At 43.1% G+C, this 51851-nt stretch overlaps 4 protein-coding genes across 4 annotated transcripts; 2 read left to right on the forward strand and 2 right to left on the reverse strand.

Annotated features, from left to right (window-relative positions):
• Positions 1 to 9466: 9466 nt before the first annotated feature.
• LOC104629082 (C1GALT1-specific chaperone 1) lies at positions 9467 to 10378 on the forward strand. The gene has a single exon (XM_010308405.2). The coding sequence runs from the start codon at positions 9470 to 9472 to the stop codon at positions 10376 to 10378; it is 909 nt and encodes a 302-aa protein (XP_010306707.2). The 5' UTR covers positions 9467 to 9469.
• Positions 10379 to 13230: 2852 nt separating this feature from the next.
• HINT1 (histidine triad nucleotide binding protein 1) lies at positions 13231 to 17636 on the reverse strand. Its single transcript, XM_075740152.1, has 3 exons — positions 17474 to 17636; positions 14324 to 14428; positions 13231 to 13571 (listed from the first exon to the last, which is right to left on the reverse strand). Exons 1-3 carry the CDS (start codon positions 17582 to 17584, stop codon positions 13407 to 13409), a joined length of 381 nt encoding a protein of 126 aa, XP_075596267.1. The 5' UTR covers positions 17585 to 17636; the 3' UTR covers positions 13231 to 13406.
• A 1049-nt stretch (positions 17637 to 18685) lies between these two features.
• LYRM7 (LYR motif containing 7) lies at positions 18686 to 38156 on the forward strand. Its single transcript, XM_075740200.1, has 5 exons — positions 18686 to 18832; positions 28042 to 28114; positions 28770 to 28840; positions 30640 to 30721; positions 37515 to 38156. Exons 1-5 carry the CDS (start codon positions 18815 to 18817, stop codon positions 37589 to 37591), a joined length of 321 nt encoding a protein of 106 aa, XP_075596315.1. The 5' UTR covers positions 18686 to 18814; the 3' UTR covers positions 37592 to 38156.
• LOC142599446 (uncharacterized) lies at positions 23067 to 24319 on the reverse strand. The gene is made up of 2 exons (XM_075740111.1): positions 24275 to 24319; positions 23067 to 24152 (listed from the first exon to the last, which is right to left on the reverse strand). Exon 2 carries the CDS (start codon positions 24074 to 24076, stop codon positions 23096 to 23098), a length of 981 nt encoding a protein of 326 aa, XP_075596226.1. The 5' UTR covers positions 24077 to 24152; positions 24275 to 24319; the 3' UTR covers positions 23067 to 23095.
• Positions 38157 to 51851: the final 13695 nt, after the last annotated feature.

Below are 51851 nucleotides of genomic sequence, written 5' to 3' on the forward strand. Positions count from 1 at the left end.
TGACCACCAGCTTATCAGTCATTCCCCTCCCCGATTTGGTGTCATCTGTGAACTTCCTAAAGCAGTACTCCATGCCATTTTCTAGGTGACTGATGAAGACATTATATGTTAGCATCCCTGATATAAATCCCTGAGGAATGCCATGCCTAACCAGCCACTATCTGAACTCCTACTCTTCAAGCCCACTGGTTCAGCCGGTCTTTCACTCACCTGGTAATCTGCCAATCCAGTGCATATTTCTCCACTGCAGATACAGAGGCTGTGTCAAAAGTTTTGTTCTCCCCACACCCACACAGCTAATCAGATCACTGTTTAAGGCAATCAGGTTGGTCAAGAACAACTTGCCCAAGTAAATCTGTGCTTGCTGTTCCCAGGAACTCCTGTGTACATCTAGATTGCTTAAGTCCCTAATTCGGTCTTCCTTCACCATGGCCCTAACTTGGCCTCTAGGCATACAGATCTAGGAGACCTGACAGCAGACCTTGCCAGTAAAGAAAGAGCAAAGAAGAGCTGAGTAACTCAGCCTTTTCTACTTCATCACAAGGCCCACCACCCCATTCTTCAGCAGGTCTACATGTTCCTTAGTGCACTCCTGCTGCCTATGCAGCTGTAATGTCCCTTCTTGTTGCCCTTTTCATCCACCACAGCTTTCAGTTCCAGCTGAGCTTGGCTCTTCTACTGCATCTGAACAATGTTTATTTCTTCCATGTAGCCCATCCCCACTTCCACCTACGTACAAGTACCTTCTGCACTTGAGTTTAGTCAGAGCTCCCCATTCAGCCGTGTGAACCTCCTGCCACATCCCCTCAGTCTGTGAACTTTAAAACACACAGTTCCTGTGCCCGAAGAAGACTATTCTTGACAATCAAAAAGCTGTCTTGGGCCTCTTTACTCTCCATAACTGCCTTCAATGGGATCATCTACAAGCTCACTCTAGAAGCTGAAGTCCATTCTTCTGAAGATGAAGGTCAATATTCTGCTACACACTTTCTCTTTTCCTACAGTAATACATGGGATGCACTCACAAAATCACTTTCGTAACAAACTGAAGAAGTGCTAGTGCTAATCATAAACAGTCTAAACCAAAACCTCTTACAAAGGTAAGTGTACCCATGTAAACATTTCAAACAGTTTCATAAACATTTTTTTTATTTCTCTGCGATAGCATATTCTTCAAATGATGCAGATGGTTTCTGTAACACACATGGCCTCGCATTCAACTCTGAAGATAATAATACTAAAGATGAAACAGGTACGTAGCTCAACCATGTCCAAAAAAATGGACAGAACAACACCCTTGCCCTGCATGTGCTTAAATGTGCAAGGAACCCATTTGTTTTACCTGGTTATCTCCAGAAAGCGCCATGTTTACCCACATTTTTCAAAGAGGGTGAGTGTGATAAGCCTGCTTACAGCATACCTTACACACACACCCCCTCCAACAAGATCAGTAAACTTACCAAATGCAGTCAGAACTTCAAAACTTTTTATTCTTCTTTTAATTAAGAAAAGCTGTCTGAAGGGAAATTCTTATTATTACAAAATGTCTAACCTTGCACACTGTATTTTGTATTTAAAGTTGTCAGCATATTATATCCCATATGCCTTTACTATGGGACAGAGGACTTGAGTTTAAAGTGCAGGAATATAATTCTACCCTCTTGTTGTTCCCAGTTTCCTCTGCGAAATGGTCATATCAGCCCAACCTTCATGCTGGTGTTCAACATCTGCTCTGGGACCAGGATGCCAGTGTTTTCCACAATTCTCTAAGTTAAGTTTCACTGGATATAAATAAGAGGCCTAACCACTGGACTACAGTCACGATGCAGCTTGTTTGGCCATGAAGCTGAAATTCCATTCTGTTTGCGCAGAAATAACAGAGGAAGGCCCTAGACTAGCTTACAAATTAATGATAACCAGAGTCTCCAGGGAAACTGAGATGCAATCCAGAGAGGTGCCTCAGAGCAAAAAGTAAACTGTATCATGCCTCCCACTTACTTCACGTCTTTTGATTCAAAACTTCAATGTTTCTCTATCACAGATGGAAAAGCAAATGCATGTTGTTTGCTCTACTGTGAATAAAAGTGGAAGCAATTTTGTGGACACTGCTGAGCTGTTAAATGATAAAAAACCACAATATTAAGAATCAAATGAGGTTTTTCTAACTACAAAAAAGGTGGCAGCGAGCTGAATAATTCCATCAAGCATAAACCCAAGTGTTCTCACTAAAGTGAGATCCAGATGCAATTTATGAGATAAAGTTTTTGCACTAAATATTAAATCAAGTTAAATCATTTTGCAGAAATTATTGTTCTTTAGAAGAACACTATCAAGAAGAAGCAGTGTCAATTGCAACCTAATCATTGAATACTCTCCAGTCAACAGACTACACAAAGGAAGACCTATGTAAGTACTGTGACTGTCACCACAGCTTATTGGAACCTCCCCTCTGTGCAAGAGTACAGAAATGTTATAGACAGGTGGATGAGCTCTGATGCAAATCAAGGCGCTAAGCCTCCCTTGGCTTGCACTGGGTTATTTGACAGAAATAGACCCCTAGCACAGTGCTGAACCAGAGAGGAGCAACCACTCTGTTGCTATGCACTTCACCTGCAGATATCTACACCTGTGTGCTGAGCAAAGGAGCCAGAGAGAACAACACTGGGAATACACAAGATCCCGGCGCCAGGTAAGAAAGCAGAAGGGGCCTTTCATGAGACTATCCCCCTTCCTGCCCTAACACAACATAAACAGGCAAGGATTTTCACTGCAGCATCACCTCATTCAATCACCACATTCAGTTTACTCTGTTACTTTTTTTCCCTCACCTCTCCCTTTCCTTTTCCCTACAGACATTTCCTTCCTGAAAAGAAGCTTCTGAAATTGCTATTCCACCCACACCACACACACTGTAGTCCAGATCTTACTATAACAATAAAGCAGAGGCATTGGGATAAATAGCATTATCTCAACTCTGCAAGAGTGAATGACCTTGTAAAGAGACTAAAACACTGGCTCCAACCAGCTGCTTCAGTGCTAGCTGCTGTGGTTGCAAGCACTGATCATACCTCCTTGCTTACATAAAACAGCATTTAGAGACTGGCTACCCTTGGAGAAGAAAAAAAAAAAAAGTACCCGCAGCACAGATGTACATTTTATAAATTAACTGACAATACTGTTCCTGTTTTGAAAGAGGATACAACTCCAAGGCCTCTGAGAGCTTTAAACAAAATACAAGTGACAAGCAAGGCAGAACACTCTCCCTTCTCCTCGCTGTGAGATAGTCGGGTGGGTCTTTTCCACATCTAGTTTCTTTCAACCAACATAGACTACCAATATGATGTTTTATCAAGCTTCTAGAGAATTCGCTATCTTCTTCATAGTAACAGAATTTTTACATTGACAAAATGTGACAGAAACACAGCTACCACTACATAAAATATCTGATTGTTTTGGAGTAGTTATTCTCAGATGTGAGTCTTCTCTGCTACTGAAATCTCAGTTATAAAAGATTGATACTTGACCTTCAGCCAAACCAACAGCAGAGATCCTTCCTGACAAAGGGTCAAGAACTACAGCTTCAGCCTCACTTACTGTCCTTTTACCCTTCACATCCTCAGGACATTGCCTCCTGTAAGGCTGTGTTTTGACCAAGTTTAGCAAGACCAAGTTAACCAAGCTCACATCTACTCAGTAACATCTTTACAGGTGCTGCTAGGTTTCCAACACGCAGAACATCCAACAGGCTAATACTTTGATATTTTACCCTTTGCATGCAGGATTGCCAGTTCTTTTTCACTTTCACCATGAGTCGAGAAGAGGTGGTCTCTTTCTTCTGGAACCTCTAGATGCTTTTTCTCTTGAGATTCTTCTGCTTCTCAGGAAAAAAAAAAAAAAAAAAAAAATCTCTCTCTTGAAGTTTCCCCCTTAAAGGGGCTGGATTCCCAGATATTTCCCAAGTTTCCTACCTCCAAAGAGACCTGTTCCTACCCTAAAGTCACTAAAGCAGTGACTTCTCCTTAAACCACCCCTCCCCTTCAACTTCTACACAGAAGACTCTACATTTTAGGCTTAGATCCAAGGTTTTTTCCACCTGGCAGCCCTGTAACTAGCCTAAGTGTCGAGTGTAAGCATGTTACAGTCAAATAAAGCCCACATCTCATTTCCAACTCCTGCATGACTGGTATAGGGCATATGCATGGTTGCCAACACTGGCAGACAGCTCTGCCCAACAGTATTAGCCTAGGTTTTGATTTTTCCCCAGTTTCTTCAAGCTCAGTTACAAATTGGCTAGAGTACATGATTACAGTTTGTCAAGAAGACAGAAATGCGTAACTGGAAATAACAATAAAACAAGATTACATTCTGCCAATTTTATTACAGACATTCCCTGTCTGTTAAAAACTAAATGAAATTGTTACCATGGCTGTTTTTTTACCAATAACTGGAGAAGAAACGGACAGAATGAACACAGAACTGTCTATTTAAATCCATAGCAAATACAGCTATAATCAGATAAAAGATTAACACAGTGCTCTTCAGAGAAATTCAGTCTGGCCCACAGAAATGAGTTCCAACACACCAGAAAATAACAAGCAAAAAGGAGAAAATAAGACAAATGTAGCCTAAGTCAGGATGGCTTGTCCAAATCTGCCACAGTTACTGTCACAGAGTTTTCAAGAACTGTGTGGGTACACATGGCCAGCTTGGCTCAACAAGACTGGAGAGCTTGGTACCTAAAAGAATGCAAAATTTCACACCAAGGAGGTGTTAGTTCTAACTCAGTGACTGACATTTTAAAAACTCACATAAAAGTCATATACGTAGTTGTCATTGTTTAGCCCCAGCTAAACACACGGCCACTCGCTCACCCCTCCAGTGGGATGGGGAGGAGAATCGGAAGAAAAAGGTAAAACTCATGGCTTGGAATAAGGACAGTTTACTGGGACAGCAAAGGGAGAGGAAAATAACAACAGTACTTATAACACAATATACAAAACAGGTGATACACAATGCAATTTCTCACCCAACAGCTGATCAGGCATTCAGTCCCTCCTGAAGCTACTGCCCCTCCCCAACTAGCCCCCTTCTATGCTGAGCACGATGTCACATGGTACAGAATATCCCTTTGGCTAGTTTGGGTCAGCTGTCCTGGCTGTGTCCCCTCCCAGCTTCTGGTGAAAATTAACTCTACCCTAGTCAAAACCCAGGACAGTAGTTTAGCTCACTCTCTCAGACACTAATCAGAGGGTTACTTGGGTATCTGCATAATTTTCAGTCCCAGAAACAGAACAGTCTAAGTACAGTCAGTGACTTTAAAGAAAAAGGAACTCCCTTGTAGCTCCACAGCAACCTGGAGCTAGCTTGGATTCTCCAAAGTCTTCCCAGCTCTTTCAAACGCATCTTTGTCATTCATTTCTGAAGGTATGAATCTTTTCACCTAGTTTAATTCTTAAGGAACATGGAGCAGATACAAACAAAACCTAAACACACAGAGGGTTTCAACATAGCCATAATCTCTTTAGTGTAACCATTACCTAAAGCTGGACAAAAATAATAAACTTGACATAATTTCACTGTGTTGAATGCTCAAGTATTTTGTGTTGCTCTGTACACTGGAGACACATCCTTTAAAGTGGTCACTTTACTCTCCGCATTTTTCAACTGTCATGAGGACAATGAAATATTTTCAGACCAAGCTCAGTCTCTATGTGTGATCCCCTCATAAAACGTGAGTCCTTCTCAGTCCACAATCTTCTGAGTTTCATACTGTAATTTCTGTGTAAGCTCTGCCTCTTCTTCATACCTCTATCACCATCCCCATGGATGCCATCTTTACTAGAAATACTACATTAGCAAGCAGTACAGATCAGGAAGAGTCAATCTGTAAAGCTAATGTAACAATGTAATGCCCATACTACATATATTTCAGCGTTTTAGGTTTTGTTCTTTTGTCAAGCTCTAGTTTGGACACACTGACCAAATGCCTGCTTGTGGCTGGAGTATATTTGGTCTGTCCTGGCATGCATCTTACAGTTCATTCAAGAATCCAATCCACACAGCCCAAGACGGCTCCAAAAACACAAACTAAAACACAGCCAAATTCACTTCAAAAGAACAGCTCTGATCCAAACTAAAATACTGAAGTATACATACCTCTTGATTACTGTTTTTTAAATCCTTACAAATTGAATAAATACGTGATCTGTAAGCTTTCTCTACCAGTAATTTTGCACACCAAGCTCTTTTTCAGTAGATTATTGCTTAATATCCATTTATTGTCTGATTTCAAGCAGTATTATCTGCAAGATGAGACATAAATTCCACCTGAGACCACTAAAACTTACAGTAATAATCCACTCTTCCTGAATTTAGAAGCCATCTAGCTTCTTCAAAATTCCTCCTATTGCTTCCCAACACACTTCCTACTCCATCCCTACCTCTGAAAAGCAGGAACCACTTCCAGACACCTCAGCAAGCTTAAAGAGACTTAAAAATAGACATTACCTAGCTCAATCATGCAGTTAAGTGGACACAAACACTATAGCAATTCAATTTCAGACCATACATCAGCTTCCATCTACTTCAGGTAAATCATTTCCACCTTCTGCCCATGAAGATTAAATAAAGGTGAAGTCCTTAGGTTGCTTTTGTCATCCAGCTACATTTGATTACTTGGAGAAATAGAAGACATCAAGACATCTTCCAGTGGGTGTCGCAGATCCATCAGTAATGTAGAGCTGAAGGGCTATATAGGATAACCCCACTTTCCCATGTTCATGTCCCTGTTTGTATAATATCCAAGATGAAGTTTGCGGTCTCCCTGCAATGCAGTTAACATATCTCACTTTGTAACTGGCCTTACAAATTACAGGGCAGAGCAGCTGATTATACAGCCACAGAAGTAACAGACTGTAACTCAAGTAGAAGAAATTGATGGCAGGAAGGCCTAAAATCTACCTTTTAGCAACAAACTGACAGGTGCTTTTAAGAGTTAGAAGAGAGCAACTAATACCCAGTTCTCCCATTTCCTCAAGGTTCAGCAATCTCTTAACAGCCACAAATTAGAAAAAAGAAAGTTCTCCTTCAGTTATATTTTTCTTACATAGTCTGACAGGTGTCTTAAGCTCAGTACTACTCACAATTTTAGCATCAATCTTTGGTTAACAAGATACTGCAGAACACAGTCATCTGAAACTGAATGACGTGGTTTAGGCCCAGCCAGCAGCTGAGCGCCACGCGCCGCTTGCTTACCCCTCCCCTGGCGGGACTGGGAGGAGAACGGAAAAACAACGGCAAAGCTTCCAGGGTTGGGATAAGGGCAGTTTACTGGGACAGCAAGGGAGAGGGAAACAATCAACAACAGTGCTGATAACAGATATTCACAATGGGTGATAACAGAGAACAATTTACCTATCCGAGGACCTGATGCTCAGCCTGTCCTGGAGCCACGCTGAGTCCCACGTTGGGCGCCAAAAAGGACTGACGTGGTTTAGGCCCAGCCAGCAGCTGAGCGCCACGTGCCGCTTGCTCACCCCTCCCCCGGCGGGATGAGGAGGAGAACGGAAAAACAATGGCAAAGCCTCGAGGGGTTGTGATAACGACAAGTCTGACCCAAGTGTGTTAAAACAAAGTTGTTATAAGCTGTTATAATATTATTGAAACAGTCGCTGGTCATAACGGTGTTCTGTTAGGTTACATGGCTCTGTTTTGTAAACCCGTGTTTACTCTGTGTAATCCCTGCGGCGCTGTTTATCACCTCTGGGAGACGGGTTTGTGTTCTCATGTTGTTGTATTGTGTGATAATGACTTATGATAAGATATCATTCACAGTCATGAGTCTGAGCTGGTATGTGTATGTAGCATTTAGGTCAGGCCCGTACCTCGGTCAGTATCTTTCAGAATTGATTAATAATTGGACCCAATCTATGGGGAAGACAGGGGGGGATACCTTCTCCCACTCTTTCACCTCTCCTGTTCCCTTTTGGTTGGTTACAACAATTTTTGATAATTTTTAATACCCTTGGAATGTTCAGGCCAGTATATTCCTATTGCTAGGTCTCCTGCATGCTTTCCAAGTCCTGTTCAGGGTTAACAAAATTTTTTTCAAGAACACTACCCAGGTATCTTCCCCAAGGCTGAATGGTCAGGGCTGGCATGGCATGTGGGAGAGTATGGGCAGGCACACTGTTCCCTGCTCCATCCTTGGCAAGTCACTGAGCATCCAAACCTTCTTTCTCTTGAGTTCCTTCCCTCTCTCCACCTGCTGTGCAATGGAAAAGGGGGCTGCCAGGGCACAAACCAGACAGCTTTGCAAGCGACACTTTTGGTAGCATTTTCAGATTTTCAATGGCCAGGAACAGCAAGGGGAAGAGACAGAGCAGCTTTTGAGATGCAAAACCCCCCGCATTACTTGACTGGAATGTGCTCAATTTGTTTTTTCCACAGTGAATCTAAGAGATGGGACTTTTCTCAGTGATGTTCTTGTGAAAACAGGATGGTTTGGGGTTTTTATGGAGAGTATGGGTGGGTATGATCTAGAGACCCTTTCACCCCCAATGGTTTGGAGCTTCACTCCTGAATAATTGCAAGACCCTGATAATATGGTAGAATATTTGAAAGGAAAATGCTGTGGGGATTCTAAGGAGACACAACTTACTGTGCTGTGCTGGGCCCTGGCCACAATCTATCAAACACTGCTTGATAGTAGACAGCACCATCCAGAGGGAGAGAGCAGACCCTCAGGCACTGCAGCTGCCCAAGCCCCTGCAACAGGCACTGCAGCTGCCCAGGCCCCCCCAGCAGGCACTGCAGCTGCCCAGGCCCCCACAACAGGCACTGCAGCTACCCAAACCCCCGCAACAGGCACTGCAGCTACCCAAACCCCTGCAATAGGCACTGTAGTCGAGCCAAAAGATCAACCCATACCAGTATCAGTCGCCCCTATACACAAAAAGAAATGCACAAGGAAATCAGTTTGCTTAGTGAAAGATGATGATGAACCGGGGCCATCACGAGAACAAGAAGAAGAGCCAGAACCAGAAGTGATCACTCGATCCCTGTCCCTGAGTGAGCTGCGACATAAGCGGAAGGATTTCAGCCGCCTTGCAGGAGAGCACATTATTACCTGGCTGCTCCGCTGCTGGGATAACGGGGCCAGTAGCCTGGAACTGGAGGGCAGGGAGGCCAAGCAGCTAGGATCCTTGTCTAGGGAACGGGGCATTGACAAGGCAATTGGGAAGAAGGCACCGGCCCTCAGCCTCTGGAGGCAACTCCTGTCAAGTGTGAGGGAAAGGTATCCAATATCTGAGGGAATTAGCTGTGCGGAAGATGGTTTCTTATGATCCAGACAACGCACAGTTGCTCACAGACCCCAATGAAGTCCAGTGTACCCAACCCATGTGGCGAAAATTTGTGTGAAGTGCACCATCATCGTACGCCAACTCACTGGCAGTAATTGACTGGAAAAATGATGTCCGAAAGCAGCTCCTTTGTGAAGGGCATGATGCTAGGAGGAGCCTTCTGCATGTTGGTTACGCTCCTCGGACATATTAAAGTGGGCCACGGGACTAAAGCACATCACCACGAGCATCATCACATCCAGGCTCCCAACAAAGAAGTCTTAAACCTTTCAGAAGGTGAACACATGGAACTTAGTAAAAGTATCCGCATTTATTGCATCATCCTCGTGAAACTGAAAGATCTGGGGCACTGGGCTGCAGTGAAAGAGATGTGGAGCAAGCACTGCAACAAAGCGGAATTCTACAGCTCTGAAAACGCCAAAGTGTTTGATTCTGTGACCCTCAACACAAATGATATGTGGGTGATGATGAGAAAAGCTTACAAGATAACGTATGAACGCTATAAAGATGAATTCAGCTGGTTCGTCCTTGCGTATCCAACAACATTTGCTATTATTGAAAATCTCAAGTATTTCTTACTGAAAAAAGACCCTTGGCAGCCTTTTTATATAGGCCATACTGTGAAATCTGGTGACCTTGAGTATGTAGATGGTGAAGGAGGAATCGTCTTAAGCATTGAATCACTAAGACGACTCTCCCATGTTCCTGAAGATTCTGACAAGTGTCCAGAGCAGGGAGGTATGATTTGGAAACTTGCTGAGGATAAACAGCTAGCGATCTGCCTGAAGTATACTGGCGTGTTTGCTGAAAACGCGGAAGATTCAGAAGGAAAAGACGTCTTTAACACTAAATCAGTGGGTGCTCACATTAAGGAAGCGATGTCTACTTACCCTCAGCAGGTGGTGGACAGCTGCTGCTCCGACATGGCCATCACGTTCAGCGGGCTGGCCCCAAACCACATGCACGTGATGATGTACGGTCTTTACAGACTGAACTTAGAGAGGGAATTCATCTAATTTATTACTAGGCAAAACAGAGTAATGAGAAATAAAACCAAATCTTAAAACACCTCCCCCCACCCCTCCCATCTTCCCGGGCTCACTTCACTCCCAGCTTCAAACTCCGCTCCCCCTCAGTGGCACAGGGGGACGGGGAATGGGGGTTACAGTCAGTTCATCACATGTTGTTTCTGCCACTTCTTCATCCTCAGGGGGAGGACTCCTCTCATCGTTCCCCTGCTCCAACATGGAGTCCCTCTCACAGGAGACAGTCCTTCACTAACTTCTCTAACGTGAGTCTCTCCCATGGGCTACAGTCCTTCATGAACTGCTCCAGCGTGGGGTCCCCCACAGGGTCACAAGTCCTGCCAGCAAACCTGCTCTGGCGTGGGCTCCTCTCTCCATGGGTCTACCGGTCCAGCCAGGAGCTTGCTCCAGCGTGGGCTTCCCATGGGCCACAGCGTCCTTCAGGTGCCTCCAGCTGCTACAGCGTGGGGTCCTCCACATGCTGCAGGTGGAATCTTTACACCCCCTCATCCTTCCTCCATGGGCTGCAGGGGGACAGCCTGCCTCACCATGGCCTTCACCACAGGCTGCAGGGGAATCTCTGCTCCGGCGCCTGGAGCACCTCCTGCCCCTCCTTCTGCACTGACCTTGGTGTCTGCAGAGTTTCTTACATCTCACTCCTCTCTCTGGCAGCAAAAGCTCTAACTGTTTTTTCCCTTCTTAAATATGTTATCACAGAGGCGCTGACTGGCTCAGCCTTGGCCAGCGGTGGGTCCGTCTTGGAGCCGGCTGGCATTGGCTCTGTCAGACACAGGGGAAGCTTCTAGCAGCTTCTCACAGAAGCCACCCCTGTAGCCCCCCACTCCGCTACCAAAACCTTGCCACGCAAACCCAAGACACTGAAGCACAACTAAACTGGCTGAGAGCAGAACAGAAATTAGAAAACTTAAAGTAGTGCACACATCACATGGCCTTCCCCACATTTGGGTACCAATGGTTAATCTCAGTATCTTTAAGTGCCTTTCATAAACTTGTTCTGACAGCAAGTTTCCCAGCCATAAATTTTTATCATACCCCACTGTGTCTGCTAGTGATACCTTGTTCTTGCAGCACAGATTCAGCTTTCTGCTCAGGAATGCTGTACCTCTGCAGGTTGGGTGGTTTTCTTCTTCCCTTCTGTGCAGGACATCTGGGAGAACAGTTGTGAGGCTACCACTACAGGACCACCTTTTTATTCTTAACACAACTATAGACCAGCCGCCTCCAGTTGAAGTCATGTCTTAGGGTAAAAAATCTGAAGGTTCAGAACCTTCAGAAGTACTTACAAAATACTTTCAAGTTGAATTAATTCAAATACCTTTATCAAACTTCCAAGTTTTTACCTGAATAGAAATCACAACTCACAGCCTTTACCTGTCCACCTTCTACACTCCCACATTTCTCTAACACCTTTGGTGTTAAAATTGTACTCTGGAGAAGTGCTGCTCACAAATACCATTTTTTTTAAGGCATCTGCCTAAAGTCTTCCAAGTATCTTCCATCATACAAACTGGTTTGCTGGGACTTCCCCATTTTAGCAGGAAAAATAGTTGCTGCATGTTTACACTGGAAGGCTGCCCTGGTTTCAGCAGGGATAGAGTTAATTTTCTTTCTGACAGCTGGTATAGTGCTGTGGTTTGGATTTAGGATGTGAATAATGTTGATAACACACTAATATTTCAGTTGTTACCAAGCAGTCAGAGACTTTTCAGCTTCTCATATTGCTCTGCCAACACAAAGGCAGGGGGGCACCCAAGAAGCTGGGAGGGCATACAGCCAGGGCAGCTGACCCAAACTGGCCAAAGGGATACTCCATACCATACAACGTCATGTTCCGTTTATATCTGGGGGGTGGGCTGAGAGGCTGAACAGCTGGGGTCTTGCACAGTATTGACTTCAGATGGTGAGAAACTGTGCTGCTCACCACATGCTTTGTACATATTATTACTATCTTCCTTTTTTTGTTTCTCCTATTAAACTGTTTTTATATCAACCCACGAGTTTTCTCACTTTCACTCTTCTGATTCTCTCCCCATTCCACAAGGGGCAGCGGGGTGAGCCAGCAACAGAGTGGCAATTAGCTGCCGGCTGGGGTAAAACCACAACACAGACACATCTGTAACTCTAACTTCAGGAAAATTCATTGTCTTGGAGATTTGATGACAGTGTTGCACGAACAACTCTACGCAGCCACACACAGAAACTACTATTCACTGAAGAACAAAGTCCACCCAATAAAATCTGGAATCTAAAATGCATACGTACTACATCATGCTGCTTAGGTGTCAAGATGAAATGCCTTACAAGGCCCTACAGACACAGTTACGTATTTTCATTTCAAGTCCTCAATGGCATCAAAATCACGACGTAGAATTAAATACCAGTGTGCTATGGAACTATCACAGCTGCCATTAAGACTATTGCTTTACCCCTTCTCATCAGAAAGGCGGGGCCTTATAAAGCAGCCAGCGACAAGAGGGCTCCAACAGGAGCTGTACGTTTCCAACACATTGCACTGTACTGACACAGCCCTTGCACAGCATGTTCAGAATTTCACATACAACACCTTAAAAAAAGTTTTAGCAGCAGCCTATACTGGCTTTATGAATATTTACATACCATTTTCAAAAAGCCTAAAAGTTTTATTCCCAAAAAACATGAAAGACTGGTAAGCAGTTGCATCTTCACGGTTCGAATGCCTTGGCAAATCACTATCTACAGAAGTTTGTTAACAGCAGACTGAAACACACTACATACTTAAACTCTGGAGAACACCATTTTAACTTGCAGAATTGTTTCCATCAGTAAGGCACACCAGACAGAGATGATTCCCACAAGCTAAGATCTTTATTGTGCGAATGTTGTTGAGAGCATTTATTACCCTCCATAGACACACATACAAAAAAAAATACATTAACAGTGGCTAGATTGATGGGCAACACATTAAATCTATTTGGTGGAAATTTGTATGCATGCAGTTAACTGTTGTGGTGTAAACATCTTAGCCAGGAGGCCAGCCCAACTGACGACCACCCAGAACATGGAGATGCACGTGATAGACAGACTGCCCACCCTCAGGCCCTTCATTCACAACCATCCGGAATCCATTCGTCAGGCCCAGGTTAGCAGCACACTTCTTGCCAACAATCATTAAATGCCCAAGAAGCTGGAGGAGAAAAAAACAAACAAACAAACAAAAAAAAACACCAAACAGAAAACACACAAAAAGGGGAGAGGGCAGGAAGGGAAGGAATGAGAGCAGAGAACCATTCAGATAAGCCAGTAAGCTAATTCTTAGAAACTCAGCCACTGCTTTTCAAATTGTCTGCCTGCAACTGACACTTTCCAAAAAAAAGTTATAAAGATTGACTATGCATAATATAGGGGGGAAAAAAGAGCTGTAGATTTTTTTCAAGCTAGACAGTAACAGACTACAAAATTGTCACAGAAGCTAAATTTATCTTATGGTTAAAGCCCCCAATACTTTTTCAGGCAACATGTAATTTTGGTGGGGAAAAACCTTTATCTTATCATGTAAAGGTTTACAAAAATCTTTGAACTTGATGTTTACAGTTACAACTAAAATATTCGGCACCTCTCAGCTAACCTTCATCTCTGACCTGCCAAAAACCCCAAGCCCTTATTAGAATAAGTACTACTACCTGTGAACCATGAACAGACACCAAGATTGTACTCCAAAGTAACTGCATTTTGCACTGCAAATACATATCCAAAGATGCATTTTGCTTTATATCACTACTTTCACTGGAAAACCTTAATTTCTTTTACTGGAAAAGGATTATAATATCGAAAAACTACTTTGCCTCTTTGAAATGCAAGAGGAAAAGGGGGAGAGTCTAGTAAATTATGAAGTAATCAGATACAGTTTGGTGTACAGAAAGCTTCTAGAGTACTTACAGATTCATCAGAATCTTCTGCTTCAGATAACCTGACAATTGGCTTCTTAGGGATCACTAGGAAATGTGTTGGAGCTTGGGGTGAAATATCGTGGAACGCAAGGCACTGGAAGAAGAGCAAACAGTTTAAACATAATTTGCTTCAGAGAAAGGCAGGAGTTTAAGTAAACCAATAAGCCCCACTAAATATATACTTAAGTAGATTATCAGATACCCCAAACATAAGCAAAGATGTTGATTTTTCTTGAGTGACATATTATTCAAACTCCTCCAATTTCTAAACACAAACCACCTACTTACCAAGACCTGCTGGCATGAAAAAGATAATCGTTATTCTGTGTTAAGTATTATCTAAAAGCTACAGTCTTCTCAGCAAGTTAATATGCAATTAGGTTCATGATTTATTATTTCCACATATGCGTAACAACTAACAGAGCTGGTAGCATGCATGCCTATATAAAGTACATTTATGCTTATTTCACTTTTTTATTAACACTCATTTAATAAAACAAATGGCAAACAGTTGCTAATAATCTTTCAGTTATGTCTGAATATTGCCTTGCAAGATAGCAGGTTCTTTGAAATTGCCTTGAAATTATGTGATTGAGGCCATATTACATTTCTGTTCTCAACAGTACCAAATATTTCAGGAAACTACTATTTCAATGTATTAAGGCTGGCTCTACTTCAGACATTCTCAAATTGAGGGAAAAGCAGCACTTTTGAAATATAAACAGCTATATGCAGTAAGTAGTTGGCTCCCAACTGATTTTATGCAAGTACCAAAATGACTATCAATAAGAAACTGCATGTAGCACCTAACTACATCAAATAAATCTCATATTAGGAACTTCCAATAGATAAGAGAAATAGAAGAGAAAGCAAAGAAAGAGAAAAAAGGAAGCTATGCCTCTTTGTGCACATGGCCAACCACAGAACCAGGACTTGCTACTGCAGCCACCACAATCTGCAGATGCCTGCAGTGAGCATGCACTCTGTCATTGCTAACCACAGGGCATCTCTGACTTACCCATCACATTTAACAGCAAAACATCTGGTAGTTACTGGTTGAGTTACGCCACAAAGAGTGCATACTTACAAACACATACCTTACAGTCTTCAAAATGTATACTTCCTAGATGCTTTTAGTTATTTGTAAAACAATAAAGTGAATTTTCTATGCAACTATACTGCTTTTTTATTCTACTAAGAGGAATCATGGCCTTTGCCAAGAGTAAAGGTGGTGAAAAGCCTGAACTTTACTTATATTAACAATGCCTTATCTTGCATACCTCAAATCTGTCCTATTTTAAGCTATCTTTAAGAAGATAGTGCCCAGTTCTAATCTCTTATGACCTGCTTGTTTCTCCTAAACAAAGAAAGGTGGTAAGCAAAGAATAAATAAAACTAATTTGCACCTAATTAAATATTTGAGTTAATAATTTTGTAAGCATTTTTTCTATTCTATGTGGTCCACATAGAGGCAGAATGCAAGTGAACAAACTGACTCACAGAACTTAATGAGCAGAAGACTCATAGCAAATAATTTTCTATGGGACAGAGAGCAGAAGTAGTATTGAAAAATCACAGAATGACAGACTGGTTGAGGTTGGAAGGCAGAAAGTCCATGAGTGCATGGCAAACCAACCTTCATTTCAGCAAGTTTAGATTCAACTAAAACAACACTGATAAGGCTTAATTCCACAGAGACTTTGTACTTCTTAATATCTCCTTTTCTCTGCACATCAATTAATGATTAAAAGCCTGACTTAAATTTCTCCTTGTAACATTTCCAGCCACTTTTAAAGAGACCTTCATAGAGTCAACAAAATGAAGTAACAATCATTCATTACAGTCAACTGAAGTCTAAAAGCAGTTCTACACTTCTGCATAGTTTAAGGTAAAACTCAACTGTGACACTACATGTAATTACTCTTCCAGAAAATATTCTGCACCAATGGCAGTCAGAGTGGGGTATACACTCTCAAGTCGCTCATCCAAGTCAATGGCCTAATTCTCAATCAAGTACAGTGCTCAGGTTACACTGCTGCAGCAAGAACAGCTGAGGAAAAAAACTCATGCAGCTTTGACCAGGGTAAAGAAAGGATGCATACCCTCATGTAAACACAGAGCAGTAACATAAGCATGTTCTTCGCAAAGCAGTGAAAATTTCCAATATTCTTGAGAGTACATGGCAGCTGCAACATCTCTGTATCTATTAAGAAAAATTGTTCCAAGCTATGCATAATTTTTAAGTACACAAACAGCAGACAAACAGCATCTTTAGTGAGTTTGTATTCTACACTGCAGATAATCCCTTATTTCAAAAACCCCTGTTAATGTTCAGTATTTCAATTACCACCAAAAAAAGGGGGGGGGGGCACTTATACTGGATACTAGTTTAGTTTATGTCTTGGAGATAACAGCTGCATTTTTTTTCATAAACTAACCATTTCACTAAGCTTCTAGCATGCTGTGGTGCACCAGCATCACTGAATGCTACCAATCCCACCTCATCACAGAAATCTATTTTTGCAGCCTGCAGGATGATCAGTTCCAGACTTCTGTGAAGAGCAGAAAAAGCTGTAATTCTCGATAATTCTTCAATAATCCCTCTCAGAGGTTGATAACCGAAGCCTGGCAAGCACAGCTGTATAATCTCCATAACGCTATTGAGAGGCACATCAAGACGTGCACTCCTGACGTACAAAAGCAGCTAGTTATGGTGCACTGCTGGGATACATACGCCCGGAATCCACACGGAGATCGCCAGCGGGTAGTTAATCTAAGGCTTCACCACTACCCTCCTACGCCAGGTGCGAAAACCCCCGTCCCTCGGCAACAAGGCCTGCACGGCCTGCAATGCCGAAACGCCAGCGGCCGCCAGCGGGTGCGTCAGCGCCACAGCCCGTCCTCCACACGCAGGCCGGTGACACAGCGGGGCTGGGGCTGGGGCCGAGCCGGGCCGGGCAACACCTGCAGACCTGCATCCGCCCAGACACCCGCCGCGAACCAAAGCGCCCGATGCTTTAGGGACGTTGCAGGAGCGTACGGAGAGGCCCCGCCCGCCCGCCAACCCACCCGAGCACCTCAATGGCACCCCCCCGACCCGAGCGACTCCGAGCGGGAGGCGACCTCGCACCCCCCGCACCTGCTCGTCCTCATAGATGATATTGGCAGGGATCTCCTTGCGGATGATCTTCCCGAAGATGGTGTCGCCGCCAGGCCGGGCGGCCTGCGCCTTGCTGATCTCGTCAGCCATGGCGCCCTCCCGCGCGGCTCCCGTCGCGCCGCTCTTCCTCCCGCGGCCACGCCCTCCACGGCGCTCATTGGGTTGACAGATCACGGCCGGCTGTGCCTACTTCACGATTGGTAATTTCTCCTGTCTTTTTCGCTAGTCCCCGCCCACTCGGCTGGCCCGGAGCGCTGGGGCTCAGGCATGTGCGGAAGGATCGGGGGGGGGGCCGGGGGGGGCGGTGTTAGCTCCGCGGAGGGACCAACGCTGTGGCATAAAAGCACGCTGTAGCGAGGCGGTAGTTGCAGTCGGAAGCGTTCTTTATTGCCGCATCAAATCCATCCCAAACCCAACCCAAGTAGTTGTGTGACTTCTTGGGACCGCACCCTGCAGCCAAATGGCTGCTTCTGGCAGGGCTGCCCTTAGTTCTTCCATACCAGTCTGCAAGGAGAACCACAAACTGCAGTGAATCCTGCCCTGGAGGCCCTGCTGCCTGAGCAGAGGTTCCCGAGATGAAAGCTGCGTGGCCTCTGGCACAGAGCCCAAGGTGAACAGACAACCAGCACCTCAAGGCTTTTTGGGGCCACAGGGGCCGATCGAGGGCTTGGGCTGAGCCATATAGGGGGCTTTTATAAACATCAGCTGTGTCCCCGAAAGTTGGAAGGTGAAGTCATACAATACACGGGGTATACCTGTTTGAAACAATGAGATTTTTCTTAAGAAGAAAACGTATAGAATACGTTACTCTACCCCTGGCTGTAGGGCTGCAGTGTGGACATCGTGAGCGGCAGAGCGTTGGCCCTGGAGCCGCCTCCCACCCACATCGCGGCTTACCTCAGCAGGCCCAGGCTGGCGCCCGGGCCGCTGTCAGCTCACGGAGGAGCCCGCCGGCAAGTGCAGGCAGCCCTGCCTGCTATTTACGGTCTCCTGACAGGTCTCGGCATACTGAGGGGTGGCGCTGTTTGAATGGCTGGCGTGGGCCACATCAGGAAAGGCAGCAGGGGTGAGGTTGGCCGCCCCGGAGCAGGCGGGGAGAGTCCCGCGGCAGGCCGCATGCCGTTCCCGGCCTGGCGAGAGAGGGAAGGCGGGGACAAAAGCTGTCCGGAACAACGGCAAAGGTGACTGGCGCTCGCCGGGGCATCATTACCGGGGCACCAGGCAGCACCGCGGCTGGGTGAGGAAGATGACCGCGTTCAATCGTCACTTCCGCCTCCACCACTACCTACTCCTACGGACCGGAAAAGGACGGCGGTCGCCATGGCGAGCCGGAGGCAGGTGAGTGTGTTGCGCATGCGCGACGACACGGCCGGGACGCGGCGGGGAGAGGGCGCCAAGGGCCGCAGCTGTCCCCAGCGGGGCTGCTTGGCCTGTCTCCCGAGGCTTGCGGCGGGGTTTGGGGCCTCCCTGGTACTCGGAGATCGTCTTGAGTGAATTACAGAGGGGGGCAGGTGGGGAAAGGACGGGGAGGGCCCGCGCAGGATCGGACCCGTGTGAGTGGGCGGTGGAGGCTGCCGGTGTTCCCCCTATTTCCGTCGTCGCCGTACAGCACCCGCGGGGCCGACCTTGGTCTTCCTCGTTTGGGCTGCGCCCCGCGTAAGACCGGGGGTCACTCGTGCTGTGCAGGGCCAGAGGGAAGCCTGATGCTGTTGGGCTATTGCTGCCATGTACCAGCTGCATCGAGAGTTTTCTCCCCCACAGAATCACCGATTGACAGTATGATGGGGGTTGGAGGGGACCTCTGGAGGTCAGCTAGTCCAACCCCCCTGCTAGAGAGAATCACCCAGAGCAGGTTGCGCAGGATCGCATCCATGCAGCTTTTGAATATCTCTAGAGAAGGAGGCTCTGCAACCTCTCTGGGCAGGCTGTTCCAGTGCTCTGTCACCCTCAAAGGTGGGCTTAGCAATAACATCTGCCAACTCCCTGAGCACTCCTGGGTGCATCCCATCAGGGCCCATGGATTTGTGGCTGTTGAGTTTGCCTCAATGCTCTCTAACCCTATCCTCCTCAACTGAGGGAAGGTCTTCCTTTCTCCAGACTTTCTCTCTTACCTCCAGGGTCTGGGAGTCCTGAGGGCCGGCCTTAGCAGTAAAAACGGAAGCAAAGGCAGCATTCAGTAACTCAGTTTTCTCTCTATCCTCTGTCACCAGTGCACCCTTTAGATATTTTTCACCCTTTAGATATTTTTAAGTGTTGGTGAGATCCCCTCTCAATCTTTTCTAGACTAAACAGACCCAGCTCTCAGCCTTTCCTCATAAGAGAGATCCTCCAGTCCCTTAATCATCTCTGTAGCCCTCCACTGGACTCTCTCCAGTAGTTCCTTGTCTTCCTTGAACTGGGGAGCCCATAACTGGACACAGAACTCCAGATGAGGCCTCACATCACGGAACCTCAGAAACTAGGCCAGTCCAGTGAAAAAAGTCAAAAAATGAGATTTCTTCTACAAAATAAAGGGGGAAAAAATCGAAGTTTTATTCTAACTGAAACCACTCTGGCTCCAACAGACATTAATAATCCACAAGTTCAGGATGTCAGTTGAGATACTAATATTACACTCAAAATTGGTCTCTCACAGGACTCCATTTATACCCAACTCGAACCTGACCTGTGGTCACATAGGCCTCCTATTGGCCAAAAACCTCACCTTTCTCTCCCATCAACTGAAATGGCCACTACCATGCGTCCATAATTCAAACTGCAGCGTGAAGGTTTTCCTGCAGGCTTTGTTTGGGCAGGTGCATCTGCCACAGCTCAGCAGGGCAGAGTAGAAGGGGAAGATAACCTCCCTCAACCTGCTAGCCACACTCTTCTTGATGCAGCCCAGGATACCATTGGTCTTGGCCACAAAGGTGCATTGCTGGCTCATGCTTAACTTACTGTCCATCAGGATTCCCCGGTCCTTCTCTGCAATGCTGCTTCCCAGCAGGTCAGCCTCTATCCTGTACTGATGCGTGGGGTTGTTCTTCCCTAGCAGCAGGTGCCTACACTTGGCCTTGATGAATTTCATTTGGTTCCTCTCCGCCCAGCTCTCCAGCCTCTCCAGGTCTCACTGAATGGCAGTGCAGCCTTCTGGTGCATCAGCGACTCCTCCCGGCTTAGTATCCTCAGCAAACTTGCTGAGGGTGCACTCTGTCCCCTTGTCCCGGTGATTGATGAGTATGTTGAACGAGACCGGACCCAGTACTGACCCCTGGGACACACCGCTAGCTACAGGCCTCCAGCTAGACTCTGTGCTGTTCTCACAACCCACTGGGCTCTGCCATTCAGCCACTTCTCTACCCACCTCACTGTCCACTTGTCTAACCCACACTTCCTAAGCTAACCTATGAGGATGTTATGGGAGATGGTGTCAAAAGCCTTGCTGAAGTCAAGGTAGACATCATCTACTGCTGTCTTCTCATCCACCCAGCCAGTCTTGCCATCATAGAAGGCTATCAGATTGGTCAGGCATGATTTCCCCTTGGTGAATCCATGGTGATCACCCCTGATAACCACTTTTTCCTCCACGTGCTTAGAGATGACCCCCAGAATGGGCTGTTCCATCACCTTCCCAGGGATGGAGGTGAGGCTGACTGGCCTGTAGTTTCCCAGGTCTTCCTTCTTGCCCTTTTTGAGGACCGGAGTGACATTGGCTTTCCTCCAGCCCACAGGCACCTCTCCTGTTCTCCATGAACTTTCAAAGATGATGGGCAGTGGCTTAGCAACAACATCTGCCAACTCCCTGAGCACTCGTGGGTGCATTCCATCAGGGCCCATGGATTTGTGGCTGTTGAGTTTGCCTCAATGCTCTCTAACCCTATCCTCCTCAACCGAGGGAAGGTCTTCTTTTCTCCAGACTTTCTCTCTTAACCTCCAGGGTCTGGGAGTCCTGAGGGCCGGCCTTAGCAGTAAAGACGGAAGCAAAGGCAGCATTCAGTAACTCAGTTTTCTCTGTACCCTCCGTCGCCAGGGCACCCACCTCATTCAGCAGCGGGCCCACGTTTTCCCTGGTCTTCCTTTTGCTGCCGATGGACTTGAAGAAGCCTTTCTTGTTGTCCTTGACATCCCTTGCCAGATTTAATTCCAAGTGGGACTCAGCCTTCCTCGTTGCATCCCTGCATTCTCTGACTACATCCCTGTATTCCTCCCAAGTGGCCAGTCCCTTTTTCCACATTCTGTAAACTTCCTTCTTCCCTTTGATTTTTTTCCAGAGCTCCTTGCTCGTCCATGCAGGTCTCCTGCGTCCTTTGCTTGATTTCTTGCTCTTTGGGAGGCACTGATCTTGAGCTCGGAGGAAGTGGTGCTTGAATACTGACCAGCTCTCTTGGGTCCCTCTACCTTCCAGAGCCCTAACCCATGCGATTCTCCCAAGCAGGTCTTTGAAAAGGCCAAAGTTAGCTCTCCTAAAGTCCAGGGTTGTAATCCTACTTATTGCCCTGCTTCTTTCATGCAGGATCCTGAACTCCACCATCTCATGCAGCCAAAGCTGCCCCCAACCTTCACATCCCCAACCACTCCTCCTTTGTTTTGTTAGAACTAGATCCAGCCGCACCCCTGTCCTCGTGGACTCCTCCACCACCTGTGCCAAAAAGTTGTCATCAATGCTGTGCAGGAACCTCCTGGACTGTGCGTGCCTGGCTGTGGTGCCTTTCCAGCAAATATGACGGTGGTTGAACACCCACAACAGTGTCACCCATATAAGCCTGCCCCTTCATCCTTACCCATAAGCTCTCGACTTGTTCTTCATCCGTGCCTAGGCAGAGCTTGGTGCATTCCAGCTACTCTCTCACATAAAGAGCAACTCCACCACCTTGCCTTGCTGGCCTGTCTTTCCTAAAAAGTAGGTAGCCATCCATGACAGCATTCCAGTCAGGTGAGCTATCCCACTGTGTCTCTGCAATTCGACGAGATCATGCCCTGTGACCGCACATAGACCTGTAGTTCTTCCTGTTTATTCCCCATGCTGCGTGTGTTGGTGTACAGGCATTTCAGAGAGGTAATCAAGCACGGAGGTTTCCATGGAGGAGTGCAAGAGGGTCCACCATAGCCATACATACCCTTGAGGTGGTTGCCTTTTTGGTTCTCGTCTTGGGAGGCAGCTAAGAAGCATTTGTCACTGCTCTAGTTGGCCTGGCTTATTCCCCAGTTGGATGCGATGGCATGAGCATTGGACCCCACCCCCTGAGTCCTTCAGATTAAAGCCCGTCTCACCAAGTTGGCCGGCCTGCTGCCAAAGATTCCCTTGCGGCTTCTGGACAGGTGGATCCCGTCCCTCCCTAACAGGTTATAGTCATCCAAGAATGCAGGGCCTTGTCCAAATGCCTCTTTGTAAGGCACTGACAGGCATGGGGCAGCCACCAGCTCTCTAGGAAGCCTGTTGCAGCCTCTGACCACCCTCTTGGCAAAGAAACACTGAGACATGCTCTGTAGTTTTCATGTATTTCTCCTTTATTGGGGAGTCTGGATTTGGGGGGGCTAGGAGCTCTTGAGGGCTGGCGCAGGCCCCAGCTGATGGTCCAGTCCTGGTCTGCCCATCCCCCGAGGCACCCTCCCGGATCACCATCACGGTGCTGGCCTCTTGTTCGCTGGAGAGGTGTCAGAGCTGCCGGTCCTCCTCTTTGGGGGTCGCCGTGGCCCATCAGGGGAGCCTTCGCTGCCCCGGCTGGAGGTGGAGGGCCCGGGCACAGCCTGCCCTGGCTCCTCCTGGGGCTCCTCTTGCTCCGCGGGGATGGGAACGGGAGCAGAGGGCTGGCTGCCGGGACCCCCACCACTGGCAGCGGACGAGGTGCCGGGCAGCTCCTCCATGCTGGGTCTCAGAGGGCTGCCGGAGGGGGCTGGGCTGGGGGCGAGAGACCCTCCTTGGGAGGCAGCGGGGCCGGGGACACCCGCGGGGCTGCCCTCCCGCTGCTCGGCAGCACTGGCGGCGTCCTGCTGTCCCAGCAGACGGTGGGCCTCTCCGCTGCGCCCTTGCACGGCGACACGTGTATGCTGTCGCACCAGTGTCGCCGCGCGGTTTTGGTGGGAGACGCCCCGCATCCGGCCCGGCAGCTCTCTCTCCAGCCCATGGTTGTTCGGGGTGCCCATGAAGGTGGCGAACATCATCTCCTGCTCCCATTGGACCAGGGGCTGCAGGATCTGGATGAGCGTGGAGTTGTTTTGCAAACCGCTCATCCAGTTTGGGGCGTAGAGGCCACCCACAGGACGCCTGGGCAGCCCTTCTGCAGCCCCCCGTTGGGGTGCGCCATGGTGGTGGAGATGGTGGGCGGCTGGGTGCCTGGGAGCTCCTCCTGCCTGGCGGACGACGACTGGTGGAGTCACGGGTGGTGTGACGATGTGCTCCACGTAGTCATCGTCCGCCCGCACCGAGTGCAAGATGGAGCGTATTCCCCTCTTGCAGAGGGGGCACTCGGGCTTGCGCTCAGCCCACTGCAGGATGCAGGGGTAGCAGAAGCGGTGGAGGCATGGCATCACGAAGCTGGGCTCCTCCCAGCTGCCCAGGCAGATGGGGCAGCGGTCCTCCAGCTCCGTGGCCATGCTCTCCATGCTCTGCGGTGGGCTGGCGGGAGCTGGCGATGACGATCCGCTCCCTCTCACCGGCGCTGCAGCAGCGGGTGTCACGCTAGAAAAGGAGGAGAGGCCATGAGCCTTGGCTGGCCCGTTGGCTGGTGGAAGACATGCCCAGGTCCCTTAAGGAGGAATCCCTGGCAGCCCCCCAGGGTGAGGTGTCCCCTCCCAGCTCACCTGTGCTGCTGCGAGCGCGCCTCCGGGGTGCCCTGGCTGCCTGAACCTGGCAGGGCCGGGGAAGGTCCTCTGACGGCTCTGGGGTCGGGCACTGAGAGCTGCAGCTAATAACTCCCCGAGCGCAACACCAGCACCAAAGGCCTCACTCAACTCCAGACCTCGCCAACTGCTCAGCCGGAGTGCGGGCACGAACTGGCTGGGTGTGGCCCGGCGCCCGAATATAAGCAGTGAGGAACGCCTGGTCACAATCCATCGCTCGGGGATGTCACAGTCCATCGCTAGGTGACATCATAGTCTGTTGTTCGGGGATGTCTCAGGTGACAAGAGAACCCGCTGCTCGGAGACTCGGTGACATCATTGTTTGGTGCCATCACCGTCTATTGCTCGGGGATGCCACAACATCCATCCTTTCCCAAAGTGCTCACCCTGACCACGCTGCGGCCGCAGCACAGGCGTCTGGGGTTACTGCAACGCCACCGCCCACTCCATCCCCCCATCTCTTGTCTTGTGCTCGGCATCAGTGTTTCACGCCAGTCACCGAGGCCTCGGCCGTGTCTTCCCAGGGCCCCAGTGGCCCCGTCAGGTCGCACTGGCCATGGCAGACGTCTCCAGGCACATGCAACAAGAGGGTTCACTCAGTAATACCTCGTGCCTCCCTGGGAGGCTGCAGGACAAAGTCCCACAGGCTCTCCCCACGCACACTGTCCACTCATCCTACCCACACTTCCTAAGCTGACCTGCGAGGATGTTATGGCAGATGGTGTCAAAAGCCTTGCTGAAGTCAAGGTACAGAACAGCCACTGCTCTCCCCTCATCCACCCAGGCTTTCATGCCATCATAGAAGGCTATCGGATTGGTCAGGCATGATTTCCCCTTGGTGAATCCATCTGGATCACTCCCAATAATCACCTTCTCCTCCACTTGCATATTCATGACCCCCAGAATGAGGTATTCCATCACCTTCCCAGGGATGGAGGTGAAGCTGACTGGCCTCTAGTTTCCTGGGTCATCCTTCCTCCCCTTTTTTGAAGAGTGGAACGACACTGGCTTTCCTGCAGCCCTCAGGCACCTCTCCTGTTCTCTATGACCTTTCAAAGATGAAAAGGGCACCCTTGTGTGCTGCTTGATGCCCAGCAAGCTTGGAGTTCGTGGTATTTCATGCACTACTGTGCTGTCTTCCTCCTCAGATTTGTGACCTTGGGCTGTAAATAGTAACTAGATGCAAATTATATACTTAGTGGAGTTTTTCCTCGATATTGGAGGGTAGTAACTTTTTTCCTAGCAGTTCCTAGCATTTATAGCATCAACAGGCAGAGGCTTTCCAGGCCAGATGGACACTAAACTAGGTAATAGAAAATAGGGTTTTGCGTGCAAAGGCCATTGTGGAAAAAGAAGCAAGGTGAGAGACGATAATAAAGTAGAGGTTAAAATGCATCAAGAGAATTAATTGTGAAGGGAAGATGAAAAAATGCAAAGACAGAAGAATTATTTAAAGCTTTCATCTTTACAGTATAGATTACTTTTCAGGGGAGTTGAGCCCCTGTTTCAGCAGTGTTCTGAAGACTAGTATTAGGGGTACTAATACACTGAGGTATTAAGGCAGTTCTGTGTTTCATTAGGTGACTGTAGAGCTCAAAGGAGTCTGTGCGTTAATACATCTTGCTTCAAAGTCTGTGGTTGGTGTGGTGAAGAACTTTACAGGAGACGTTTGCAGAAATAGGCAAATAGCAGAGGAACATGCCTGAATATTGTTGATCAAAGAGTTCAGAATAACCATAAAACACCTCTTTGGGTTTCAACATACATGTGTTTGACTCAAAACCATTTGTAATACTAATTTTATTACTTGCAATGATGGCAAAAATATTATGGAATAGAAATATTTCAGGATGTCCTGTCCAATTAATTTAGTCAAATCTCTTAAAATACATCTCCAGAATAAGAAATTTATTTGCTGGCTTTTAATTATGTCCATTTATTCTCCTCAGATTCAGCCATCAAGGGAATGCTGCAATTAAAGGCAACATGGTTCTGTTCAGTTGCTAATTATTAAGGACACCAAAGCTGAAAAGGAGTTAGCAGAGTCCTTGTTCCCTTTTATATGTCTCTACTGAGATTGATTTAACTGATTGTCAAGTCACATACTAACTCTTGTAAAAGTGACAGAAGGTTTTTACTTAAACATTCCTGGGACTCTTAAGCAATAGAGAATGCACTAGTTTATCCTCTTTCCAGAAAGATCTGTAATGCAGTAGCATATACTCAACAGGACGCTAAATCACAAATTACAATATAAATTATGATGTAATCCAATACACGTGGTGAAGAGAGATTTGAGTTCCTTCATATCTGTAAATTGTCCCTTAATAGCACTACAGTTGTGGTAATTATGTTAAAGCAGCAGTACTGAACGGGAAGGTTGCCTGTTCTTACTGTTTTATATCTTCTTCCTCTTCCTAAAAACTGTCTCTTTCTGTGTGTACACTTCTGGATGAATTATCTCAAGGTGTAGCCAAGTGACCAGCTGAGCAGAGGATGAGAACTTAGCTTCAAAAATCTAAAAATGTGTTGACATCTATTGGAAGTAATAGCTTTCAGAGAAGCTTGCTATTTCTCTCTCTGTCATTGGCAGATTTAAAGCAGAGGCAACACTTTTTTTCAGGGCCCTGCCAGGATGTTTTTATTCACCTTTTACTTTTAGAGGACAGTCTTGTTTGCATCTCCAGCTCACAGATACAGAGCATAAGATAATCATTTGTCAGTTACAGCACAGTGTTTCCTCTGCATCCTTCTAAGAAATTTTTGGAATATTAATTGTGAGAAGATAATTTAAGAGTATCATGAAGTACCTGGAATTGTGCCTTCTAGAGATGCCAAAACACACTAGGAAGTACTAGAAATAACTTCAAAAGGTATCCATTATCAAGATTTTTCAAGACCAAAAAAGTCTGATAAGGCTTGAGGATTTGTGTAATTCATTACAGTCTGCATGAGTAAACAGCCAAAACCACGTGACTGTCATTCTCAGGGGTTTTGGTTTACCTGCGTACTGAGGTGTGTCATCTCATGTAAATCCTAATTTTTTGAGTGCTTGCTTTTACAGAAGTTTTTATTTGCTGATGGGGCAGTTATATTTAGGGAAGAACTTTGCTTTGTGTTGGTTTTGCCACATCACCTGTAGAAGATTATGCCCAAGTATTATACAGAGACATGAAAAATAGTTGTTGAATAAGCTAATATACAGTTTGAGATCCTTTTGAAATTCACTTTCCTCACATTGGCTTGTAAGTGTGAGAATACTTTAGCTATTTATATTTCTATCTTTTTTTTTCCCCTAATCAGAGAATATCCAATGATGTACCCTTGATAGTCCCTTCAGGAGACTTGACTTTTAGAGTTACTCCCATTCTGTTGGGTTTATTTGATATTGGCACAATAAATATGTTTGCATCAGTGTATTTTCAGGATTATATTCCAGCGTGCAAAATGATTATTTAGGAGTGTAGTGCTAGTACTCTCTAGCATCTTAGATTAATTTGAAACATCTAGAACTGTCTAGGACTCTGATTTCCTCACATCTGCTTTGGCTGCAAGTTATTTGATCAGGAATTGAGGTAAAGTATCTTAGATACTGATTCCATACCAAATTGTGTACTAAATGGAAAGAACCTGGAAGATCAGCCAGAACACTCTTAATTGCAACATGTTCATTTTAACTAAGAATCCTGCTACCAAAGAAGCTAATTCTATTGATGTTGTATTGACAGGTTTTGAAGCTTTTTAAATTGTTACACAGAACTCGGCAAGAAGTTTTCAAAAATGATACCAGAGCCCTTGAAGGTGAGATACTTCTTTTTGTGCAGTGGATGCTTACCTACCTTTCTGTGGAAGTTTCTTCTCTGAATACACAGAAAGAGAATTCTTAACATAATCTTCCTTTAAATTATTCCCTTCCACATTTTGTAAGTAATCATTGGGAAAACTTGTGTGTCCATAACCAGACATCCTTTAATTTGAAACAAAAAACAGGTTGTTAGACTCAAGCCCTCAAGCCATGTTTTGTAAGGAAAACATCTCTTTATGGAACGTTGGTGTTCTTCCTAGGATTTTGTTTTGCCTTTTTTTTTTTTCCTTCAGCCAAATCATGTTTAACTGTACTAGGCTGAGTACAGTTGAATTGATTCCGTTTATGTATGGTTGCTCCTCCGGGGATAAATGCTGCTTTTTTAGTAGACCAACATTTAGCAGTGGCTTCCGTATGGTAATTATTTTTAAAGCTCAGAATGCTAGATAGGCAGTCATGTTTTATTCCTTTACCCGTCAACCTAAAATATGACATCACTTGAATTCCATGGAAATATTCTATTAAAGTATTTCATGGAGAGTGCACCAAGAAGGTGCTATAAAGGACTTAAGATTCTGAACTTTGAGGCAGTAACAAAGACAAGATACAACTTTTTGTTCAGACTTTAGGTTTTTTGTTTACTTTATTTAGCTGCAAGACAAAAGATAAATGAAGAATTCAGAAATAACCAAGATGAGGCATCTGAAGAGAAGATAAATGAGGTACTTCTTGTTTTCATTTTTTTCTGCTTCGCATAAGAATACTTAAATAGGAGGTTTTTACTTAAAGGATCTCTAAACCAATGTAAGTACTTATTGAGACATTGTGAGAGTCAGATGAGTTCAAAAAGGCTTTTAAATGGATCTTTGTTTATAAATTATTTGATACCTCCATAGGTATTAATAGTATGTTATAGAATTTTGCAGATACAAAATTACATAAGGAGAAAGTATCTTCTGGTAGTTCAACGTGCTTATTTTGAAATTTATAATAAAATTGTGGAAAAAACTTTTATGTAAAAAAATGTAAATGTACATATTTTGTATACTTCACTCATAATGTCTATCTGAGCTGTGGTCACTTAAGTTTACCTGGTCTTTGTTGTATAGACAAACACAGAAAGATATAGAGGAATTAAATAATCTGCTCAGTAACCGCAGACATGAGAAGTTACTTTGATTCCTGATCGCAAATGAAGCAGCATCTTTTGTGGGAGGCAAAAAACAACCAAATGATCTTGACTATTGTAGTATAGAGGTATTAATTATACTACTGGATTTTTTTGCTTCTTTTCTCATGATGAATTAAAAAGAGTAGAACATTCTGTTAACTCACTATATAAGTTACCTTTGCTCAGTTGTTATCTTAACACTTTTGCTGAGTCATTTTTCTAGAACTTACTGAGGCCTGAAATGAAACTTCTGTATTTTTGATATTTTTAGTTCTTAACATCCATATAGAGTGAATAATATAGTCCTTGTCATTCAGCCATTTAACAGACTGTATTTACATTGTCATTGGGCACTAGTTGGAAGAAAGTGCCTCCATCTGTACTTTGCAGAAGTAAATCTAAACCTTTGCATCAGACCAGCCATGGGATAGTACCATAGATAGTTCTGAACATCTAGTTAGGATTTCCTAGCATTTATGCTTGTTATCAGGCCCCTATAGTAATACTTCTGTGTTTGTGTTCCCAGTGTCTGATCTCTTAAATTGTATGTACTTTTTGTTAGAGATGTACAGCAAAAATACTTGCTGTAATTTTAAAATCTATTTTTTTAGGAATGGCAATCTACAAAATACACATATGTGACTTTTTAATATGGGTTAATTGATATTTTGAACATCATAGAAGCTGTCATTTATTATATATACATACTGAATTTATTTCTGGCATGGGTGTCATGCAGACAAGTATTAGGCTTCTCTTAATCGCTCAGCAAAACTAGTAAGGGTGCTTCTGCTTATCCTCTTAATGAAGGAAGGAATTCTAGGCCTTCTGCCAAATATTAATGCCTCTGCTAATCTTTAGGCAGTGCCTTGTTCCTGTACAGCTTTTCTGTGAAAACCTCAGTGTTCTTAATTCTTGTCATGATTTTTGTCTCCTTATTTCAAGAGCAGGAATGTTAAAATAACTATATTGCCCTTTCACCAGGGGTAGTCAAATGTTATTGAGGCATTGACCAATGTCTTTGATTATTGGAAACTAATTACTTGGTTTGGTAGTTGCATTCTACCTTATTAGTTTGCAATTTTGATTGGATATATAGATTTTATGCTGCTGTATGTTACTGAGCAGAAGTTTCCTTCCTGTCATGTTATGTGTCAAGGTAGTTTATATATCAACCTGTAAGTTATTCCAGGATCCCCAAAGTAAGAGCTATGTACAGATAGTGCTTAACTAACTGAGTAATAGAACTGACCGGCTTTATTATTTGAATAGGTGTATAGGAGTAATTACATATAATTTAAATTACTCTGTTGTGTTGTTTGTTTGTTTGTTTGTTTTTCCTTTTACTAGCTTCTGAAAATAGCTTCAGATGTTGAAGTGATTCTCAGAACTTCTGTTATTCAGGCAGTTCACACAGATTCCAACAAAATATGTGAGTAAAGCTGCATGTTGAAAAGATGTTTAAAAATATTGTAGTTCAGTAAACAAATATAAAGCTTGAAAACTAAGTAAAGGGATAGAGAAGGCAAAATTCTGTCTATCTGTCATTTCCCTGCCCAAACACTTAATTTAAGCCTATTGACTAATGTCATTATCTAGGACAGGTGGAGGTTTCAAAGATTTCTACACAAAGACTTTGCAATACCAAGGCGGGTGGAGCAGAGGCAGTGACTGCCTTTAATGCCCTCATTGAGAGAAAGGAGTTACGGCTTGGTACCTTAACTGTTAGGAGTGACAGCAATTAGGCAGCAAGTCAGCATGCATGTACTGGCTAGTCAGTCAGTGTATGTCTAAATGTAGTAGCCACAATACCAAATAGTTAGAAGTTCCCTGAGGAGAATTAGCAAATGCAATATGTACGCTATTCATAGAATAGGTTTTTCTTTGGGGATTGAGTGTGCTTTTCCAAAACAACATTCTGACAATTTAAGTTTCGGATTATACCTTCAAAGATTTGTGACACAATGATGGCCTAAATGCAAAGCCTATCAAATTCTGAAATTTTGGTTCCTGGTTTAGAAGTTCTTTTATATTAGAGTCAGACACAAGAGAAGTAGTAGGTTCAGCATACAACTGTGTGGTAGAGGATAGCAGAAATCTTCAGCTGTGTACATTGTTTCCTTTCACTTTGCTTAGTGGTGTCTGTAAAGCTTTGTAACTATTTTCAGTTTTAGATTTTGTAAAACATTTAACTTTAGAACAGCCGTAATGATCAAGGCCAAAGATATGTCTAGACCAGTGTCGAGTCTTCCACAGTGATCCTAGGCAGATGACAGTAAAAGAGTAGGAACAGAGCAATTGAATTTTCACATCTTCAGCTGTTTACACCTGGCAGCACTTCCTGAGCCAGGGATGATTTCTGTTTTAGTTACCCTTAGTGGGTTTCTCTCTCATGAACTTGTTGCTGTCAACTTATGCAAATTTCTTGCATCTAAGAACCTTTGACAAAGAATTTACTCTCATTTTTATGAAGAATTGCTTGCTGTAGTCTTGAATTTGGTCCTGCTCTTCAACTACCATCCGTTTTCACCAAGCTGTTTATGAGTTTTTAAGCCCCTTATGGGCTTAAAACCCTCTTTGGTTTTTTTTTCCCCCTATGGAACAGCCTCTGTGTGAAGCAACAGGTGAATGCCTCTAATCATTCTGGTGCTATTCTCTGCACCCTTTTTAATTCTACTATGTCTCTCTTAAGATGATTAAGAACACTCTTAATAAGAGCTGAATGCTATCATCAAGCTATGGACAAACAAGGCATTTCTACAGACAATGATGGCACAAAGTTGTTTTCTCTTTCATTCTCAGGAGTCACTCCTAATTCTAAATTTCATTTTTGGCTGCTGTGCATACCTGAATTTATTTTTTTTTACAACATTATCTTGTATTCATTAAACTCATCTGAATGGTTGTAATCAGTTTTGAACATATCACTTCTTTGTGAAGTTAGTACTTTTTTTGACCTGCATGCATTGCGTGTCTTCACATGTAATTTTTTCTGTCATTTTACTGGTTACTCAATCAAGTCTTAAGCTTGTCCTGCAATTCTTCACAGTAAGCCATTTTCTTAAAGAACTTATTCAGGATGGTATCATTAAGAAACATTCTTTTCCAGGTTACTTATAAATATGTTGAACAGCACAGATGCTAACAAAAACACCTGTAGAACTCCACTTCTGACCTCCCTCTGTTGGGAGACCTGTTAATTTATTATTCACTCCTTACAGTTTAACCAGTGGCTTATCCATGCAAGACCTTCTGTCATAATAAGGCTGTTGTTTTCTTCAAAGTACTTACGGAGGGACTTTTGGAAATCCGAGCATGTTGGGGCAGCCTCCCAAGAGCTGTTCAGAGAACTCTAGCAGGGACTGGAAGGCAGAACTTTCCCTTGCAAAGCCACGTGAATTCATGGTCAAATACTAATTTATATTCTAATTCTGTGTGAGTGTGTAGGGATGGGGTTAGGGAAGCCAGAGCCCACCTGGAGTTGATCTTGGCAAGGAATGTGAAGGACAGCAAGAACACCTTCTACAGGTGTATCAGCAGCAGAGGGAAGAGGATGGGAAATGTGGGCCTACAGCTGAACAGGGCAGGGAGCCTAGAACATGGAAGACACTGAGATTTCGTACCTTCTTCACCTCAGCTTTTACTGCTGAGGGTTACCTTCAGGAATCACAATCAGGAGCGAGGGTGACTTACTTTTGGTAGAGGAGGAAAAGGCTAGGGTATGTTTGAACAGATGGGGCATACACAAATCCATGGGACCTGATGTGATGCACCCATTGGTGGTGAGGAAGCTGGCTGATGTCATTGCTAGGCTACTCTCAAGCACCTTGTAAAGGTCATGGCGATTAAGGGAGTTCCATGAGGACTGGAAGAAAGCAAATATCACTCCTTTTAAGAAGGGCAAAAGGGAGTATCTGGGAAACTGGTCAGCCTCACCTTGATCCCTGAGAAGGTAGTTGAGCCACTCCTGGAAGCTGTTTCCAGATGTTCTGGGAACAGAATGGGAACTGGGAGTAGTCAGCAAAGATTTATGAAGGGGAGATCTTCTCTGCCCAATCTGATACCCTGTTGCAGTGAAATGACTTGACTTGGCAGACAAGGGGAGAGTAGTGGTGATTGTCTGTTTTGACTGTAGCAGAGCTTTAATGCTGTCTCCTTTAAAATCTCCGTAAACAAAAAGTGATAGAATTCCCCCCACCTAATTTTACAGACTTCTTAGAGAAATAGTGGCAATGAGGTTTGTGTGGAAGAAGGAGGTCTTCCAGAGTCTAGTATTAGCCAGGAAAACTTTGTCCTGCAGCAAAAAATCTGGAGTGCATCTGTACATAGGGTGCATTTGACCTGCTTATGAATGCAAAGGTTGTCATTATGCAATCTCTTGCCCATTCTTTTTTTTCTTTTTTTTTTTTTTCTCCCCTGTATCTGTTTTGGATAGGTCTAAGCTTTGCTTCTCACTCTATAATTGATCATACTGCAGTAAGAAAAAAACAATAATTTGAAACAGCCATCACAGTTTAAGAGCTGTGTGTTTTGTGTGTATTTGGAATATATATTGAAGTGAGAAATACTTAGTGTTGATAATGTAGCGAATCACCAGTTAAAAGATCAGGAATGCTTAGTAAAGAAATCCAGAGCATTGTTATAGATGTTCACAGAATAAGAATGAACAGTATTAAAAAATGTACAGAATAGATAGATGTTCTTACTTGTCCTGGTAGAATTAAAATGCAAAAAGCATTCAGTGAAGTTGGAATTTACGTTCAAAGCTAATACCAAAAAAATGCATTTTTGTTTTACACAATAAGTAATTCTGAAAGGTCATGGCCATGAAAAATCTTTGTGCCCTGGGCAAGGTATTGCTCAAAATACAAAAAAGCAGATCAAACTTGATGCTTAGCTTGATACTGTAGTGAGAGAGTAAAAGCAAATCTCCTTACAGAAGGACTATACAGACCTTTATACCACAGTAAATTGATCAGTAACAGAACATTATTCCCAAGTGTCATTCTTTGAGCAGGCTTCCAGTATGTTTGCACCTTTCCTAAGAATCCAGCTTTGATTGGTCAGACAGCACTCTGAACTAGGCAATTCTGGTATAGCTCTTATTATACTTTTAATGTCAAAGGTAGTCACAGAGTGTGCTACTAGAAAATTTCTGAAACCAGAAATTCAGAATTTTTAGGCAATTGAGATAATTGTCACCATATTTTGATAGTAATTAATGCTGAATAGTACGGTCAGTGCACTGTGTGAAATTGTACCTATAAATGTGTGTGGTTACCACTACTGATCCATTTTGTTGACTGTCTCACCCTACTGTTTGCATCCTTTCTTGTTTGTAAAGAAATTTGCCTGACATTAAAAAGAGGAAAAAAGTTGCAAATAGGATTTCAACCTCCAGTTGAATCTATGGCTAAGTGTTGTCGTGGTTTAACCCCAACCAGCAACTAAGCCCCATAGATGCTTGCTCACTTCTCCGCAGTGGGATGGAGGAGAAAATGAGAAGAGTAAATGTGAGAAAACTCGTGGGTTGAGATTTAGTAGGTAAAGCAAAAGCCGCACATGCAAGCAAAGCAAAGCAAGGAAATCATTCCCCACTTCCCATCAGCAGGCAGGTGTTTAGAGCCATCCCCAGGAAAGCAGGGGTCCATCACACATAAAGGTTGCTTGGGAAGACAAACGCCATCACTCTGAACACCCCCCCCTTCCTCATTCTTCTCCCAGCTTTTGTTGCTGAGTATGTTGTCAAATGATAGAAAATATCACTTTGGTCAGTTGGGGTCAGCTGTCCTAGCTGTGTTCCCTTCCAACTTCTTGTGCATGTCTATGATGAAAATATTAAGTGTACCTTCTCACTTTCTTTTGCTTTTTGGCAACTAGGAGGCAGTTTCTAGAGGCAGGTTTGTTGTAGGAAATGCCCGTGTAGGTATACGAGTCTGCTTAGGTAGCACATTGAATGGGTATTCAATTCCAGTACAGCTTTGATTAAGGAAGCTTTAGCAGAACAAAATCAACCTTTTTGATCCTTAATCTTTATGCTCTGTTGTAACTTTTATAGTGCCAATAAAATTCCAGCTAGGTCCCTCATTGCTTTTATGGTATCATCTTGTATTAAATGAGAGGCTTGGAACAGTTTTATTAACAAAAAAAAAGAGAAAATAGTGGAAGTGCAGCCCTGAGGTGGCTGCTTGAGTTGCTATTTGTTGGCAAATAAAAATAAGCAACTTCAGTTGAAAAGTTTACTTTTCATAGTGCTTCATCTTAGGTGCTACATGTTTGTTTAGGAAACTTTGTAGGTCAAGGTTTACTTTGCTGAAATAGAAAGTATATAGGCCTGTTTGGGGGGGGGGGGGGGGATAAAGTAAAATACCTACATTTGGGCTGTATTTAAATTACTATTACGTCCTTGCTTCATTCCAAGCCACCCACACACATGGCCCCTGCCCAAAAAAAGATTGAAGTGGTCAGTTCCTATGTTGTATGACAGAAGAGCAGGGGAAAAAGAAATGTTTTAGAAACCTATTGCCACAGCTGATTTCCTCAAGTTACTGGCAGAATCTTTGACTCTAACTTTTTGTATTATACAAATATCTATACAATTTAGCTACACCTGGTGTTTTTCTTCTTTTTTTTTTTTTTTTAATCCTGCATCTGTAAAATAACTGTTTAATAACTGAAAAGAAAAAGCCAAAGACTTATCTTAGGCAGTGAGAACAAATAGTGTAATGGGAACATTTTCCCTAATCAAGTGAAATTATTCTGTGCTGTCACAGAAGCAGTGCACAGGGCAGTGTTATTCTTTAAAAAGAATTTGAGTTGCAGTGGTGTATAGTCATGTTGGAATTCGCTGGTAAATCTTTAGAAAGAAAAAAAAAATTAGGCTGAGGTTTTCTTAGTGAAGAGAGGACAATTTCAATTAGGAACTTGTTAGTCATATTAGACAATTTTTCTGATTTTTTTTTTAATGTTTCAGTCTGACTTACGTTAGTAGTATACAAATGTCCCAGTTCTATTCATTTCACTTTAATTTCAGATAAAGCTGTTACAAGTAGAACTTAGATTTAGTAATACACGACACATGCAGTATGTTCTGATGATTTTGATTTTGTGTGTTGGCAGTGTATGTTCAAAACTCAGCTTTGAAAAGGAAGGTTAAAAATTCTTCTTTCAATCTTTATTTGTTTAGACTTTTGTTTTTCAATACTTTATATTAAATTCTGGTTTTCATTGGTATTTCTGTTTCATTTACCTATTGTGTATGTGTAGATCAACATGTTTTGTCATAAATTTACTCACAAGTATTTTATCTAAGAGAAATGCAATTGAAATTTTACTTAAAGCTCTTAGAAACTTCTTAAGTGCATCAGTATCATTACACAGATGCAAAAGGAACATACCTTCAAGGAAATTACTTTTCTTTCTTATAAGATACAGGATATCAGTGCACTTTGGACAGAACCTTACTTGTTACAAACACATGCACACAAACAGTTTTACATGTTTACTGTATGTTTTGCAGCTGTCTGACCTAGTTTAAGTACAGCATTATGATTTCAGGAGTTTGTGCTTTAGATTTTGCTGCTGGAGCAAATCCAACATGACACGGCTCCTTTCCCTTTATGAAGAAAGGAGAAGCTGATTTCTGCAGAGCTAGATTGCAAGAACTTAGAGTCAGGAAGAGGTTAAAATGGTGTATAATTAGACAAACCCTAACACAGTGCACTTCTGAGACAACATAGTGGCCATAATTGTCATTTGATGTTTTCTTTTCCTGTTGGCCTTTCAAACAGGTGTGACAAGAATAATATTGCAGATCAGATTCCAGGACGTTGGTGGAGAAGGCTAAGTCAAACTTAGTGTTCATTTTTGGAACTGTTGAAATAAACATAATCTGACTCAGGCATGATAAAATTGCCATTGTCTCTCTTGCTAAAAGTTACTGCAACATTTTATCATTGTTTATGGATTCTTAATGCTATTAAAACATTTTCAGTGCTTTTAAAAGGAAAAAGGGGAAGGCAATATTTTAACCAACAGAAGGTAAAAATCTTTGTATACTTTTATCTTGGGTAGATACCATGATGATGCTTGCACACTTACCAGAAGTTCAGATTCTCATTTTAGTAACCTGATTTTTTGTTTGTAAATGTAAAAACAACTTTAGAATTTTAAATAGTATTTTCCATAAGATTATATTCTTATAGTTGTTTTTTTTTCTATTACAGTGCTCATACCCAGGAAAGATCTTCTACAAGACAACACTCCTTACTTTGATAAACCAACAAAAAAACATGAATCCTGAGGAAAATAAGCCTCTCTCCCCAGAAGTTTAATATCCTGTAATGAGATCTGTGAAAACCAGTAGTGGATACCTGTTTTAAAGCAAAATTTTAAAAAACAGTTAAATATCGTTACCAGGAGGACAGAGACTGAAACCAAGTCACCTATTTTATGGAATGCTGTGATATCATCATGCACTTCTTCTGTGGAAGATACTGATACTTCCACAGAAACTCAAGACACACAGTCCTCATAAAAATACACTGCTGAATTGTATTACTTCTGCCAGGAACATTATTAATTATGACAACTGTAAGATAGAGATTGCTTCTTAGCAATCCAGAGGATTTTAAACTAAATAAAAATTAAATGCAGTGCTTAATCCTGATAATACTTATAAATAAGTTTATTGTCAATCATATGCTGCTTTGAAGTAATGAAAAAACATCTTGCGGCATTTACCATTAAATCTATGCTTTGCACCAAAAGCATGATCTCTGAAGTTGTCGTTAATTGTGCATTAATATACTGTGATGTTTGAGAGAGTTCTTAAGGTTTATCTGAATAAATTATTCAGGTTTTGCAGATAGGAGAAGTGTATGTATTGTTTTTCTTCTCCCCCACACCTTTGAACAAGCAGGAATGGCATGGTTTGAGTTCTTAGATGACAGTGAAACAAGAGAACCCAGCCACAACCTAATATAAGGATGTTGGTTTAGATGATAGGTTTATGAATTTAAGGTTTTCATTTTATCTTGTAATTATAGAGTAATTTAATGACCAATTTCCAGGGAAAAGAAGCTTGTTGCTTAGTTGCAAGTGATCCAACTTGCCTCGAGTGAATTTATGGTGAGTTTGTTTACTAAGCCCTTATGACTTCAATTTTTGTAGAGACTGACTTGCTTCTTGGGGAATTCATCACAACGATCTGTTCAGTTCTATTTTAATTGGAACCAGATACAACTATAGTGATACACAGACTCTTCTCTGTCTGAAATTGGCAGCAGGCACCATACTAGGATCTAAACACCTCACACAGGAGTGAGGTATTCCAGTAATACCTCTCAGCTCTATTTGAGTTCCAGTGATCCGGTTTATTTTTAATAAGCCTCCAGGATGTCAATATTGCATATCCATGTGGGTTCTGACATGGCTTCACTGACTGAGTAAAACAGGAAACTAGTGCTGGCATCCAGTCTCTTTTCCTCACACAGCATGTTGGTGCAATAAGTACTCTGTTCTGTAAAACTACTGCCTCTGGCTGCCATGGGCAGGGCAGCCAGCAGCCAACGTGTTGTCGGTAACCCTCTTTCAATTGCACTGATACTCCTCCCTGTGCTGTAGCTAGAAGGCAGCAGGCAAATGATGGGAGACAGAATAAAATGAGTGCAGCTCTTGCTATTTGTTGCAGTCTAGTGGCTTCACTACAAACCAAACGTCTCGGTCTGGGGGGGCTGTGCTATTCTAGGCCTCTTGTGTTGTTTACTTCCCTAAGGACAAGGCATATTCTGTATCTGGTTTCCCATCCCTCTGCAGTCTGCCTACATTGACTTTTTTTACCATAAGGAGCATAAGAGAGGGGTTTGCAAGGGAGAGAAAATAGACGGTAGTTGCAGCTATAAAGAGAAAACAAAACAAAAGGTTACCTCAAGTGAAGTGGCTAATTTTTAAGCAGAAATAATTAAACAAGTCTGGCAAGAATGACAAATTATTCAACCACTAAGGTATACATCCCATGGCACCCTGAAATTGGGGGGAATTGATCTGTCGTAGACCCGTTGCTTTAGGCTGTGGAAGTAGAGTATTAGTGATTTTATCCTTCAGATTGGTCTCATAGAACTGAGGCCTGGTAGGTCTTCATTCTTTTGGTAGTGATGTAAAATAGTATTGCCTGTTATCAAGCAAAATAAAAGACTAAAAGATTTAGTGATGTCAACAGCAGATGGCAGTCTTTCATACGATGTTGGAGGAAACTGTAAGTGGAGAACTATTTTCATGTGACTATTGCTTTGGTATTGTTCTGCTGTCACGTTTTAGGTTTTTATTTTTGACAAGAATTTACACATTAATAGAGAGTTCAGAAACGTCAGCTTACAGGATCAGGCTTGGGATTCGACCAGCATTTGCGTGCTTCATCTTACCTATGTCTTGAATACTCATAATAAAAATACAGAATGAGTCACCTGAATAATATATGCAACTGCTGAAAATAAAGGGCATGTTGGTAGAATTTAATGGCTTTCTGAACAATGCTCCTTACACTCCTCTACAGTATGTTTGTGGTCTGTGCGTTAACATTCCATGTTCCTGCTGTCCATGTGCATTCCTGGGCAGCAAAGACAAACTGAATTTTGCAGTGCTGAGATGAGGAAAATCAAGTTGATAGGCAAAAGACTACTAATGTGAGAGACTGACAGGCCTAGTTGTTGCTCTTGGTTCAATGTGATATGAAATAGGAATCCAGACCAGGATTAATAGGAATCTAAATAAGGAATTGAGCCTAAAAGTATCTCAGAGTTGTTCACTGTCTGGGCCTGGCAGGTGTTTGCTTTCTGCAAATTTAACTTCCAACCTTGAAAGATTCTCACAAACCTGCTTAATGAGCAGCTGGTAATTAAAGGCTTCTCTGTACTCAGTGGTGGTAGTGGCTGTTCCTCTTCCCCTTATCCCATGCTTTCCTGTTGGTTCACAGTCTAGTACCCAGTCATCTCCCCAGCTTCTGTTTCATTTTCATTTCATTCTGGGTGTGAATCTGTTCTTGATACTGCCAGCTTTGTGCTCATATTTATCTTTATTTTCCTTAATTAATGTCAATAATATCAAATGTTAAAAACAGAGGAAGTCTTGTTGCATTCCTTCTGCAAAGTGTTAGCTGAAACTGTATGAAACATTACAGGGGCTTTTACTTAATGACTTGGGAAGGGAAAAGGTTGATTCTTTACGACAGAAACTGTAATAGGCTCATAATAACACAATTCAGTCACATTAAACTTTTTCAGGTTTACTGAAACTGCAGAATTTTATAGCAGACATATGTGCCTTTCTTCCAGAGTATGCATTGTCAGTCTCAAAAGGTAAGCCTTAAAGGTAATAGTTCTTTAAACTGTAGTTTAACTATGTCTTATATCAAAAAAATCTGTAGAGATCTTTTGCAGGCAGACAGGAATTCTGTTGAAGAGGAATTCTGATCTCACTGCTTGTTCAGATCTGCTACAGTTCAGCTGCTCTAGCCAAGGGGTCAGTATGGTCTAACCCCTGGGTGCTGCTCTCCGGAGGTGCAGATAGGTACACGCAGTGCTGCTTAGCAGGACCTGGTGTTTTAAAGGTGAGTTTCAGGTTTACTTGACGTAGTCACATGCTTACACAGAGTTTGGCAGAACAGATGTCACCTCAATGATTGCACGTAAAAAAATCCTAAGCACTTCAGCTTTTGACATCGTCTAGCAGAGATGTGTCTGTTAGAGGCTTCTGCCCTGGTGTTGTCTTTCATGAAGTGCTAACTTTGTGTACACTGTAGCTTTAGTGAAAGCATTAAATACAGCCGAGGAAGATTTCCTGTTTAAATACTAAGTTTTGGGTTTGTTCTAGGCAACTTTCCCTCTCCTTTAACGGTTTTAAAATACAAGGTTTCTTCATGTTTTTTTTTCTGCAAGCAGTAGCTCAGGATAGGGATCAAGCATGGTATTAGTAGATTTGCTGTAGCCTGATGTTCATAAACCACAGGAGATAGATTTAATGTAAGAATTGATTTTGTTTGCATGGGTAGGATTTCTGTTGAAGTCTGCATGGTCTTCAGGTGAGATAAGGTGGCTTTTCTAATTTAGCAGGGCCAAATTAATCCTCTTCTCTGTTCCTGTGCACTTTGGTAAAGGAAGCATTTAGTGGCTATTTTTACAGGGAGTCCTGTTGTACATCACAAAGTGACTCCACAAAGAGTTGATCTGGAAGTAGCATTAAAAGTTTAACCTGGAAAAGTAGCTCGTACCTTCCCCAAGGTGCCAAGTTCTTGGGCAGTTTTTCAGGTAATACAAGATCAACAAACCTGTGGCAACTTCAGTGACTAAATCTAGCATTAGCGTTTATTCTTTTTCTTAGACATCATTCCAGCTGAAGGAGCTGAACTAGTCTGAATGCTGCATAGCATCATCAGTCCTGTTTGTATCATACTGTACCTGTAAATAAAGTAATTTAGCATCAAGTACTGGCAGTTCTTTATACTTCCTTTAGAAAAGGGAAAAAATTATTGACAATTGAAAACTAAAAATAAAGGCTGACCAACTTACAGGAAGAGCTGAGTCCTAGTACTTCCCTGCCTTAGGTAATGCTTTTCAAACTACTTGGAACAATTTAATCCTAAACTCTGGAGTTTGGTGGCCTGTCAAATCTTTGATCTTTAGCTTTATGGGAAATTAATTACTTAACACAAAGCATGAACAGCAACATGAATTCAGTATTAAGAATGGTATTTTACAGCTACAAAGCTTTGATGTTTTGATAACTCTAGTAGAAATCCAGTCATCTTTGTGGGTAAAGTATATGTTGCTTGTATGGGGTGAATCTGTGGTGTTGATATCCAGTTCTCTATAATTCTGTTGAAAGACTTCACTAGTGAAGCTTTTATGATCACTTTATTCAGTTTTTTAAAAGTTTAGCTTTCCAGTGACTTTTTTTTCCCACCAGCAAGAAGAAATCTGAGGAGAAGAAAAGAGAAGAAGGGCACATCTTTAGACTTCAATAAATAGCAATGTGTTTATATAATTTACTCTTTTTATAAGTAAGTATTTAGTTAGCCCTTCAATAATCAGATGGAAGAGTAAAAGTATCTACTTTTCAAATTATGATTTCCTTTGTCTTGCAGTACATGCTTCACCTCAAAAGCTGGTGAAGCTAGGGTCTGTAGAAGCTGGGAGGGAGGATGGCATGCTCTGCACTGGGCCATAAAAATGGGAACAGTTCTACTGTTTCACCTGCTGCTGTAGTAGTAGCAGCCCTGTTCCCTGTGGTCAGCAGCTGTGTGCGAAGGTTGATTCAGCTGCCCCTGAACTGCCCTTTCCAGCTGAAGGACATCTCTGTAGCTGAGCATGGGAATTGTGGCGTTCTGCTCTCGGTGCAGGAGAGCTGTGGTAGTGAAAACAAGCAGGCGCTGACCCGTACTATACTTTTCACTTTTTCCAGTCAGTTTGTAAAGGAAAAAATTAAAAGGTCATTGCAATGCTTCCTTCCCTTTCTAAATGTGTATTTCATATAAAAATCTTTGCTCTATTGCTGTCCACCTGCAGATGAGACAGCACTGATGTTTCTGTGTAGATCTTTATCAGTCCATTCATCTGCTTCAGTTTTCCTCCTGACACTTGCAGAGGTACAGCTTGAAGTCAGTTTCTTGGAGGATTCTTGGAGACTCAGCACAAACTCTGCTCATGAAAAACAAGTGCTTTTAAGGAGAAGGAACAAACCTGCACTTTTCACAGTTAGCTTTGTCTAGCTATGTCACAACACAAAGAGTATGGCTTTCAGGCTGTAATTCATTTGGATTTGATTTCAAAGGCTACATACATAGCAAACTTTCTGTAGCAGTTTGGCCAACATGTTATACTGGATCAGCAGGGAAGAGATCTCCTGTATAACAACATACTACTGAGAAAGAGCAAAGAAGGAATTCTTACCTAGCTGGAAATAGTCCCTGAAGGCATTTCCCTTGAATGTTAAGAACATGCCAGATTTTTTTGTTCACTAGTATTTAATTATGCATGTGGTTTCCTCAGTAAATTTCCTCTGAACATGCTTTGTGGAAATACAAGCAAACGAGTGGTCTCACTGGACCCTGCAGTGTTGTCCAATAGCAGCTGAGGTGAGGCTGGCTCCTGTCAAACCGATAACTGAAATACGAAGTGAATGAGCATATTTATGAGGGTGAGAGTATTAATATTCATAGAAGGAAGAGCAAAAGGAAGAAAGAAATATTAAGGACAACTTTTGCACTAGTGAAACACAGATGTCAATGTACTAAATGGTTCTTTAAAGAATTTTCCACTATAAATGTCAGATTTTCATTAATTACAGTCTGCAGTGCAGACCGGAGGTGAAAGGAAGACTGATTATATGTGGACTGAAGAGGAACAGAGGACTGAATAGAGAAATAACAAAGGCAAAGAATTTATCTAATTTGCACTCAATTATAATCATAATTAGGACTGCAGCATGTACAGAAAGTAACTTCTTAAACAGAAAGATTTAGGTCAATTATCTGTTTAGCAGCCTTTTTTCCATATAACTTTGCCCAAGTTTTTGCTTTATTTCAGTTACATTCAGTGGGACTTTTAGATAAATACTCAGCTGCAATGTCTTGCAGAGACTTCTGTCTGTATTTTTCATCCTTATGGAGAAGAGAATTTCCCCTATAGAAGAACTGTAAAACTCTTAAATGTTATAATGAGGAGGATCATATAAGAACTTCAACAGTACCCATACTATTTTCTGGTAACATTGTAGATATGCACACATTAGGTAGTAAGGTCACAGCTTCTCACAATTTCATCAAAATATGGGATTAAATAGATTATAAGCATGTAAGGTACAAGAAAATGAAACATAGCAACTTAATGTCAGATTAACAATACAAATACTTTTTTTATAAAAGGAAAGAAAAAAGGACTCTAGAAATTATGAGGTTCATTTTGCAATGCCTCCGAAGTGTGTTTAGGGAAGAAGCCATGGAGAAATGCCTCAGGCCGACAGAACTGTGGCAGGTATGCTCCTCCGTACTGCTTTCCTTTAGCTACTGTGTGAAAGACAAAATTTAGGGGATTTTTTTACTCCAAGGACAAAAACACCTGGGACAGAGTTGTAAAGTGTGCATTACCTGCCTTTGTCAGATGGGAAACATGTTATGATGCACTAGTTACACCAAATGATGAATTGTACTCCACAGTATGCTCTTTGATGTACTTCCCTTTCCCCTACAACAGATTTGTAGTTTGAATTTCTGCTTTAAGATGCATGTTAGGATTTTTTTCACTATTTTTTTAATGACATTTCAATGAAAGTTTGAAACTACAAGCACTTAAAATGGAGAAAAAGCATGCAAATGCTGGCACATTTCAGGGTAGAAGACCCCAAATATGCAAAAGAAAAGAAGTGCAAAAAAACCCCACAAAACCAGGGAACAAAGTACACAACGTTGTTTTTGTGATCAAGACATCCAGTAAATCTTGCTACAGATTTCATCACCTTGTTCTTGTACAGTTCCATTTATTTAAAACAATTTTCTAGCAGATGAAGTAGTTACCTAAGCAATTTATTCAAATATACAGTAACTCAAACCACAGGAGTTAAGTCAGGTGATCTCTCAGGGATTTCTCCTAAGTGCCATTTCCTCTACTCCGTGTCAAAGAAAGAAAATAAATAGGGAAAGCTGAAATTGTAAAGAAACAAAAAAGCACAAAAGCATCTGAACTGAACCACCTGTAACATCTGGCATGGTTTTGAAACTAAAATCCCATTGAATCCTAGAAAAGCAAACTCTGTGGAAGTAATGGGAGTCTGTAAATTTTAGCAAGAAGAAAAGAAATATTAAAAATTTTGTTATTGTATGAATTAGTTAAAGGACTGTTTTATATTTGGAAATTGCAAAGGGTTACTAAACAGAGGTGCAAAAAGCTACCATAGTATTTATTAAAACAGATCAAGAAAGAATGTCTTACATCCATTCCAATGTGAAGTTAGGAATAAAGTAGGATTAGCTAAACAGTAATCTCCAAGGAAGTATCCATATAGATAAGGAAATGAGGAGGAATCAGCTGTGGTTCTGGCTGGTGTGAAATAGCATACTTTCACAGTATGACTGCACTTCAAATGTATGCCCTCAGAAGGTAAGGTGAGGCAAGGCTGGGGTGGTTTGACAGCCTAGAACTGGGGCTAGAAGGAAGTGGGGAAAATATAGGCTGAATATCAAGAAAAGCATGAGGTGCAGCTCTCTGATGTCAGTTAGACTCTGCTCAATATGTTCTCTTAGCAAAGTATTGCCTCCAGGAAAGCGGACACCCTTTTTGTTAGGATGTTTGAAGTCTCACCTCTCACAATACTAAAGCATATGCAGTAGACACATTAGAATAAGTAGGAATGAGGACTCTGCTGGGTGCTGAGAAAATAAAGAGTTGTACCAGCTGTATTATATATACGTTAAAGTAATTTAGAAGCAGCGTGCTCAACCACACTGAAGGCAGCAGAAGTTGAAAGGGAAGGAGATTTTTACACCTCCACCATTACATACCAGCAAATTAGGAGACAAGGAGAGAGCATAAAAAAAAGACGTTGTGCTGCACTTTGTTGAGTGGGAGTATACCCCTCTGTAACAGCCCTCTGTAGCTCATGCTCTCTACAGCAGGAAGTCTTCCTGCCAGGTGACTTAAGATGAAAATTGTGTGAGCTGCTAGTCTTCTTTTTGTCTTAATAGTTTATGTATGAACATTGTGCATTTGACTTCTACCCATGCCCTTCAGGAACTCTGTGCAGAGCCAATTTCACAGATGTTGTCAGGTACTAACTGTTAACACTATTAGCAAGGGTTATTTAATCCTTACCCAGCAGATGGATTCTGAATATTCTACCACTGGAAAAAATCCGCAAGAAATCGTTTGCAGGGACTCTGCTGATATTTCCACCAACTTAGATGAGAGAAAACTCAATTCCACTTGAATCAGTGGAAGTACTCCGCATGTTTTGGGTTCATTTAGCAGCTATTCCAGGGTTGTGAGAGGGTTTCTTCTAAGTCTGAAGTTCTGGTTCTGCTTATCTACGTAGTGTTGGCCCGCAGCAAATTCTAGCTTGGCTACTATAATCAGAGCAGACTTAGCATAGGTACAGAAAAATGTCTTCTTTCTCTATCTTTTCTTTCTGTTAGCCACCATCTGTCTTGGTCTTCTTCCCTCAAGGCTTTTGTCATTCACTTGCTGTCTGAGGACCAATATGCTGCTTTTTTGTCCATGTGCAAGGACTGATGCTAGCCAGGTGCCAAGTATCTCAGATGATTCTTTTTTGAGAGGTTGATGGTTTTTGTCTGCCCCTGCTGAACTGCAAGAAGAGTTAACAGCAGCCTGTTTTGTGCCAGGTAGCTGTATATGCAACATGTAAATCACTGTGGATATCCTGAGTCCATTAAAACCAGAAAGTCCAGCACTTCTTGTTGCCTTATCTTTAACTATTGATCTCACAACAAGGAAGTAGAAAGGCTCTATATGGAAACTCAGGTTTAAAACCCCTGGGTGTGTAGCCCTCACCCACACCATTACTGCTGCAGCAATGGGAGAGGACTTTCAGTAAGGAGTGTCCTCCTTAAAGCATAACTTTATATGAAAATTGCAGCTATGGCATAGAATTTGATCTGGTCAGCATTTGAGTATTGCTTATATAAACAGCCCAGATAAATGTAGTGCTTAAATGCTTGCAGAATTGGCACCGTGTTTTATAACGACAGTTTGCCAAGGAAATGAGGAACTTGGGAGTAAATCTTTCCTGCCTCATGCACAGAAGCAATCTCATTGAATTCACCTCTGTGCGTAAAGCAAGCAGGATGTGGCATAATCTTCAAACTGTGCCAAGCTCTTGTTTGCACTGGTTGCCTTTGGGTAAGTAGTAGCCTAAAAGCAATACAGAAATCAATAGAAAGAATGTGTAACCACTCATTTAATTTCTGGAGCCAATTTAAGTTTTTACTCTGGAGAATATCTGTATAGATCTTCACCATGACAATTGATTTCTTTTCAAAGAAAGTAGCTTTGTGGCTCATATCTTGCGTGTTCTATCTCTACTGACAATGTGATTGTTATCTAAGAAGCGTACCTAGTATGGTTAAAAATATATATATATATATGATGGTAACAATCCAAACAGATACAGTCACAGAACCAGCTGCAGATAGCACCAGCAAAGCCTTCTTCAGACCTTCTAACCTGCACTTGCACATGGCATTTTGGTATGGAGCAGCAAAATTGTAAAAGAAACAGTAAAGGTTCACACCACAGAATGCTTGCACAGCTGTGCAGCTGTGAGCATGCTGCTTCAAAAAGCCAAGCTACAAGCTGCATCAAGTGTTTTAACTTCCTTGGTTTGTAATGCTCATCTTTATGCCTTTGCATATGCCACATTAATGCTTTAAGAGATACTACCTGACACAATAAAGTGTTCTAGTTTTCCGTCCATCTGTGTACCTGAACACCCTCGGATAACCTTAGATGAACACAAACACATCAGACACAAACACCAGCACACAGGTGTTTTACAGCTTTTGTCTGTGCTCTAGACTCATTTATTGTATGTAATAATCTGTTGTAGGAAAGACAGGAAAACTAGACATGTGAATGGAGAATTGATCCTTTGCATTCTAATTAAAAACTTGATTCCATATTTTAGAATTGCTTTGTCAGAGCTCCAAATGTATTTGGACAGTATTCTGGATAATTTCCAGCGGGCCTTAAGAAGCCTGATGTGTCCCATGGATGAAACCAGGTGAGGATGGGTCCTGCAAGCGGGGCAGTCCCTGGGGCACTGCTCGGAGAGCTGCGTGGCATGGGCATGGGGAGGGTTAGCCGTGCCCGCACTCTGCCCAAAGCTGCTATTACGGGCATTTAGGAGTGTGTTGTGCAGGAACTGGCAGTGCTGCACTTTTTGGTGCCCTGACCTCCTTGCACAGCCATCCTCAGCCCTTACACTAGTCACAGTTTCAATATCCTAAATATTGCTGCTGCTTTGATAGCCTCTCCCATAATCTAACAGGCAGGACTGGATCCTCCCAACACCATCTAGCACCTTGGTCATTAGAACATGGTAGACAAGGGGGCTGCAGGCTGGTCCCTAGTCTGTCTGAGCAGGGGTGGTGAGCAATGACCAACCCTCTACATGTCAGTTCTCGGTGTCTGAGCACAAGCAGAGGGAGACAGGTCCTGGGGAAGGCATGGGAGACGTCAGAGGGTTTGTGGGAGACAGACATCACCGCAAGATGAAGAGCTGGGTAAGGCAAAATTGCAGAGGATTTTTGAAACGGTCAAAATGCTTCTCAACAGCTCCCTCCAGACCCCTGGAAATCCACAGTCATTTTGTAATTCTCTTCAGTGGCGTAAGAGCTTCCTGCTTGGATTTTCTTTGTCATTTAAACCTGGTGAGCGCAGCAACCTGAGGATCAGTTAGGAAAAGAGGATTACACGATGATAATGACCACAGAAACTTGTTCTTGTTTCTTTCCTCTTTTAGCCAAGGAACTTGGCTTGATCCAACAGCTTCTGGGCCCATGCAGCCCCCTCACATTGTGCAATCTACCAGCAGCAGGTACTGCCTGTAGCTGGACTGCTTGCAAGCCACATGCAATGCAGGAAGCCTAGGTTTGTCCCTGCTGTTGCATTAGGTGTTGGCAAGTATTGTTTTTAAGTTGCGTATAACTATGCAGATTATTATCTTTGCATTTTGAAGCCAGCAGACAGGCTGAGGACTAGGTGCAATCATTTCCCTGAAGATTTCTTCATTATTCCTTCCTGATAGGAACAGTACTCCAGGCTAGAAACTATTTTAGGGAAGGGGATGTGGCTTTCCCCACACACGCACCCCCGCCCGCCCCAAGATTTTTGTGCTGGAGGCAAACTGCCAAAGGGATTGACTGTATTGTACTTGGAATGTCAATACCAATAAATTAAGCAAAAGAAAGTGTGTGTCTGTTAGTCTTTATGCATGTCACAGTTGTGAAACTAGTTAAATTGGGTACTTCAGAGGAGGATTTTTATCCTAGTCTGTTTGGTAGGCCAGGTGTTGAAGGTAGATCTATAGTTATTAAATGGAGAAAGAAAGTAACAAGAAACTGCGTGTACAGTTTCAAAAATGGTAGTCTTTTGAATTTCATTACTCAGTATTTGGCTGCTTCTTCATAGTCTCCAAAAAGATTAATCAGTGGTTCAGACTAAACTTTGCAAAGCCAAAAGCTGCTGTAGAAATTAGTAATGATTACAATTATTCATAGTTTTTAAAAATAGTAAAAGCAAATGCCAGGGGGAGGAGGCCTTAAAGAGATTATAAATTAGTTTAAAGCATAATGTAGCAAAGGCAGAAATGGAGCTGGATACAACAAAAACTTTAGCTAGCTGCTCAGCCTAACACCAGAAAGTTTTATTTTAGGACATGTATGCATATTTTGTTAACAGAGACACATAAACTGAGACTGAGGTATGAAAGAGAAACGGGAACTAAGGAGAAATTTTCATGAAGAAAAAACTCAGAGATGGTTGGAAAGATGCTGAGGGCAGCTGCAGGAAGAGAAAACCATGAGGGTAGCAGCCCAGCAGCATGGAGGGTAAGATGCAGCAGAGGCTGAATTTGTGGAGGGGAGCTGGCTCGCACTTGGCTGGGAGGTCAGAACACCAGCTTGAGCTAAATGTAATGAAGAGGGTCAACCAGGTCTGGTTTATAGCCAAGGAAAACAGTTTTAAGATCTGCTTTATAGATTAAATGGCAGTGGGGAACTAAAGAGAAATAGTCTTGGTAATCATGCTGGCAGATTGTGGGAATTTACACTTGGTTTAGTTACCACTGTTGCAGGAGTAGCTGCTGTGCGAGCATTCACACACTGTTCATGGTGTGTGAGGGAGAGAGAGACACACACATACACACTCTCTCTCTCTCTCTCTCTTAATTTATATGACGGGTACAGCAGCAGGATCAGCCCAGGCTGGGTGTCTCCAAAGAGAGGGACCCAGAACAAAGAAATCCCAGGGCAATTACACCCTTAGGTCCCATACAGCCACCCCTCACGCACCCTTCACGCGCTGCCCACGCGTCCTTTAGTCCGATGGTGATTTTTGCTCTGGGGGCTTCTAACATCTAACCGGATTCTGCTCAAGAGCAAGCAAGCTCTTATCTTGTTGACTTGCAGTTTCTGCAGTTTTCCCCAAAGGCTGGAGCCTCCTTATCTTCTGGTTTACAGTCCTTGTGCACCTGTCCTTGCTGGTGGAACATGCAGAGCTGAAGAGTCCCACACTTGGAAAAAACAGTACCGAGACATTAGTGTGATAGCAAAATATTTTCCCATACTAAAAGACTGTACACAGTACTGTACCAGCTGTTAGGAAAACTACTAGGAAAATTACTGAGAAAAATACCTCTATGGTGGCCTAAAGGCTTGAGCAAATCTAGCCACTCGTGCTAAGTAAAGCTAAGCAAACAGCACAAATCAGATTCTATTATAATCCTAAGTCATTTATTCTAATTAAACCCTACTTATTTATGTTAAACAACTAATATCCTTCAGCAACTGGAACAGCAGAAAGAGAGCAGGTCTTAAAATCTTTTATAGAAAAAATGCTTTTTGTGTTATTTCTTCATATTCTGCTTATAGCAATGGCTAAATGTTTAGGATAGAATCTCTCTGGGCATGCTAGGGTAGAAATACTGCACTGGTTGTAACATAGGACTGTTTTGAATAGAAAACAGGAAATTAATCTCTGATTGAGATCTGTTTCTTATCACTTTTGTCCTACTTTGAAGTTCTTACATCCAAAGTATTTTCCCTGCAAGCACAGAATTGTTTTCATAGTAATAACTCACTTCCCTTCCTCCCTTCTTAAAATAAGCTACTGATCTTTTGCATATACTGTCTGAAGAAAACGTCTAGAGCTGAGGCGGGCGCGAGGTATCCACGTCAGGGTCTGGGCGGTCTGCCTGTGTGGGAGCATGTGGGCACCAGGGAGTGCAATGAAACCTGCCCACACTGCCTGGTCCAGCATGAAGGAGAGGTCAGAAGCCGCTGAGCTGCCAGATGTCTGGCTAAGTGGGGGGATGAATGTTGGCTCTGTATCCACAGTGCATTAATAGCCCATGTGTTAATGGCAGCTGAGGGTAAAAAAATAGACTCTATCAGCAGAAAGGACTGGAGCAGGTTATAGTTCCCAAAGGCAGAGGAAGCCGGATTGCTAGGCAGAGTGCCTTAGTCAGGTTGTGCTGTCTGGGAGACACCACAGCTGCGTGCATTCAGAGTGACTACTCTCTTTTGTCTTCTGCATTTAGCTGCAGGAACGGGACCTCTATAAAACTTAGCAGTGATGGGAGTGCATTTGCATCCACAGCACACAAGCAGCAGGGCGATGAGCATGCACTTAATACAGCGGCCATACAGAATAACAAGAGATTGCTCTGTTATTCACCAGAGTACCCTGCACAATGTCGGGGCAAATGGGGGGGGGGGGGGGGGGGGAGTAGGTCCATGGAAGAAGTGAATATGAGTGATCAGCAGCTATGCACATACAACA

Source organism: Balearica regulorum, chromosome Z (genome assembly GCF_011004875.1).
Source record: "Balearica regulorum gibbericeps isolate bBalReg1 chromosome Z, bBalReg1.pri, whole genome shotgun sequence".
Taxonomy (NCBI): Eukaryota; Metazoa; Chordata; class Aves; order Gruiformes; family Gruidae; genus Balearica; species Balearica regulorum.

Bases quoted from the DNA above. Each gene is read 5' to 3' on its own strand.
- LOC104629082 (XM_010308405.2), top strand. From the start codon at position 9,470: ATGATGTCCGAAAGCAGCTCCTTTGTGAAGGGCATGATGCTAGGAGGA.
- LYRM7 (XM_075740200.1), top strand. The intron at 28,115-28,769 runs GTGAGATACTTC...TACTTTATTTAG, and splicing joins TGATACCAGAGCCCTTGAAG to CTGCAAGACAAAAGATAAAT. The intron at 28,841-30,639 runs GTACTTCTTGTT...TCCTTTTACTAG, and splicing joins CTGAAGAGAAGATAAATGAG to CTTCTGAAAATAGCTTCAGA.
- HINT1 (XM_075740152.1), bottom strand. From the start codon at position 17,584: ATGGCTGACGAGATCAGCAAGGCGCAGGCCGCCCGGCCTGGCGGCGAC. The intron at 14,429-17,473 runs GTGCGGGGGGTG...CTCTTCTTCCAG, and splicing joins TCATCTATGAGGACGAGCAG to TGCCTTGCGTTCCACGATAT. The intron at 13,572-14,323 runs GTAAGTACTCTA...TTTCTCCTCCAG, and splicing joins CAGAAGATTCTGATGAATCT to CTTCTTGGGCATTTAATGAT.
- LOC142599446 (XM_075740111.1), bottom strand. From the start codon at position 24,076: ATGGAGAGCATGGCCACGGAGCTGGAGGACCGCTGCCCCATCTGCCTG.